This window comes from Bidens hawaiensis, unplaced genomic scaffold (assembly GCF_021521415.1).
Source record: "Bidens hawaiensis isolate Kalapana, Puna unplaced genomic scaffold, B.hawaiensis_p1.1 tig00042248_1, whole genome shotgun sequence".
Taxonomy (NCBI): Eukaryota; Viridiplantae; Streptophyta; class Magnoliopsida; order Asterales; family Asteraceae; genus Bidens; species Bidens hawaiensis.
The window spans coordinates 73496-145584 of NW_027497470.1; the positions used below are offsets into that span (position 1 = coordinate 73496).

The 72089-nt window shown below is 35.8% G+C and overlaps 1 protein-coding gene, 1 non-coding gene and 1 pseudogene across 3 annotated transcripts; 2 read left to right on the forward strand and 1 right to left on the reverse strand.

The window, feature by feature from the left end:
• Positions 1-31936: 31936 nt before the first annotated feature.
• LOC143593467 (protein IQ-DOMAIN 3-like) lies at positions 31937-35552 on the forward strand. Its single transcript, XM_077073092.1, has 8 exons — positions 31937-32012; positions 32130-32243; positions 32333-32645; positions 33279-33337; positions 33433-33660; positions 33754-33873; positions 34818-35323; positions 35375-35552. Exons 2-8 carry the CDS (start codon positions 32148-32150, stop codon positions 35550-35552), a joined length of 1500 nt encoding a protein of 499 aa, XP_076929207.1. The 5' UTR covers positions 31937-32012; positions 32130-32147.
• A 655-nt stretch (positions 35553-36207) lies between these two features.
• Positions 36208-36289, forward strand: TRNAS-UGA (transfer RNA serine (anticodon UGA)). The gene has a single exon. It is a non-coding gene; the product is annotated as a tRNA-Ser (tRNA).
• Positions 36290-68105: 31816 nt separating this feature from the next.
• LOC143593468 (LOB domain-containing protein 1 pseudogene) lies at positions 68106-69966 on the reverse strand (annotated as a pseudogene). The gene is made up of 2 exons (XR_013146104.1): positions 69736-69966; positions 68106-68432 (listed from the first exon to the last, which is right to left on the reverse strand). The product of XR_013146104.1 is annotated as an LOB domain-containing protein 1 pseudogene (transcript).
• Positions 69967-72089: the final 2123 nt, after the last annotated feature.

Sequence of the window (72089 nt, forward strand, 5' to 3'; positions counted from 1 at the left end):
AACAATATATACACATTAAGCTATATAACAAAATTATAACTACAGCTATATGCACACACATATATAACTAATAATTGTTTATAAATGAATTAATAAATAATAAATGAGTCAAGCTCTAGCTTGAAAAATAAAGCTCGCATAATTTGAGCTTTAAAATAAAACTTGAAACAAGTCGAGCTCAAGTTCAAGTTCAAGTTCTCGCCAAATTAAACGAGCCAAATTTAAGATCTCGTAAGCTAACCAAGCCAAGTTCGAAATAATGTGAGCTTATTCTCGACCAGACCTGTTTACACACCTATATAGGGAATGAATGTCTTCTAGATCTACAAGTCACTTTATTTGTACTACTATTACATGTTATTCCATATTGATAATGGCGTGTTCAACTTTACATACATTAATACGAGTTTAATTTTCACTCCAAGAACTTGGAACACTAAAATTTCGCCCTCTCTCTTCTAGAGAAGGCTGCACGGTTTCATTAACGACCTATAAAACTATATCATGACATTGATTGTTATCGATCTTTATTGAAAAAAATGAATATTGGTTTTAAATAATCCCAACTATGGCCTATTGGTAAATATCAATCCTAACTTTACACTTGACTGCTGACCGTCCCAACTATTAATGTACTTATTTTTAACGGGCCGCGACTAACAGATGTTAACTCCGTTAGTGATTTGCTGACGTGGCCATCCCAGCTGTCAAAAAACTTCTTACGTGGCAGATTATGCGGCGGCTGACTGTGTATTAAGATCTTAGGTGTCAATTGGCACTTTATTTAACCAGTTCCGGCTCGTGGTTATTACCATTTGAACCCTAAAACACAAATCAGATGAATTGAAGAACCCTAAAACACCAAATCGATCAATTGAACAACAATCGATAGATGGAATTGAGCTCATCATCCACTTCTTCATCTCGTGGCAAGAAAAACCCTAAAAGGTTTAAGCTTGATGTTGACGGAAATGTCTATTGCAATCATGATATCCTTGCAATTCCTAGAGTTGCTGGACGTAGAAGTGTTCGAAAAGGGGATGAGTTTTATGGTTGCCCTTTATGGCCAGTAAGTACGATTATTTACGTATCATGCCTTTAATTACAAATCTGATTAGGTTGAATTGATTTTATGAGTAGAACGAAGATTGTAAATTCTTCATGTGGAAAAAAGAAATTGATGAATTCTTGAAGCAACGTGGACAATGCAACTGCAATATAAGAAAAGATCCAGAATTTGAAGAAATGAAGATAGAGAATTTGAAGCTGCAGATCATTATTTTGCAAGAAGAGATTAGGAACCTGAAACAACAGTTGTCAATGAAGTCCAATTGGAAGACTATATGTGTTTTAGGTTTAGTAGTCGTTGTCATAGCTATATGGTTGATATTACATATGTGAAATATATGTTAATGGCAATCTATGGAATCTTTGTTAGTAATGTTAATGTATGGAACCTTTGTTATGGAATCCTAGTTGTTAATCTAATCTTTGTTATGGAATCTTGGTTGTTAATCTAATCTTATTTTATTGCATTTTCCCCTAATGTTGATTGTAACAAAACAAGTCAGTCATCATATACAAAAAGTAAAACCGCTCTTAAAAAAACATTAATAAAAAGTCAAACAGCAGGTTAAAAACCAGTAATTCATGAGTGTATAAATGAAAGCTACAATGAAAATTAAAAACCTTGGTTTTTCTTGAACAAACCAATACATCTTTGCATATAAATGACCACTTGGAACAAAGATAATATAAATGGCCATTTTGACCCTATAAGCATAATCTGCTGCTGCAATTTAAACAAACAAACTTATGTTGCTGCAATAAGTTGACCAAACATGTACATTATTGATCATTTTGACCTTATAAGCATAATGGCCATTAATGACCATTGTGACCCTATAAGCATATCTGCTGCTGCAATTTAAACAAACATACTTATGCAGCTGCAATAAGTTGACCAAACATAGGCATTAATGATCATTTTGACCCTATAAGCATAATGCCCATTAATGACCATTTAACCCTATATACATGATATAGGCCAAGCATTTGCTGCAAACATACACAATCTGGCAAACATTTTTGACCAAACTTTAACAAACATTTGAGATAAATGTCCACAATCTGGCTAACAAATGTCCACAATCTATAAACATACACATGCTATACTACAATTGAGATAACATCTACTGTACACAATTTTGATAATTTGACCAAGTATCTGCTGCAAACATGCACAATCTGGCCAAACATCCACAATCTATCCAAACTTTTTTGACCAAACACATTCTTGACATGCATGACATGTTCATAAATGACCATTTTGACCCTAAATGAAATGACCATGCTGCAACCAGAATAAATACATCCTGTTGCAACTAGTCAAGGGCCAATCTAAACAAACAAACAAAAGCTAAGTTTAACAAAATGTATAACATACTACAAACATGATATGCATACACAATTTCATCAAACACATAAAATAAGTTTACCATCATACATAGTTGTTCAAAAGCTAAGTTTAACAAAATACATTCAAAGGTTTAAAAACCATAAGTTTCATTCATCAAACCAAAAAACATGAGATCTTCCTACCATCAAGCATCATTCACTTTGGTCTTCCCCTTTGTGCTTCCCCTTGTCCTTTTAGAAGCAGTTGAGTGTTGTGGTTGACTTAACTGGTCTGGTTGAGTTGATTTTTGGGAAGCTTGAGTTGACTTTTTCTTTGCTTGATAGAACCTTCCTTTTGGCAACCCCCTTGGCCTCTTAGAACCTGATAACTGTTGTGTTACATGAGTTGACTTTTCTGAAACTTGAGTTGACTTTTCAGAAGCTTGAGTTGACTTTTCAAAAGCTTTGGTTGATCTCCCCTTTGGCCTTCCCCTTGACCTTTTAACACCACCACCTTCAACAATGGCTTTACCCTTAGCCTTTAAAGGCATTTTCTTATGTTGTGCAATGTTGACTTGCAATAACTATATTTCATCTGAACTCCATGCTTTTTTCAACTTCCCTGGTCTCTTGGGATCTTCATGTGGATCTCTCTTTCGGTTTTTCTTTGGTCGTCCAGGCATAGCTTTGACTGGAGGTGGGTCAAGAGGATAATAGACAACTGGCCAATACTTTTCACTAGGCAAAGGTGGAATTGTGAACTGATAAGACTTCAAGTATTGCTCCTTAAGGTAACTTTCATGAACAAACTCTTCAGAATTCCTTTTAATAAAACCTGCCACTGCACATGCATGCTTACATGGTATACCAGATAATTCCCACCTTCTGCAAGTACATGTTTTGTTACCTATATCCACTGAAACATCATCAAAATCACTTACTTGAAAAACAGTAGGGATGATGGGAATACTTTACATTTATGGGCCCAATTTTTCTCTTTATCAAGCTTCTTTTGCACCATAGGACACACAATCACATCTTTTTTTAACATTTCTGTGTACCTTATAGTCAGCCTACTCATTACTGAAACCCTAATATCCTCTTACATGTCAATGATATGCTTAGATCTTGCCTGAACTATGGTTCCATTAAAGGTCTCTGCCATGTTGTTGACTATTACATCACATTTTGTATGAGTGTCAAGAAAACACATTGAAAAACATTTAGGGTTCTGTTTGACATAAGCTTCCATTGCATCAGGTGGCAACTCTAACATATCCTTGATAGCAACATTGTAATCAGCTTTAGTATAAGCCCTGCAAGCCCTCCAGTAAAATTCCTTAAACTCTTCACCCTTGTACTATTTATGCCAGTTTGCAAAGATATGCCTTGCACAGTTTCTGTGTTCAGCATTCTTCCACACCAAATGTACAGCATTAACCAATCCCTATTATATCATTATAAATGTTAGAATGTATATGTAAATGTGACAACTAACATACCTAAAATATAGATATACCTTTTGCCCTTATGAAATGAACAATACAAACTAAATGGACACCGTTCCACACAGTTGATACCTAATCTCCCGCCTCTGTTCTTGTTACTGTCACTAATGAATAGATTTCTACCATTTGTCGCAGCATATTTCCTAACATCATCTTTAAAAGCATCCCTACTAGGGAACCTTATTCCCAACAACCCACTTGAAATTGTCCCACTTAGTTTGGTTACCTACAACTGGAACATCTTGTCTGTACTTGTTCCCTATGATGTTATCATCTTCACTCTCTCCAGGTGAGTTAACATCACCATTTGAATCCTCATAACTACTATATGTATCTAAATATGAGGGCCCTGCATCAGCACCTCCTTTCAAGCAGTCCTCAACCAATTTACCAGCATCTCCAGATTCTTTCAAACACTCCTCAAGCACCATCTTTTGGGTTGCAACAACCTCTTCACATACTTGTTTTCTTGCAACAATTGACTCTCTCAGTTCTTCATCATCAGATCCATCATCATCCAAATTTGCATTGTAAGACTCATCATCAGAATCATCACAATCTTCATCTGACTCATCTGAGCTACTATCAATTAGTGGTGAAGTATTTATAGTTGGTGGTAGTTGAAATTTGGTAGTTGGAGTTAACTGTCTTCTTGCATTAGCCTTGGTGATGCCTACTTGTTTTCTTGCTGTAAGTTTGCTGTACCTCCCAGGGCTCAAGCAAGATCCAGTTTGTGTTACATAAATGGTTGGATGGGATTAAAGGTTAGTATGCACTGTTGGATGAGATAGAGGGCTAGTGGGCTGAATAATGGGTTGGGCTTCAGTGTTAGTTGGCTGGGCTTGAGGGTTATTGGGCTGAATAATGGGTTGGGTAGTGGGTTGGGCTTCAATGTTAGTTGGCTGGGCTTGAAGGGTAGTGGGCTGGGATTCAAGGTTGCCTAGTAGCTCAAAATACGAAAGCTTATCAATATCTAACCCTAATGATGTTGTTTTTCCCCTAACATACCTTAATCTTGGAGGATTGACATCAAATTTCCCACCAGTCTTGAAGTCGATGTTGATGTTATCACCCATCGGAGTTCAATCGTCGAGCAATTAGGGTTTGTTCTTCGTCTAAAGAAATTAGGGCTTGTTCTTCGTTGAGTAAAAGAGGAATCTGTTTTGTTTTTTGTTTATGTTACACTTAAAAAGATCTTAATAATCCTTAGTACACAGTCAGCCGCCACGTAATCTGCCACGTAAGAAGTTTTTTGACAGCTGGGATGGCCACATCAGCAAATCACTAACAGAGTTAACATCCGTTAGTCGCGGCCCGTTAAAAATAAATACATCAATAGTTGGGACGGTCAGCAGGCAAGTGTAAAGTTATGACTGATATTTACCAATAGGCCACAGTTGGGATTATTTAAAACCAATATTCCAAAAAAAACATTTAATTATTCTTATAAAATACAAATTTAGGTATCGTTAAACATTTTCAAAGTTTTTTAATGGATTTCTGCATGTGAAAACAAATGGAGAAGGAAGGAGACAAATGTGACCTATGGCATTTTGCCAACAGAATCGATAAACCAAAACAAATATGGTACGTGAATTAGATTTATATAATAACATATTATTTAATGATTTGACTTTTTTGATTGTTTGTAATTTGTATTACTTGTTTTTTTCTTTTTGTAAACTAATCATGTTTCTTCTAAAAATGTGGTGGGAAAAATAATTATTTGTATTAGTGTATTTTCTTCATGTTTGAGATTGAGTTTAAAAAATGCTTATTGATTTGTTGGTGTTTTTAAAAAGCCAATAAATTAAAATGTGTTTGTCAATTACAAAAATCTTTTCTATTTTAATTTTTTGAAAAGGTTAAAAAGCAGTTTCAAAAGCCCCAAATCTTAGCTTTTCAAAATGGCTTTTTGAAAAAGCCAATAAACTAATAAACATTTTTTCAAACTCAATCCCAAACACCTTTTTATATATAATAATTAGGAAGTTTGGTGTCGCTAAGTACCGATTGGGTCACCTGGCGGCACCGTATTGGTCATTATCATTTTTTTTAGTTCCGCTACTGTAACAAATATGATAGACTGAATTCGCGTAGACTCACAACCTTAATGACCGTGACCAACAATGTTCAGGTTTTATCAACGTCCAAGTTTACCGACCGACGCCACCCATTGGCCCACCTCAATTTTTTATACCATTTTTTAGCTTCGGTACCTTAACGAATGCAACCTAGACTGACCGAATTCGTGTCGAGTTACCAACTAAAGGCCCTGGACCGACAACGCTTGGGTTTCACCACTGCCTGGGTTTACCCACCAGAAAAATGCCGAATATTTTATTTTTCTATATGCTAATTTGACAAATTAACATTTGGGTTTAACGCTTAGGTTTTACCAACGTAGTCTATACCTTAACGATCAATCGATATGTTTTAATTCACGTCGACTTACCGTTGTAACACTTGAGGTATTACATCTGGGATTCAATGCTGGGGTTTTACCAGCTATCCCGACGCAACGCACAGGATAAACACTAGTTATTGATAATTTATGTCAAATACAACTCAATTAATTTCAATAAAATGTATATGGACACAGTAAAGAAAAGTCAAGCAAATTGTATATTTTGATTTATATTCAATATTAAATTAAAAAATTATTAATTTTAGAAAATGGATTGGTCCTTTTTTTTATGAGTACAATAGTTTTAGAAGAACTCAAGAATATTTATCAATGTGAGATATAACATAAATACACCAACTCACACTATCTCGGATCCAAGGACAAGGCATCAATATCATGGAGTAGAGCCTCCGTCCTATACGAGTGGGCGTCAAACCGGAAAAGCTGATGTGAAATAAAAAAACAAACCAAAATAACTGAACCGAAACAAAAATCAATGTTTGGTTTTATGTTTTGTTGAAACTGAACTTTTGGTTCAGTTTCGATTTTGTGTGTAACTAAAATTGAAAAAACAGAACTGAGCCAAAAAAAAACTAAAACTGAACGATTTTCAAAAACTCAAAAGCACGCATTTTTTATTTTTTTTATTTAGTTTTAGCTCAAAATCAAATCGACCCAACCAAATAGCCAATGCACACCCCTATCATTCGATGTTGAGAAGAGAGGAGAGAGTAGGGGTAGTGAGTGTCACTTGTTGAAAGCATACAAGATCATGCCCTTAAAATTAACTATCGAGATGCGGTATTTCTTGAAATAGTATTTAAGAGATTTATTGATAAATTCATTTAATATATTCGCATATGATAAAATTAAAGATATTAGAGTGTTTAGATGTTTGTAATTTTGGATTTATAAAATCAACTTACAACTACAAGCTGATTTGAGACAATTGCAAACTTCTTCTTCATGCTTGGTATCTTGATGATGAGACTGTCATTAGAGATTCAATAGAGGTGGCTAAAGTGTTAGATATCATTAAGGTGACGGGTCCAACTTTGGGTCTTGAACTGAATATTAAGAAAACTGAGCTATTTTGGTTTTTTTGTGATGGTATGAAGTCTTGTGACGGTTTATTCCCTGTTGATATCGGAAGACCATTATTAGGGGTGAAGCTTCTTGGGGGAGCTTCTTAGTAAAGACGTCAGTTTTATTAGAGGGTTGGAAAAGAAGTGAACTACTAATGCTGTTAATTTGATGCGTCTTCTTCCAAAACTTGGTGACCCTTAGAGTAAGTTACTTTTGTTTCGATCATGCACGGGTATTGCTAAACTTTTCTTCGGTTTAAGAACATGTCAACATGTACACATGGTGGAGGCAGCATAGTTCTTTGACAAGGGATTGCGTGAGGCGATCGAGGACATTGTAGTTTGTGGAGGTTCTTTTTCTGGTGACCTCAAATGCAGTGGCGGCTTTGCCATGGCGATGACCGAAGTCACAAACCCAAAAATTTTCGGGTTGGCGATTCAGTTCGTGTCGGTGATTTGAGCTTTAAAAATAAACTTGAAACAAGTCGAAACTCAAGTTCAAGTTCTCGCCAAATTAAACGAGCCAAATTTAAGATCTCGTAAGCTAACCAAGCCAAGTTCGAAATAATGTGAGCTTATACTCGACCAGACCTGTTTACACATCTACATAGGGAATGCATGTATTGTAGATCTACAAGCCACTTTATTTGTACTATTACTCCATGTGATTCCATGTTGATAACGGCATGTTCAACTTTACATACGTTAATACGAGTCTAATTTTCACTCCAAAAACTTGGAACTTTAAAATTCCGCCTTCTCTTGTAGAGAAGGCTGCGCAGTTTCATTAACGACCTATAAAACTATATCATGACATTGATTGATATCGATCTTTATTGGAAAAAAACATTTAATTATTCTTATAAACTACAAATTTTGGTATCATTAAATATTTTCAAAGTTTTTTAATGGATTTCGGCATGTGAAAACAAATGGAGAAGGAAGGAGACAAATGTGACCTATGGCATTTTGCCAACACAATCGATAAACCAAAACAAATATGGTACGTGAATCAAATTTAATATAATAATATATTATTTAACGATTTGACTTTTTTGTTGTTTGTAATTTGTATTACTTTTTTTACTTTTTGTAAACTAATCATGTTTCTTCTAGAAATGTGATGGGACAAAAATAATTATTTTTATTAGTGTATTTTGTTTCAAGTATTATATATAATAATTAGGAAGTTTGTTGTCGTTAACTACCGATTGGGTTACTTGATGGTATCTTATTGGTCATTATCATTTTTTTAGTTCCGATACTATAACGAATATGATAGACTGAATTCGTGTACTCACAACCTTAATGACCGTGACTGACAATGTTCGAGTTTTACCAACGTCCAAGTTTACCGACCGACGCCACCCATTGGTCCACCTCAATTTTTTTTAACAAGCATAACCGATAATGCCTTAATTACCGTCGTAACACTCGGGGTATTACAATATACAACACCTAGGTTTCAATACTGGGGTTTTACCAGCTGTCCCGAAACAACATGCAGGATAAACACTAGTTGAAGGTAATTTATGTCAAATGCAACTCAATTTCAATAAAATAGAAAACTCTAAACAAATTGTATATTTTGATTAATATCCAATATTAAATTAAAAAATTATTAATTTAGAAAATGGATTGGCTCTGTTTTTTTTAAAGAGTACAATAGTTTTAGAAGAACTCGAGAATATTTATCAATGTAACTATGTAAGATATAAATAAACCAACTCACACTATCTCGGATCCAAGGACAAGGCACTCGAATTATATTTAGAATTTAGAACGTCGAACGATTTTTTTGTCTTTATTTTTTTTATTATACCTTCCATGAATTAAGGCCGTCTATATCATGGAGTAGAGCCTCCGTCTATATGAGTGTGCATGAAACCGAAAAAGTTGATGTGAAATAAAAAAACAAACTAAAATAACCGAACCGAAACAAAAATCAACGGCTTGGTTTTATGTTTCGTAGAAACTGAATTTTCGGTTAAGTTTCGGTTTTGCGTTTAACTAAAACTGAAAAAACAAAACTGAGCCAAAAAAACTGAATCTGAACAGTTTTCAAAAACTCAAAGCACGAATTTTTTTATTTTTTTTATTTGGTTTTAGCCCAAAATCAAATCAAACCAACCAAATAACCAATGCATACCCCTACCATTTGATGTAGAGAAGAGAGGAGAGGGTAGGGGTAGTGAGTGCCGCTTGTTGAAAGCATACAAGATTATGTCCTCAAAATTAACTATAGAGATGTGGTACTTCTTGAAATAGTATTTAAGAGATTTATTAATAAATTCATTTAATATATTCGCATATGATAAAATTAAAGATATTAGCGTGTTTAGATGTTTGTAATTTAGGATTTATAAAATCAGCTTACAACTACAAGCTAATTCGAGACAATTGCAAGCTTCTTCTTCATGTTTGGTATCTTGAAGATGGGACTACCATTAGAAATCTAATGGAGGTGGCTAAAGTGTTGGATATCATTAAGGTGGCAGGTCCAACTTTGGGTTTTGAAGTGAATATTAAGAAAACTGAGCTATTTTGGCCTTCTTGTGATGGTACGAAGTCTTGTGACGGTTTATTCCCTGTTGACATCGGGAGACCCTTATTAGGGGTGAAGCTTCTTGGGGGAGCTGTTAGTAAAGACGTCAGGTTTATTAGAGGGTTGGCAAAGAAGTGAACTACTAATGCTGTTGATTTGATGCGTCTTCTTCCAAAACTTGGTGACCCGTAGAGTAAGTTACTTTTGTTTCGATCATGCACGGGTATTGCTAAACTTTTCTTCGGTTTGAGAACATGTCAACATGTACACATGGTGGAGGCAGCATAGTTCTTTGACAAGGGATTGAGTGAGGCGATCGAGGACATTGTAGTTTGTGGAGGTCCTTTATTTGGAGACCTCCAATGGCGACTTGCTTCCTTACCCATTAAGAATGGTGGTTTTGGGTTGTATTCGGCAGTAGAGGCTTCCTCCTATGCGTTTGTGGCCTTGAGAGCCCAATCGTGGGTGCTTCAGGATCACATTTTGCGAGTCAATGGTATATGTGGGATTAATTCTGATTATTCTTGTGCTTTGGCTTGTCTTCATGATATGATTCCAAGTGTCAATTTAGCAGTTTCACTAACAAAGAAATCGCCTCATCTAAAACCCAACATGCATTGGCGAGTGCTCATTTTAGTAAAATTGTTCACGACATGGAGTCACATTTTGACATGACAAGTAGAAAAAAAGCCATTTTTGAGTGTCTAAGAGCACCACATGCTTAAGATTTTCTTCTTGCTATCCCTATAGATGGGTTAGGCCAACATATGTCTCTAGTGGAGTATCGTACAATTCTTAAGTATCACCTCATGATTCCTATATTCCTGGTTGATGAGATATGTCCTATTTGTGGTAAGGCGTGTTTAGACTCATACGGGGAGCACGTGATCGTAAAAAGCTCCTGGGGTTCAAGTACCGACACGATCTGGTTAGGGATGTGCTCTTTGACATATTCAGGTGGGCCGGAATTTCTGTTAAGAAAGAAGCACCTGTGAATTTCCTGACTGACCCTTTAGAGGGAAGATCATCTCTTTGACCGGCTGACATCTTGGTGTTTGGATGGATAGGAAGAAAACAAGTGTGTATAGATTTAACAGGGGTTTTCCCTCTTGTGGGCTTAGGAAGTAGTGGTTTCACAGTCGGTTAAGCTGATTTAAAAGCTGCTTCAGACAAGGTGACTAAGCATGAGAAGGCTTGTCTTGACAACCAACATGTATTTATTCCTTTTGCTCTTGACATTTTTGTTTTCCTCACGCCTGAAGCTGTACGTGGAGTTACTTACCCGTGTTCAACGAGTCATGCATAGTAATGTTATGACGCCAAGATCAGCAAATGCAGTTTTTAAAAGATCGAGTTTTGCAATTAAAAAAAGGGGTAGTGGCGCAGCTTATTGCCCGATTGCCTTATGTTTCGGTGTAATCACTACCGATTACAATAATTATTGTAATTCTCGAAAGGATATACTTACCATAACAATATAAAGGCACTTTGGGACTAGTTCGTTTGATAGCAAGTAAAGGTTCTTGTCTTTTTGTAAAAGAGCTTGGGTTCGATGTAAATGTAGAAATATTAGGAGGATTTTAACCGTTATATAACAGTAAAAAGTTAGAGCATGTTTAGGATTGAGTTTGAAAAATTGCTTATTAGCTTATTGGTTTTTTCAAAAAGACATTTTGAAAAGCCAGGATTTGAGGCTTTTAGAAAATTGCTTTTCAACCCTTTCAAAAATCTAAAATAAGAAAGTCTTTTGTGATTGCCAAACATATTTTAATTTATTGGCTTTATGAAAACACCAATAAGTCAATAAGGATTTTTCAAACTCAATCCCAAACATGCTCTTATAAGATCATATGTAGTCAAAACTCTGCATATATGGGCGTTTTGCGTCCAATAAGCTTTTCAGAGTTTTGCAAAAAATTGGTGTAGTCAAAACTTTACAAAAACTCTCTAACAATAATTACTCAGTTATTATTTTTTAATTTTTTTAATATTAATAAAAATTTGATTGGCCAAACCTTCTCCCCTTCAATGTTGTGTACACAACGTTCATCCCTAAAACTCAAACGAAAACAAAACCGGAGGGAGGGGGGGATCTCACAATGCTGCCATTACGGATCTTACTAATATATTAAAGCAAGATGATTATCTTCACATGTCCTTATTCTAGCCTATCCACATATGATTCCATGTAATCACATTTCCATATCAATAATTTCCACATATTCACAATTATTTTTAATCCACTAAATTAAAATCAGCATTCCTATTTAATTCAATTAATTCTATAATTAAATCTATTTATTCAAATTAATGCAATTAACTCCATGATTAAGTCTATTTATGTGACACCCGGTAAATTCCCAATCCCTTAAACCAAGTAATCAACCTAAATATTAGGTAATTGTTATGTGCGCCCTGCGCGAGCGCGCCATGTTAATCAGCGCGGGTATATTATGTGCGCCCTGCGCGAGCGCGCCATGTTAATCAGCGCGGGCATATTATGTGCGCCCTGCGCGAGCGCGCCATGTTAAGAACCAGCGTGGGCATATGTTATATGCGCCATGCGCGAATGTTTTGGCTTTATGTTTTCATGTACCTTAACGTTATGTTGTCTAATGAGTTGACCATCCCGCATGATGCTAAGGCGGGTGCATCCTAAATCGTTTATGCGCATGCGGAAGGGAACTAACCTCCCCGCATGGCGGGAACATTGAGAGCTAGTTTGTCTGAAGCTCCAAGATGGAATTGACTTCAACATAACTGATCACTATGTTGAAATACCAAGACCACCTGGAGAATCTACAAATGAAACTCAATGTCCTAACTGCGAGAAGGTTACGCACCTACCCGCAGCAAAGAAATGTCCTTCACGCAGAAAGCTATGCGCACAAAGTGATACTCACAGAACACTTAGTCTATTCTCCAGACGTAAGGAGATTACTCCCGCCCAAAAGGAAACAGTAGCGTGTTTCAGAGATTTTCCACTTTTTACTGTACACTGACAAAAGTACCTGAAAAAGCACACTGTAACATGAAAAGTCAACTGTCAGCCACCCCATTCTCACCAACCCCAGACCTGCATGTCCTGACCAAATCAAATCAAAATCTTTTATCCACTACTCCACTTTTAAATAAATAATAATAATTTCCATACCTTATCATTATTACACCTAGATATGAAAAGATTACAATCCCCTAAAGCAAGGGATTGTGTTCCCTTGAGTTTGCCTATAAATATGTAACCTAAACTATCACCCAAAACACACTTCAAACTTCTCCCTTAAGAACTGCAACTTGCACTAATCATCTCCCAAGCATCCGTTGTTTTCGTTTCCGATCATGTTACCAGGTAAGCCAAGAATATAACCTTGAGATCTGCTTTCCAACCCTTATATTCTCCTAATTCTTGATCTTAATATATATACTTCTTGTTATTTAATCGCATTCTAGACCTTCAATTCCGAGGCCAACACCAAGAAAACCCGAATCTCGATTAATCCCTTAACAAGAACCACAGGTGAGTCTCACAGCCCCTATTCTCGCTGTTTTCACTGTTTTTAAACTGTTTTCGGGGCGAGGGACACGTACTTAAATAATGTTTTATCATGGTATACTTACAAGCTATGCAAGCGATTATGTGTTTAAATTATATTTCATAATGAGCAATGCGAACGGTTATCTAAGGTTTTCGATGTATGTGCGCTAGAACTCGAGTAAGTGATCACTTTACCATTGGAACTCTAAGGGTAGGGACTGCTGGTTTGATCCACCCACTCGTAGGGGTCGCACCTCTTTGCATTATATTTCATAATGAGCAATGCGAACGGTTATCTAAGGTTTTCGATGTATGTGCGCTAGAACTCGAGTAAGTGATCACTTTACCATTGGAACTCTAAGGGTAGGGACTGCTGGTTTGATCCACCCACTCGTAGGGGTCGCACCTCTTTGCATGGACGAGTGCCTAGTATGGTCATGGGGCAGTACTATGGCTTTGAGCCCGCTCGTAGGGGTCGCGCCTCTTTGCATGGACGAGCGCCTTGTTTTCCGGCACAACGTCTGCGCGTAACCCGCGGGACGGTATTATTCGCTCGTAGTGGCAGCGCCACTTACACAGACGAGCACGGTTTTTCAGATGTGTCCGCGCGTAACCCGCGGGACGGTATTACTTGTTTCGCTCGTAGTGGCAGCGCCACTTACACAGACGAGCACAGTTCCCAGAAATGTTCACGCGTAACCCGCGGGACGATTTTATCAGAATGTGTTGATAGAACTATGTTTTACCAAGCATGTGTTTTAATGATGCTATCAGAATTACGTTTCAGAATGATTTTTATCAAGATTATGATGCAATACGATTTATCAAGTTACTAAAACTTGTGAACTCACTCAGTTTATACTGATTCAAATGTTTTTACGTGTCTTTCAGGAGATAACTAGGTAGCGCATGGAGTCACACTTAGAGCACCTCACGCTGAACATCTAAAACTAGCTTTTTGGAAGATTTTAGTTCTATCCCTTCGATGCGCGTGGTTGTTCCCGCCGCGCAAGGGGATACGGCGTGAAAATCTTCAACAGTTTTTATAATTGGATGTTTTTATGTAATTTTTAAACAATGTAATGTATTTGTATTAAACATTTCATGCGCAATGAAAATCTTACTTTGAATGTTTGCAATGGCCCGTGCTTAATTATCAATCCCCACTCGCGCGCGCCCGGCTGTTTCCGCCGCTCAGGGCCGGGTGTGACAGATTGGTATCAGAGCACTGGTTATAGCGAACTAGGAAAAGAAGTTTTAACCTAGACTATAACCGTTGGGGAATCGCATGAAATATTTTTCAAAGAAAATATTTTCAAAAGAAACTATACACACACTTAGGAACACGGGTCACACAGTGTCTAGTGAATAAAGATAAAGAACATTATGTGCTCAGAGTAAATGCGCTAAGTTTAATATATTTTCATTCTCTTTTAAAGCGAGAATGCCTCCAACTAAAGCCAAGGGAATTACCATGACACCCGAGGAACTCGCGGAAATAATCGCGCAAGCGATCGCGACACATGAGGCCAGCAAGGCCGAATCAAGTCAGGGTCGTCAGAATGAGACCCCAGAACCCGAATCAGGAGCCTTGGACAAAGGATGCTCCTACAAGACATTCATGGCCTGTAAGCCTTGGCCATTCAAGGGCACCGAAGGGGCCATTGGGCTCTACAACTGGATTGACAAGATGGAGACAGTTCTCTCCATTAGCGGATGTAGTGAGAACCAGAAGGTCCTTTACGCGACCTGCATGTTCCAAGAAGCAGCTTCATCTTGGTGGAAGCTTCAAGTGAAGACCTTGGGGCGAGAAGTTGCTCTTCACAAAACCTGGGAGGAGCTGAAGGAGATGATGATGAGAAAGTTCTGCTCTCGCGCAGAAATCCAGAGTCTGCAGCAGGAATTCTGGAACCACACCATGGTAGGAACGGATATCGACGCCTACAACAACCGGTTCAACGAGCTTTGCCAGTTGGTGCCAGACATGGCAAACACGGAGGAAAAGAAGATCGAGAGGTATATCTTTGGGTTACCTCCTGTTGTTAGGGTTCCGCTCAACGCCGCAGCGCCTCCAACCTTTGATGAGGCGGTAGCGCGGGCCATCACCCTTACAAGGGATACGGTCCGTGCGGGTATGTTAACTACGCGCGGAATCGAGCAGCGAACCTCTGATCTCAAGAGGAAGTGGAACTCTCACCACCGAGGGTCCGACTCCAAGCAACCACCGTTCAAGAAGCAGGAGAGCGTAAGGGCTTACGCGATCCAAGCCGCGGAGCCATCAAGGAAAGGATACAGCGGGCCTTGCCCATGGTGCAACAAATGCAAGTATCACCACGAGGGTGAATGCGCAAGAATCGAATGTGCCAAATGTGGCAGACCAGGGCACAAGACGATGAATTGCCGTGTCAGAGAAGCTGGAGCGAGCGACAACTGCTACGCATGCGGGAAGCCAGGGCATTTTAGTCGGGATTGCCCGCAAAAGGGAAACCAAGCTCGCGGGAGAGCTTTTGTGATCGGCGCGGGCGAAGCTAAAGAAGAGCCGAATGTGGTAACCGGTACGTTTTTGCTTAACGGCCATTTTGCATCTGTTTTATTTGATACTGGCGCTGACCTAAGTTTTATATCCGCTGAGTTTAAAAACTCCCTAGGCCTAGCAAGCAGTAGGCTAGACACGCCTTATACTATAGAACTAGCCAATGGTAGGCAGTTATGCGCGAACGAAAGAACTGAACAATGTGTAATAGTCATGGGAGGTCACGGGTTCAATATTAATTTGTTGCCAATAGACTTGGGAAGTTTTGACATTGTGGTAGGTATGGATTGGTTAGTCGAGAACCACGCGGAAGTTATTTGCCATGAGAAGCAGGTTCGGGTCCCACTGTTGAACGGAGAAACCTTGGTGATTCAAGGGGAAAGAAGGGGAGTTGCGACGAAACTAATTTCGTGCCTAAAAGCGCGCAAGTGCCTAAGGAAAGGGTGCTACGCCTTCCTGGCGCATGTTGTAGAGAAGAAAGGAGATGAGCGAAGAATTGAAGACTTACCAGTAGTGCGCGAATTTCCAGAAGTTTTCCCTGAAGATTTGCCCGGATTACCGCCGCCGCGACAAGTCGAATTTCGTATTGATTTAACCCCAGGAGCTGCGCCAGTAGCTCGAGCGCCTTATCGATTAGCTCCATCTGAGATGCAAGAGCTATCCAATCAGTTACAGGAACTATTGGATAAGGGTTTCATACGCCCAAGCTTTTCACCTTGGGGAGCTCCAGTGCTGTTTGTTAAGAAGAAGGATGGTTCTTTCCGGATGTGTATTGACTATAGGGAGCTGAACAAGCTGACAGTCAAGAATCGGTACCCCTTACCGAGGATTGACGACTTATTTGACCAGTTGCAGGGATCCAGTTATTAATCGAAGATAGATCTACGGTCAGGATACCACCAACTTAGGGTCCATGAGGAAGATGTGCCGAAAACAGCCTTCCGAACTAGATACGGCCATTATGAGTTCTTAGTGATGCCTTTCGGACTAACTAATGCGCCGGCTGTGTTCATGGATCTGATGAACCGCGTGTGCAAACCATACTTGGACAAGTTTGTGATTGTGTTTATAGATGATATTCTGATTTACTCTCGGACCAAGGCCGAGCATGAGCAACACCTGAGATTGATTTTGGAATTGTTGAGGAAAGAAAAGTTGTATGCGAAGTTTTCCAAGTGCGAGTTTTGGCTTAGAGAAGTTCATTTTCTCGGTCACGTTGTAAACGAGAAAGGAATACACGTTGATCCTTCCAAAGTCAAGGCCATCGAAAACTGGGAAGCGCCAAAAACCCCAACTGAGGTGAGGCAATTCCTAGGACTAGCTGGCTACTATCGACGCTTCATTGAGAACTTCTCCAAGATAGCTCTACCACTGACCGCGCTAACTCAGAAAGACAAGAAGTTTGTTTGGGGCGAAAATCAGGAAGCGGCATTTCAAATGTTAAAACAGAAATTATGTAGTGCGCCAATTTTGTCTTTACCCGAGGGGACGGATGACATCGTCGTTTACTGCGACGCTTCACATCAGGGACTCGGATGTGTCCTTATGCAGCGAGACAAAGTCATAGCGTATGCCTCGAGCCAACTCAAGACCAATGAAAAGAACTACACAACGCATGATCTGGAACTTGGAGCGGTTGTCTTCGCGCTAAAGATTTGGCGCCATTACCTCTACGGTACAAAGTGTATAATCTTTACGGATCACAAGAGCCTTCAACATATATTTGATCAAAAGGATTTAAACATGAGGCAACGAAGATGGGTGGAGTTGTTGAATGATTATGATTGTGAAATTAAGTACCACCCTGGAAAGGCGAATGTGGTAGCAGACGCGCTAAGTAGGAAGGAGCGAATAAAAACGCTACGAGTCAAGGCTCTAAGGTTGACCATTCGCGCAGATCTCTCTACCCGCATCCGAGACGCTCAGCAAGAAGCCTTGAAACCAGAGTTTGTTGAAAACGAATCCCTTGGGGGTATGATTAAGGATTTGGAGCTCAAAGAGAACGACACTCGGTATTTTGCTAACCGCATATGGGTCCCTCTCAAGGGAGGATTGCGCGAGCAAGTATTAAACGAAGCTCACAAGACGCGGTATTCCGTACATCCTGGCGCAGACAAGATGTACCAAGATGTTAAAGCGCTGTATTGGTGGCCCAATCTTAAAGGCGCCATCGCGACGTATGTCAGTAAGTGCCTGACGTGTTCGAAGGTAAAGGCTGAATACCAGAAACCATCAGGGTTGCTTCAACAGCCAGAAATTCCCATGTGGAAGTGGGAACAAATCTCTATGGACTTCATCACCAAATTGCCAAGGACACCTGGGGGTTACGACATGATCTAGGTTATTGTGGATCGGCTAACTAAGTCAGCGCACTTCCTGCCGATCAAGGAAACCGATAAGATGGAAAAGTTAGCCCGATTGTATATTCGAGAAGTAGTTTCAAAACATGGAGTCCCAGTGTCCATCATTTCTGATAGAGATAGTCGGTTCACATCAAGGTTTTGGAGATCGTTACAAGGAGCTCTAGGTACTCGCCTTGATATGAGTACAGCTTATCATCCTCAAACGGATGGGCAAAGCGAGCGAACAATCCAGACATTGGAAGATATGCTACGCGCGTGCGCGATCGATTTCGGAGGTAGCTGGGATACTCATCTCCCATTGGTTGAATTTTCTTACAACAACAGCTATCACACAAGCCTCAAGGCTGCGCCGTTTGAAGCTTTGTATGGGCGCAAGTGTAGATCCCCACTGTGCTGGGCTGAAGTGGGTGACAAGCAAATGACTGGTCCAGAATTGATCCAAGAAACAACAGACAAGATTTTTCAGATACGGGATCGCCTTAAGACAGCGCGCGACAGACAGAAGAGCTACGCAGATGTGCGAAGGAAACCGTTGGAGTTTCAAGTAGGGGATAGAGTACTTTTGAAAGTCTCTCCATGGAAAGGAGTCCCCCGTTTCGGCAAGCGAGGAAAGTTGAATCCGCGCTACATTGGACCATTTGAGATCCTGGAAAGGATCGGTCCGGTTGCTTATAAACTCCGTTTACCCGCCGAACTCAGTGGAGTTCATGATACGTTTCATGTGTCCAACCTCAAAAAGTGCTTATCTGACGAAACGTTGATTTTGCCGTTGGAAGAGATTCACATCGACAAACAGCTGCACTTCGTAGAAGAACCTATAGCAGTAACCGGTTGGAAAGAACAAAAGTTGCGCAGAAGCAAAATCAAGTTAGTAAAGGTTCAATGGAAATCAAGGCGTGGGCCTGAATTCACTTGGGAAAGAGAAGATCAAATACGCAAGAAATACCCACACCTCTTTCAGAGCATGGCTTCTGCCAGCAACATCTCCTAAATTTCGGGACGAAATTTGCTTAACAGGGAGAGAATGTGACACCCGGTAAATTCCCAATCCCTTAAACCAAGTAATCAACCTAAATATTAGGTAATTGTTATGTGCGCCCTGCGTGAGCGCGCCATGTTAATCAGCGCGGGCATATTATGTGCGCCCTGCGCGAGCGCGCCATGTTAATCAGCGCGGGCATATTATGTGCGCCCTGCGCGAGCGCGCCATGTTAAGAACCAGCGTGGGCATATGTTATATGCGCCATGCGCGAATGTTTTGGCTTTATGTTTTCATGTACCTTAACGTTATGTTGTCTAATGAGTTGACCATCCCGCATGATGCTAAGGCGGGTGCATCCTAAATCGTTTATGCGCGTGCGGAAGGGAACTAACCTCCCCGCATGGCGGGAACATTGAGAGCTAGTTTGTCTGAAGCTCCAAGATGGAATTGACTTCAACATAACTGATCACTATGTTGAAATACCAAGACCACCTGGAGAATCTACAAATGAAACTCAATGTCCTAACTGCGAGAAGGTTACGCACCTACCCGCAGCAAAGAAATGTCCTTCACGCAGAAAGCTATGCGCACAAAGTGATACGCACAGAACACTTAGTCTATTCTCCAGACGTAAGGAGATTACTCCCGCCCAAAAGGAAACAGTAGCGTGTTTCAGAGATTTTCCACTTTTTACTGTACACTGACAAAAGTACCTGAAAAAGCACACTGTAACATGAAAAGTCAACTGTCAGCCACCCCATTCTCACCAACCCCAGACCTGCATGTCCTGACCAAATCAAATCAAAATCTTTTATCCACTACTCCACTTTTAAATAAATAATAATAATTTCCATACCTTATCATTATTACACCTAGATATGAAAAGATTACAATCCCCTAAAGCAAGGGATTGTGTTCCCTTGAGTTTGCCTATAAATATGTAACCTAAACTATCACCCAAAACACACTTCAAACTTCTCCCTTAAGAACTGCAACTTGCACTAATCATCTCCCAAGCATCCGTTGTTTTCGTTTCCGATCCTGTTACCAGGTAAGCCAAGAATATAACCTTGAGATCTGCTTTCCAACCCTTATATTCTCCTAATTCTTGATCTTAATATATATACTTCTTGTTATTTAATCGCATTCTAGACCTTCAATTCCGAGGCCAACACCAAGAAAACCCGAATCTCGATTAATCCCTTAACAAGAACCACAGGTGAGTCTCACAGCCCCTATTCTCGCTGTTTTCACTGTTTTTAAACTGTTTTCGGGGCGAGGGACACGTACTTAAATAATGTTTTATCATGGTATACTTACAAGCTATGCAAGCGATTGTGTGTTTAAATTATATTTCATAATGAGCAATGCGAACGGTTATCTAAGGTTTTCGATGTATGTGCGCTAGAACTCGAGTAAGTGATCACTTTACCATTGGAACTCTAAGGGTAGGGACTGCTGGTTTGATCCACCCACTCGTAGGGGTCACACCTCTTTGCATGGACGAGTGCCTAGTATGGTCATGGGGCAGTACTATGGGTTTGAGCCCGCTCGTAGGGGTCGCGCCTCTTTGCATGGACGAGCGCCTTGTTTTCCGGCACAACGTCTGCGCGTAACCCGCGGGACGGTATTATTCGCTCGTAGTGGCAGCGCCACTTACACAGACGAGCACGGTTTTTCAGATGTGTCCGCGCGTAACCCGCGGGACGGTATTACTTGTTTCGCTCGTAGTGGCAGCGCCACTTACACAGACGAGCACAGTTCCCAGAAATGTTCACGCGTAACCCGCGGGACGATTTTATCAGAATGTGTTGATAGAACTATGTTTTACCAAGCATGTGTTTTAATGATGCTATCAGAATTACGTTTCAGAGTGATTTTTATCAAGATTATGATGCAATACGATTTATCAAGTTACTAAAACTTGTGAACTCACTCAGTTTATACTGATTCAAATGTTTTTACGTGTCTTTCAGGAGATAACTAGGTAGCGCATGGAGTCACACTTAGAGCACCTCACGCTGAACATCTAAAACTAGCTTTTTGGAAGATTTTAGTTCTATCCCTTCGATGCGCGTGGTTGTTCCCGCCGCGCAAGGGGATACGGCGTGAAAATCTTCAACAGTTTTTATAATTGGATGTTTTTATGTAATTTTTAAACAATGTAATGTATTTGTATTAAACATTTCATGCGCAATGAAAATCTTACTTTGAATGTTTGCAATGGCCCGTGCTTAATTATCAATCCCCACTCGCGCGCGCCCAGCTGTTTCCGCCGCTCAGGGCCGGGTGTGACAATTTATTCCAATTAATAACCACCTTGTCAAATGTATGTCTTTCTTTTTAAGTTTCTGTTTCATTTAAATCTATTTATTCAAATTAATGCAATTAACTCCATGATTAAGTCTATTTATTCCTATTAATAACCACCTTGTCAATGATTTAATTTACTCTTGAGGAAAGAAGAAAAAGAGCCGGTGAATGATGATCAAACCGAATGTTTTTTAAGTTTTATTTATTTACTTATTAAGAAATGACATGAAAAATGCTATAAAAATATAGATATCTCAGAAAATTATTTTATAAAAAACACTCTAAAAGAAAAAAACGTTCTTTAGAACAATTAGGAACATTTTAAAAAAATAAATAAAGCTGTTTATAAAGAGATTTTTGGAAACTTAATGTGATATAGTTTAAAGCTGGTATGTATTTGTAAACTTAATTTTCAATTAATATTACAAAATCTTTTACTGTGTTTTTTATTTTTTTTCCAGGTCTAATGATTCATTTATGTTATATTATTTCTTATTCATTGCATTGTTTATTTATAAAGTATTTTCTTTTTATGTTATAAACATAGTTTAACATCTTTTGTAACATTTGAGGGTAAAAAACTTATGTCAAATATTTGTGTTGACTGAATGCTTAGTTTATATTTTATATTGTTTGTTAAAATGTTTTCCACCCGTGCGTAAGCTATTATCCTAGTTATCTAAATTAGGGATGAGCGTTTTTGGTACGGGTACCGATTGGTATCGATACCGTACCGGTACCTGTACCGAATTCGGTACCGATTTGGTACCGTCGGTATCGAATCGGTACCAAGTTTTGAGTTTTGGTATCGGTATGGTACCGGTACGGTTCGGTACGGTACCGGTATTTTCCGAATTTTTCAGGTAATACCGGTACCGTACCGGTACCGAACCGATACCAACAATTTCCGAATTTCGAAATCGGGATTTTTGGGATCGGTACCGGTACCATCCCCATCTCATCCCTAATCTAAATATAGTGGAATCGGAAAAATAAGTGCGTGCGCATGTTATCCCTTTATAGATTGTGTCTTAATTGGTTAGTCAACAAGGTGGCCTTTCTGTCGATGACTTGGGTTTGGCCAATCTATATGGTGGGCCTAGGCCACCAAAAGGTGATATGAATTCTTCATGTCCTGTATGAAATCAAATTTGTTTTCATTTACTTAACCTTTTGTGACATAATTATTGATCATTTACTTGAAATTAATTAGTTGAAGGATTTAAAAATAAGACAATAATTATTGCACTTTTCTCCTAATATTTATGATCGTAGTCACTAGTCAAGTTTATTTTTAGTATCTTTAGGAACCGGTTATATGGTTTGAGTATGCGAAGCTCAATTAGTTTTTGTTGATGCTTATTGGGTTGGATATGTTGATGATCAAACTTTTGTTTTCTTTGATTTACAAGTTATTAATAGCCTTTGGTGTGACAATGCTTTGTGAAAGGAGTTCATGCCAAGTAGTCGTTGTGTATATCCATTATAAAATATAAAATCTAACTGTTATAAAATAAGGTAGCCGAACAAATGAATATGTATAAAAATACACACACATATACACATTTTACTACTCTAATAAAAGAGTACCATATTTTGCCACTTGTCATGTTTTCATGACTCTCCTTTTTTCTAACTCATATCCACTAGATAAATCAATTTAGTTTAATTATGTATTTAATATATTAGCAATTATATTGTATTAGCTTTTAAGACTGTAACCTGTAAGTATCGAATTTGACTTAATAACTGCTTAAAAGTCAAAGCAATAATGAGACTAAAAATGTTGATCTTTTAAAATAAAGTTTATCTATTTTAATTAAAATCTAGATTTGTTTGCTTGAAATTTTTTTTATGGGGATTTAACATTTTGGAATTTTTTCTATTTAATTATTTTTCACTAATGCTTAGATTTCAACTTTATTTTTCAAAAGGAATGATCTTTTATTTTCGTCAATAGCTTATTATTATCATATCTTTGGTTTTCTAATTGTCTAAAAGAATGGTGAACCAACACTTTTTCAATTGATATTTTAAATTTTCCATGGCCAGTCAATACTTTTTAATGAAGAATTATTTCCAATTTCAAATCAATTAATATTTTGATTTGCTTAGTCTTACTTAAATTTGTTTGTTTAGTTCATTCAATAGCATCAAGAATCCGACTCCATTACTGTTGGTGCGTCCGTTGACACATTTAGTGTAAAGGTATGTCACTTTTCATTCTAAGTTATTTTCCTTTATTATACAACTACAATAAATTATTAAACAACATTTGCTATTTACCGCTTCTTTTTTAAAATAGTGGTTGACACATTTGTTACTAGAGGTGCACAACCCGATTTTCGGTTTAAACCCGAGCAGTTCATTGAACGTCCAGTTCTTTACACTTTAAAGGCATATATTTTATAAAGAAGTTTTGACAAATTGTATATATCATCATCTTTTTTTATAACCTTGAGAAACTGCCAACCAAGACATTACCAAGAATCTATTACTTACCATAACCAATAGATTTGGATCTTCACGTACGTCAACCAACACTTATGTCAATTGATATTATCTGGTCAGTGTTGGTATCTATGTATTTATTGTCATTACGGCTGGAACTAATTACCATATATTGATTTCCAATTGATATTTCCTATTCCCCTTTACAATAAATTGATTTCTGAATTTCAACCGGCCATTACATGGAATGGTTAATGAGCTATAAATGAATATGATATGTGAGCTATAACTTAGTTTTGAAGCTGACGTATATAGACAGACGGGTTTTAAACCTGTTTTTGATTAACCGGTTCCAAAATATCTCTCTTATTGTAACATATGCAATTGATAATATCATTATTATAATTATAATCATATTTTCCTTTACAATAAATTGATTTTTCAATGGGGCATTACATGGAATGGTCAATGAGCTATGGATATGATATGTGAGCTAAAAATTAGTTTTGAGCTACAAACGGGTTTTAAACTGGATGAAACCTGTTTTTGTCTAACCGGTTCCAAAATTTCGGGTTCAAACCGGTTTTAGCAAAAAAAAAACTCCAAACAGGTCCTAACCTGATAGTTTATAACTACAAACTGGTTTTTGTAATATCGGGTTCAAACCGGTGTTCCTGTTATGCTCCTTAGAAATCTTAACCGGAAAAAAGGCTTATGACAATACTCGATTACAAATTATATTTTTAGGTACTCGTGTAGTTGAAGCAAAAATTATTTCTGGAACCAGGGGCGGTTCTTTCTTTGGGCCGAACCGGGCCGCGGCCCCATCATCTTTTACGTTTAGTAGGGTACTTTTACCCGAAAAATCCCAAAAAAATTATATTTATTAAGTACGGCCCAACCATGTTATTTGAGTCCGGCCCATCCATATTATTTGAGTCCGGGCCAGCTAAAAAAGATTAAAAAAAAAATAAAACGCAGTTATAAAGGAATTATTTTTTGGAACAATTTATCAGCCAAGCCCAATTAAACTTATTACCCTAATCTTTTATTGATAATCGAACAGAGATTTGGCGCCATTGGAGTCTTGAAATCAATTTGCAACTTTAGACTTTTGAGGAGGCAAGCCAGGAGTTGGGGAGCCCAGACGATTTGCAATAGAAGGAATTAAAAAATCAGGTTCTCAAAAGCATTTCATCATTTGTTTTTTCCTTTTTCTTTTTTTTTTTCAATTTTGTAGGTTAAGGTTCGGATTTATAGGTTAAGTATTTGTTATTACTATTAATTTGTTAATACTTGTTATATACTAAGTTAAATCATGGTAAAATCGAAAAGGATTGACTCTTTTTTTTAAGAAATGTTGATGAAAATCTAGAGGAGGAGAATAACTTGGTGATTTACATCGAAAAAAAACTTGCTGAAAGTTTTGGTTCAATATCCGTAATTGATGAGTTCAAAGAGCTTAAAGGTCGTCGGGCTTAGTTGTGATTCTTTTCAAGTATTCATTCTTCTCCTTGCATTTTGTTTTTGTAACATTGATTTCTTTTGTGCAAGAAAGGTAACTTGATTTATTGAATTTAAATTTAAATTATTGAATTGATATTTGAGTTAAATGATTGAATATAGTTTTTATTGTTTGACCTAACCTGAACCGGATTGCCGACCCGAAACATAGAAGTAGGGGAAAAAAATTTTTTTTGGCTCTCATGAATTTCGGCCCATTCATACTAGATGCTCAAGGTTCGCCACTGTCTGGAACCAACATTGGACACAGAGTTTTGATCCATAGATCACCACTGACTCCAACAGACAACAAAATAGTATATAAGTTTCAAAGACGACAGTTTCCCCTTAGAGCATGTTTGCGATAACCATAAACAAAAGCCAAGGTCAATCATTATCTAGGGTTGGTTTGTACTTGAAAGAACCCGTGTTCTCACATTGACAGCTATATGCCGCTTTGCCAAGAGTTACAAGCATGTGTGGACTAAAGATTCTGATTATTGATAAACAAGGTAATTTGACCAATATAACCACAAATGTGGTGTACAAGGAAATTTTTTCTTATTTTTAAAATAGTTGCGTAATATTTGTTTTGTAATTCCTGTAATGTTAATGTAAGTTGTAATTGTATTAATAATATATGATAATTCTGTTATGTGTTATTGATTGTATTTTGCTTAATGTTTAAATATTATAATTTTTATTAATTTTCCGTGTAATACATAGGTCTCAAACTAGTATATAATATTTTTATTCAACTATTCAACTTTTTGGTTCGTATTTATACGACTATTAACTACCTTTGAGGATTCTCTTGCATCTTATTTTAATTCATGTACAGTCATCAAGCATTTCTATTTATATTTGTTTTGGCTATTTAAAGATTCAAGATAAAAAGGTTACACCAACTTTAGAAAATAGATAAACAAATATTCATCAATATAAATATAAATACTAACCGCCATGTCCAGATTAAGCGTATCAGTTACTTCCAAGTTCCAACAACTTGGCCACAACCACAGACTTAATTGTTTAAAATTTCAAACTTGTACAAATTAATACTCAAATATATATACCTTCAATTGACCTATGCATATAACATGACCTTCACGTAAAGCTCGGATATACGTAGACCATTTTTGAAACCCCGAAAGTAAACACAAATATATACCTTCGATTGACATATGCATGACTTGGCCTTCACTTAAAGCTTGGATATATGTATACCATGAATTTTTGAAAAATCCGAAAGTAAACACAAACTTAATGACTCGCACAGTCACTAATTATACTTCTAAACATATGTTTTCGTCTATCATGAGACTCAAACCCTCAACTACTTGAACGGGGTGTGGTGAGGTGACGCCCCAAACCTCCTCGCTCAGTTTAATGCCTCCAACTTCAGCCAAACCATCACAAATGGGTGCCATATTAAAAAGCCCCTTTGGGCGGTACCGGATAAAATGCGCAAGGGCAAAGGGATATGGTCTCTTAGGTATTTCCAACCAATCACATTCATCCACTCATATTTATATTAAAATAAATAAATAATAGTTATGTTATTAGTTAACCATTATGCGTTTTCTATGAAAAAGTTAGTAAGGGCCTTCCATTGTGACTACGTAGAAGTCACATTTTCACTTTTAATTGAACTACTACTCATATATAGTCTTAGAGCATTCACTATGGAGTCCTTGTTAACCACTATTAATAACTCATGTGTGACTTCAAAAAGTCTAGACACAAAAGACCAAACTACCATTTTTCATTAAAATCTTGGTACGTTAATCTTTTGTAATTACAAGTTTGTCATTATTATTTTAATCCATTAATTGATTACACCTAATTAAAGGCTTAGATCGATTTTTCGCACTTTTCGTGTGATTGTACCTTACCTGCCCTAAGCTAGGATCATTGACTATCGTAAGCTGTCATGGCACCATCCCACCTCGATACCTAAGTGTTCCTTAACGATACCGATAAAAGAGATTTGGCATGCGTGCTTCTTAACAACAGAAACACTCTTTTGAGCCAATTTTATGGAGTTAAAAACAAGAAAATGGAAATGACAACATATATAAACGGAAACGTGTATGATAACGGAGATCATGGATATCTAATTAAGAAAACGTATGCATGCATGCATGCATGAAAATAAATAGGAATAGTTGCAACGTGGCTTGACTCCTGCCATTGTTTGTTTGGACGCTCGGTTCAGCCATGAATAAGTGGTGTCGGGTTATTGCATGTTGGGCTCATTTGGTACGGCCCAATGAAACATAGCAGGTACTATTGTGAGTCTATTTAATTTAGACTCGAGCCAAGGGTCAAAGACTAGTAGTTTTGTTAGTAATATTTCTTAATCATTACAAACCTACTCAAAGCCGTGGGCCGGCTTAACGTTCTTGAAAGCCTAAAACTAAATAAAATATTGAGGCATTTTTATTTTTTATTTCTTTATGCGTATAACGCTAGAGATTATACAAGAATTATAGAATATGAATGATATCCAGTGATAGTGGATATGAAACAATTCTCCTTAGCTTGTGGCCCATCAATGAGTTACTAATTCTAAAAGAACTCTACTTCCAAAATCTTATAATACATAACTTTTATTTAAAATGAGGCCATATAAAACTGGAGGCCTAAATCCATGACCTTATTTAGTTTAACCACGAGACGGCTCTGTCGTGGTGTACTCGTATGTATGGTTAGGTGTCTCATGTCTTGACCTAGTGATCCAAGCTAGACTAGGGTGTTTTACAAGCTTATTTCCATGCTTGCTAGGGTTGGGTGTGTGAATAATCATCGTCTTGTATCGGATATTGTATCCGTCTTGGGCCCATCAATGTCATTAATTTTAGTTTCAAAAAACGATGTGTGATTAATTTTAGGCCCATCAATGTCATTAATGTCATTAATTTTAGGTCGAGTAGCGAGACCGGCTCATATTGTTGAAACTTTATAGATATTGTCCATGTTATAAGCTATGTATATTTATCACCTATCCATCCACATTGTTGATTGGCGGTACTAGATCCACAAATCTTGTGCTCAATTATGTGTTTCGTTAACGTACCATTGTCAAATAGCTTTAGATTGTTTTGTACATTATTTAAGACATGAGTTTTAACTAAAATCTAAAAACTAAAGAAAATAAATAAAAACCCAATGCAAAATAAAAGAAATAGCGATCGATTGAAATTTCTCTTTGGTTCCTTCCTTCTTTACGAATGCTGAACAACGGCCAACCCAGCGGACCACCACTGTTGGTTCGTTGTTAACCACCAGGCTCCTCCACGGTTGACCAAGCTAGCCACCAAGGACCAAGCTATTTTTTTCCAATGCTAGGACTTAAGAGAGTTTCACTAATCATTGGTTAATGTATTTGGTTTTAATAATATATTTTTCTATATTTATTGTTATAACATTAAGCCTCGTTTAAAAAAATTAGCTTATATATTTTGTTACTCGTTAAGGCTATGGGCCTTTTTTTTCCGGCTCGGCCGATGTATTCAAATCCTCGGAGACGGCTATGAATATAGGGACTCACTTTTGATCCATACCATATAATATATCAACTATCTCCCAATCATCATATACTATATAATAAGACAAAAGAGAAAAAAATAATAAAAAATAAATTTATGGATGTGAATAAGGAATAGAATGTGGAAGAATTTTGAAAAATAATAGATAAATTTATGGAATGATATTTTTTTGCTAAATTATAGGAAAAATATGTGGAATAGGCTGGAAATGCTCTAAAATAAGGTATCCAAATAAACGAGTCTACAAATGTACACCCACACACACATTAATATATATTCAACTTCTAATTCGTATTTATACAACTATCAACTACTACGTGTATTCTCCTATCTTACTAATTTAATTCATATAGTCATCAAGCATTTATATATGTTTTGGATATTCAAATATCCAAGATATAAAGTCACACCAACTTTCACAAAAAGATTAAAATAAAGTAAAAAATAAAAAATAAAACTGTTCATTAATAAAAATGCTCAACCACCATATCTAGATTAATTAAGCTAATTAACTACTTCCAACAACTTGGTCACAACATAGATTTAATTGTTTGAAGTTTCAAACTGGAACAACTTAATACTCAAATATAGACCTTCACATATGTATATAACTTGACCCTCACGTATAAAGTTTGACATTCACGTTTAGTATGGGGGATTATTTTTAAAAGACTCAAGTAAATACAAAATTAAGTTGTTAGCAAGGTCTTTTGGTCAAGTTAATAGGGTACCCGGTTCCATGCCTACCCGGTTCAGTCCCAACGGCCAACGTTTAGCATGGGGTTTTTTGTGCACCTCTAGACAATAGGGTACCCGGTTCCATGCCTACTCTAAACTGGTGACACCGGGTATGCGGGTATGGCTTTGCAAGTTAACATCCGGACCCAGGTATGATCAATACTCGATCATAACCGAACTCGGTTTTATACCTGGAACTGGGTATTTGAAAAACCTGATTTAGCACCTCTAAATTGAGTTCTGGTAATGACACCATAGGGCATAGGCCTTGGGCTAGAAAGTGAATAAAAGCCTCAGCCCAGTTAATATTACTTCCTTCACTGTTTTAGCCCATTAACATTAAACCCAAGATAAAACTCCTAGGCCCAAAACTCCAATATTATTATTTTGTGTTTAGAAAGGATCGTTCGAAAAATCTTAGAATATAAAAACACAAAATCAGATCGATAATCAGTTTTAACCGCTTAAATCGTATTCAAGGGATGTTTTCTGTCTTGTTAAGCCAGATTAAATATAAATTCAGATTGGTACCGTCAATTATGTTTTCGGAAAACAACGAACAAAACAGACCTGAGTGAATTAGCTTTAGACTTAGCTATTACCTTTTTCTCACTAATTTAGCCCACTAACATATAACTGAGGATAAAACGCCTTGGCCCAAAACGCTAATATTTTCACTTTATGTTTCAAAAGCATCGTTTAAAAAACCATATGATACCCGGTTAACGTTTTGAATCATATTCACGGGTTGTTTTCATTTTGGTTTGGTCGGCTTTGGCAAAAATTATGATATAAATCGCTATGTTTTCGAGAAATGACAAACCAAACCGGCCAGATTGGGTGGCTCGACGCAACCACCGATTTGGCGGCTGGTTTTTACGACTTGAATCGATTATTTTATTTCAAAATATAGTACAACATGATAAATATAATACATATATGTACAACATGATACTTCAAAAATAAAAAAGAATAAATAAGAAAGATTGCTATAAGACGACCAATTCTAAACTTCAAACCATTGGTCAAGCCATTAAACTAGAGGTGCGCAAACCGGTTCCAAAGTAAAAACCAGTTCGGGCTGGTCAACAAAACTCAAAAATCAGATTTAGATCGCTTCGTTCGGTTTAACCGGTTTCAATGGACAACATTACTTTTGATCCTGAACCTAATCTCAATGACGAAGTTTGGACGAAAACACGACGGGACACTAATACGTATAAAAACCTTCATAAACGAGGGGGCGGGACACCCCTATATAACTTCACCCATGCCTACAGTGTTAGTCGGTGCCAAATGAGTTCCATAAAGTACCGGTTCAGTATTGGTTGTCAGTTCGGTTCAGAAACCAGTTTTTTGTACACCTCTAAGTTAAACCACCGTAACACCAAAAGTCGAACCGTAAACCAAACTTTATAAATCCTAAACCGACCAACTTGCTTCAGTTTAACTGGTCCAATTAGTTTTATCAGTTTATAACACTCTAAATTTGTTAATCCCAATCCTAAAAAATAGAATAAAGAAATACTCCATCATCGTCATCGTCGTCGTCATCATCATCATCATCATCGTAAATCCCACCTATAGCAAAGCTATGGTAGAGTCTGAGGAGAGGAGGGTAAGATGTAGACAGCCTTATCTCTACCCCGTAGGAATAGAGAGGTTGCTTCCGGTGAGACTCCCGGTTCGATAGTAGTTTTGCATCAAGCCTTGAACATAAGACATATAACACTCAACCACCAGGATATTGGCCAATTGGTGCGTGCACCCTTGTCTTTCGGCTATCAACGCCACCACGTGATGTCTGATTAACCTTCCGCCACTTTTAACGTTATTTTCACGAGATTAGTAAAATAACGTCAAAATTAGTGCAATTTCACTTTTGCCCGCACGAGAGTTCACACATATATACATTATATGGGCGCACTGCGAGCTGTGTGCGAATAAAGGAATACTTGGTAGTTAAATAATATTATTATTTCAATATGAAGTGTATTGGCGCAAATACAAAAGGCTTAACCGTTACCCAAAATAGCGAATGCCTGTCATCTTCTCAACAAGAATTGATACAAAAATTGCGCCTTTATGTTCTTCTGATCAGGTATTTGTATTCCTTCAATCCACGTTAACATATTGTTTCATTTTCATTTCAATTGATTAATCATGTCCTCCATTTCCAATTTCAATTGGGTTATTATTATTATTATTATTGTTTCAGAGATGATTGGACAAGTTAATGGGGAAGAAAGGGGGTTGGTTTTCTGCAGTGAGGAAGGCTTTTTACACCGCTAACGATTCCAAAGATAATATTAATAATATTAATAAAGAAAAGGTTTTGTTGATTTTCTTGTTGGTTTAGTTTATGCACACAACGTGTTCGACGAAATGCCAATGTGGTTTGTTTTCGGTGTTTTGTTGCAGAAACTTCAAAAATCCACTTCTAGCAAATCGTGGTTTGGGAAACAAACGAATGAAACCGAATCGTCAGAAGTTCCTGACACCCCCGCAGTCGGTTCTCCCCAACCCGACCTTGAAGATGACCCCGCGGAACAACAAGGCGAAACAAGTGAGCCCGTTGAACTGGAAAATGAGACAAGTAACGAGACGATACCAGAACGCGAGCCAAGCCGGCCTACAAAGGCTGAAGATGATCCCCAGATCAGACCCGCAAAACAACCAGAAATTGAGCTGAAGAAGCCCTCAAGGGTAGCGGCAGCTTTTAGACGCATTTTAGGTAATCTTTAATGTGTATTAGATTATTAGTATAATAGTATTAGGGTTTAATTAATATTGTGTTTAGCCCACTGGCCCAAGTTAGGTTTCTCTAGGGTTTGTTTTTCGTGAGCCGTTCGGTGGGGAGTTCATTTATGTTTGTTTATATTAAACGAACAAACAAGAACAAAAGATTTTGCTCATTTAGTAAAGTGAACGAACATGTCTCGTTCGTTCACGTTTGTTCATTTATGTTCGATCGTTTCTATTTGCTTAAGTTCATATGTATACGTTTATTTAAGTTTATTCATTTACGTTCGTTAATGCTAACATTAAATTTTTTGGCCCATCACCACTTAGTCTAGTTTTAACTTTTTAGGCTCAAGTAATTTTTTTTTCAGATTACTTTTAACTTGTTTTGGCTCAGTTATGTTTAGTTTTGTTCGTTAGTTTAGGTTCATGAAACATGAACCGTTCTTTATACTGTTAACAAACGAATGAACATAAACGAACACGAACATGTTCATTTCTTAACAAATGAACACTAACTTCTTTTAGTTTGTTCGTGGTCAACTGTTTGTTCAGTTAAAGTTAAAACAAATGAACACCAACATTCTACATTCGTATTTGTTCAGTTCGTTTGCTTTGTGTCCAGGTAAATCCAAGGAAGAACTAGCTGCAATTAAGGTTCAGACAGCTTTCAGACGTTTTCTGGTAATGTTTTTAATGCAACGTACTAACGTCTACTTAAAACCGTTTATTATTGTAATGCATAATGCACTTAATACAAAGATTCTGGTTGTTTAAAGGCAAGAAGAAAGTTAAAGGCTTTGAAAGGGCTTGTGAGGTTAAGAGTGTTGGTTCAAAGTCAATCTGTCAAACGACAAGCAATAACCACTTTAAGATGTATGCAGACTCTGGCCCGTGTGCAGTCTCAGGTTCGGACCCGCAGGATCCGAATGGCTGAAGAAAACCAAGCCCTTCAAAGACAACTTATGCAGAAACGCGAGCGGGACTTGGGTCACATGAAACCATATGTAAGTTTTTCATATTTTGTGTAATTTTGTTTGTCTCTGTGTTTGTGTTGTTGTTTGATGATTGAATCTTTTGGGGTTTAAATGTTTGATTAGTTGGGAAACAAGTGGGATAATAGTCGAAGATCTAAAGAGCAAATTGTGGCAACAATGCAACATAAAGAAAGTGCTGCTGCACGAAGAGAGCGGGCGTTGGCTTATGCACAGACTCAACAGGTTAGTTGACTATCATAAAATTGTACAATAAGAAATACTATTCTAAGATTGAGTAAATTTGGTTAAAGTTGAAAGCATAGGTGTAAAGTTTGTCATTTTACTTTACCTGGTTTCACTGGTTAGTGGGGTATTGGTGGGGCCCAGTGAGTTTTGTTAATAGGTTATCATACGCATAAAAATGGTTGATTCTCGTAAAACAGTGATTTCGTGTATAAACTTTGTGGGGGTTTGTAGGGCTTTAAACGAATTTGCGACGAATACGAACATGGTGTATTTGTTTGTTTGATCAAACATGAACAATTAAACAAACAAGGTTTTCTTGTTCGCGTCTGTTCTTTAATAAAATGACTAAATGCTCATGTTCGTGTTCATTTATGCCTGTTAATAGTATAAACAAACGGTTCACAAACATAAACGAACAGTTCACGAACAAACATCAATTAAAAGTAAACGTGAACATCAATCTATTAGGTCTAAAAAATTAATAAAACAAGATTAAGTTGTAATGGCTGGTATTTTAATTGCATAAAAATAGACATAATTTAATGGCCCTAAACAATTTAAATAAATTTATAAACGAACGATACATAAACTAACGAACTAAAATGTACGAATGTAAAAGGACGTTTGCGAACATAAATGAACGAACGAGACGTGTTCATGTTTGTTCGTTTAACTGAAAGAAAAAAAAAGTTTTGTTCATGTTCGTTCGTGTATTAAGTAAACGAATTTCCTGCTGGAAAATTCATGAACGGTTCACTAACTTCCTGATGGAGGGTTCATGAACGGTTCGTTTGCAGGCCTAGTGGCCTAAAATCAAAAAAACAAAAACTGCGCATTTTAGCAAGAACAAAGATTCATACAATAATATGCAAATGATTTATAAAGCCAATTCTTTTTCATATTATATTAATTGATTATATCTTTTTGGTGTTTATAAACAGCAAATGTGGAAGAACCCATCAAAGTCTGCAAATCCAACATTTATGGACCCAAACAACCCACAATGGGGCTGGAGTTGGTTAGATCGGTGGATGGCAGCCCGACCATGGGAATCCCCATCCCAAACCGAAGGCCCGGTTGAATCCGAACCATCATCGCCAACAAAACTAATCCGTTCATCATCTGATGGTGACGTGAGCATAAAACTGGATGGGTCACCCTCCGTGTCATCACCACGGTCACCATCTTTAACAAACCGGCGGCTCACGCTATCAAGCCCGAAAGGCAAAAATGACTTTGCACCGTCCCCACTGAACCGGAGGCATAGCATTGCAAATTCATCGTTCCGTGAAACCAAGGCTCGTGTTTCTTCAACTCGTGTTAGTTCACCAAGGTCAACTAAAACCAAGTCCGTTATTCCTACCCTGAGCCAGGGTAAGAGCACGAACCGTAGCCCAAGCCCGAGCCCGTTAGGGTCCGTAAAGAAAGGAACCATGGAAAAGAAAACATTGCAGGGGGTCGTCAACAGACGAATGTCATTATCTGGCACATCATCCACGACATCCGCACCATCCACTAGACGAATGTCGTTATCAGGCACACCATCCACTAGCAGCAGTGGTTGCGCTGGCAATCGTAGGCTATCCATATCATCTAGGGGCGGGGGCGGGGGCGGGGGCGGTGGTGGCAATCGTAGGTTATCCATATCATCATCATCAAAAGGCAGTACTCGTTAGCGTCTAACTTGTAAAAAGGTTTCATGGTATGACAAATTATCGATAGCAAGTGAACTAGACCATTACAGTGTACATGCATTTAACATATGTTAGAAGTTTGTATTTTAGGACATGTTCATTTCAGAATCAATATTACATAAAGAAACGTAAACAATCATTTGCATATATACAAACATGTGCATCTAGTGTAATGCACACATCCACTTAGACTAAAGACTATAAATACCGTATTTTTATTAATAAATCTTAAATATATTGAAATTTACATGTATTACATTGGTTTATATAATAAATAGTAGAAGGGTTAAAGCGGTTGTTATAATTCTTAACATAGCATTGGTCCATAAATTACGTCCCTCTATTAATTTTCAACTTTAACATTATATGGGTAATGTGATTCCGTTATCCGGATCGAATTCCACTAATATATATTTGTGCTTTCAATACAAAATCAAATTCAAGTAGAGGTATACAAGAACCATATAAACTCTTTTATAAAGTGTTTTAGCCGTAATGAGAGTCGCACAATAAGTAAGTGCGTTTGTATCGTACCGGTAACCTTATAATTTATTGAAAAGCTGAGTTACATACATCCTTATAGTTTGTTTTAAAATTTAGAGTTATATTAATAAATATAGTGATATGCTTCAGATAAGTCGATATGTCCGACTGGTTAAGGAGACAGACTTGAAATCTGTTGGGCTTCGCCCGCGCAGGTTCGAACCCTGCTGTCGACGGGTGTTTTTATTTTATTAGGAACATAAATATATTGTCCCTCTAATTTATAGGACATCCAAAACCAACCCTCGAACTTAACAGCATCTTAATTAGGAAAGCCTCATACTCAAAGAGGATTCGGTTTCAATTTTTTTAATTGTTTATTTATTTTGGTAAAACAAAGATTTTGCATTAATTTTTTTAATTGTTTATTTATTTATTTTTTTTGGTAAAACAAGGATTTCTCATTAAACCCAAAACGATTACAATAAAGTGGCAGGAGAAATTGACAATAGGCAGCTTCGCCGCAACCTCCTTTTAAATTTCATACAAAGGTATCTTTTTTGTTTAGTGAAATAAGAAATTGAATATATACTATATTTGGCATATGGAAAAGTAAAAAAAAAATATATTTGGCATATATATTTATATTGTTTATAGTATCAAACTAGTTTTTTACCCGGCGTGTTGTGTCAGACAGATCGGTAAAACTTAGACGGTGGTAAAACCCAAGCGTTGAGCCAGTACGTTGACGTGAATTCGGTTGGTTTCGGTGATGTGCGTTGTTGTATCGGAAATAAAACCAAACATAAAACAAAAAAAATTATAAAATTGAGGTGGACCAATGCGGTGGTGTCTGTCAGTAAAACTCGAGCGTTGGTAAAACCCGGTAGTTGTTGATCCCGGGCGTTGAGGCGATGAGTCTACGGGTATTCGGTCGTTTCCGTCATGTTTGTTATGATAACTGAACTAAAAAAAATTGGTGTTCGGTCGGTTTCCGTTATGTTCGTTACGGTGACTGAACTAAAAAACAAAAACAAAATTTACGGACTAGTTCGGTGCCGCAAAGTAGCCAAATAGACACTTGCGGCACCAAACTTGTTATCTACCTATTCTAATAAAGTAAAATAAATGTGGACACTTGTTATCTTTTAATTAATTCTCACAATTTTTTCCCTCAAAAACCAATATACCCTAATATATCCAATAAATCAATAATTATTCGCTTTCCTTTTACACTATATTTATATAATATATATATTTTTATAAATATATATATTAACATATTATTTTACTATATATTTCAAAATACTTGATGAATTCCAAAAATCAACAACAAATCATGTTTCTCAAATGAAAATTGTTTCAGGTTTTCTGTGAAACTTAAATTTGATTTTATGGGTCAAAAGTTGGTAAATAGATTGTTTGGTACAAGTTAACTACATTTGGGTCAAAATTTCTTACGGGTCAAAAATAAAAATTTTGAGTATTTTTAAAAGTTTGAGAATGCAAAATAGATTTATCTTCAAATTTGTTATGGTTCAACGTGTTGACTTTAAAATGTCAAAAGTATGAAAGTTAGAATTTTAAATATGATTCGGGTTTCAAATTTATTTTTAAGGGCATTTTTTGAAATAATCAATAAGATTCGGGATTTGGCAAATTGAATATTTTTCCTTCTAACTATTAAAATTTAAGAAAAGATTGCGAACACTTTCGACATGCCACCCCATACTATCAATGCTTCTAACTTTTATCAAATTTGAAATATTTATGTCAACATTAGTTTTTTCTTCAATAATGATCAGAATGTTGTATGGGAAGCATGCCATTGAAAACTATGCTCAAATGAAACAAAATATTCACAAAATTGAATGGGTTAACATGTTATTTTTTATGTTATCATTATAACAAAGTTGAGAAGCCCTCTGAAACTTATCAAAATCTTTTTCATGATGTAGCTCACAAAAACATAGTTTTTGAAGAACATCCATCGTTATAATTTAATGTTCTACTTTCCTTTGATGGGTGGTAAATTCATAAATATATCAATAAAGGTAACTCTTTTTGTATTTAGGCTGAGTAGTTAGAACTATTATCGTATGAGAAGTCTTATTTCCGAAATTGGCTCATAACCAAAATTCTTTCAATTATACATATATGACACCAAGAATGAATTTTTCAATAGAAAGAAGGATCTCAGGTACGTTTTTGCTTTTATTAAGTTTATTTATAAAAATCATTTTGTGATATAAATAAAATCAATTTATGTACACATGGTATATATACAAGCATAGATATAATACATTTTTTTTCATATACGCTAGGTAATTATTTGTTTTACCTGTAATTTTATAATTTGAATTATTCCTAAAACTAGTTTGTTATATAGTGATAATTACAAATTAATATGTATATCAAGGTTTGAAGTTTAACATGCCAACTTTTTTTTAAGAAAGTTTAATATTATTGTATTTTTAAATGACTTGTGTCTCATGAAATATAAGACGACATTAATAAATGTTTAGGGCAAAATTTTCTTTATGTTATAATTTGATCACTAATTATAACAAGATTAATGATATTGTTCTTTTTACTTTGAAGAGGTGATAAAGAAAGAGAGAAAATACATAATAAAATGGTTCTGTAATTTTTTAGTGTGTATTATTTTGTTACAAGCATTGGTGTTTATAATACTAAAACAACTATTGAGAAACACAATTGAGGAGACAAGCACATATGACATATGATTGGGTTGACAAAAGATGTCATCCAAATCGTAGGTAGATTATAACACCCCTTTGGATGACACTTTTCAAACTTCGGGTGTTGAAGTATTGCCTTATTAAAAACCTTGTAAAAGAAAACCAGTGGGAAAAAAATCTCAGCTAACAGAAAATAGTGCAGTATATAGTTTCCCTTCAAGTTGTAGATCGTTACATTGTCCGTACATGTCGCATGCCAATATCATGAACATGTTTCCTGAAAGTCGCTGTAGGGAGTGCCTTTGTGAAAAGATCAGCTGAATTGTTGCTAGATTGGACATATCTTATTTCAACTTGTTTATTTTTTATAAGGTCTTGAGTATATGACAAGAATCTTGGAGGTACATGCTTTGTTCTGTCAGTTTTGATATACCCTTCTTTCATTTATGAGACATAGCTTGAATTGTCTTCATATATTGGTGTTGGACTTGCATCTTTCTCTAGTCCATAAGAGGTTACTATGAGTTGTGTCATAGATCTTAACCAAACATATTCTCTAGAAGCTTCATGTAGTGTAATGACTTCAGCATGATTTGAGGACGTTGCAACAAGTGTTTAGAGAGCGTCACGGAATTACAGTTCCTCTATTCTTAAACACATATCCAGTTTAAGTTCTTGCTTTATGGGGATCAGATAAATAACCTGCATATGCATACCAACTAACCCTTCTTTTGAGTCATTAGAATAAAATAAACCTAAATTAACAAATTAACGGAATCTTGCCAACAAATCTGTTTAATGTCATTCCGATGCCTTTTAGTAGGGGATGAACTGAATCTTGCCAACAAATTAACTGCAAAAGAAATGTCAGGTCTCGTACAGTTAGTAAAATACATAAGTGCTCCAATTACGCTGAGGTATGACACTTTTGGACCAAGAACCTCCTCATTCTCTTCACGTGGGCGGAATGGATTATTGTTGACATTGAGTGATCTAACAACCAATGGGGTACTTAAAGGATTTGCCTTTCCCATATTAAAATGTTTTAAGAGCATTTTAGTATAATTTGACTGATGCACAACTATTCCATTATTCATATGCTCAATCTGTAAACCAAGACAATATTGGGTTTTCTGAAGGTCTTTCATTTCAAATTCCTTCTTTAAATGAATAACCGTATCATGGATTTCTTTATGCGCTCCAATTATGTTTAGATCATCAACATATACGGCTATGATCACGAATCCTGATGTTGTATTCTTAATAAAAATGCATGGACAAATAAGATTATTTTTAAGCCTTTACTTATCAAATAATCACTCAAACGGTTGTACCACATCCTTCCAGATTGTTTCAACCCATATAAAGATCTTTGTAATTTGATCGAACACATTTCTTTGGGTTTTGATGCTTTAGGCATTTCAAAACCTTCTAGAATTTTCATATAGATGCCATTATCAAGTGATCCATACAAGTAAGCTGTAATAACATCCATAAGACGCATTTCTAAATTTTTAGAAATCATTAAGTTGATTAAATATCTAAACGTAATAGCATCCATAACATGAAAATACGTTTCTTCATAATCAATTCCTGGCCTTTGAGAAAAACCTTGAGCTACAAGTCTAGCTTTGTATCTTGTAACTTCATTTTTCTCATTTTGTTTTCTCACAAAAACCCATTTATATCTTACATGATTTATTGACTTTGGTGTAATGACAATAGGTCCAAAACCTTTTGATTGTTTAGTGAATTTAATTCAGCTTGCATGGCATCTTTCCATTTGTTCCAATCTTGTCGTTTTTGACAGTAATTTATAGATTTTGGTTCAGGATCATCATTTTCTTCCATGATATTACTTGCCACGGAATAAGTAAATATATCATCAATATGTTCCATTTCATCTCGATCCCACATTATATGTGCTTGATCATAGTTGATTGCAATTCTTTGTTAAAATCATTTATTTGTTCCTGAGGGAAAGCTATAATATTTACTTCTTCCTGAGGGAAGGTTTTGTCATTCTTTATTTCCTTATGGTCAGTTTCCTTTTCAAAACCTTTTCTTTTCCTGGGAATTTCATCCTTTGAACCGATTGGCCTGCCTCGTTTTAAACGTTTACGGATTCATTAGGGATATTATCATGTTTTTGCTTACTTGAAATCTCAACTCGAGCTGGAGCATTAGCAGCTGGTATATGAGATTTAGTGACCCTATTTATATCAGTAAATGCATCAGTTAACTGATTTTCAATTTCTTGTAGATGTACTATCTTTTGAACCTTTGTCTCACTTTGTTTTAACCTTGGCTCTAGGTGTAACAACGATGGCACACACCATGATATATCACTTTGTTGCCTTTTCATTTCTCCCCCTAATTCTGGGAACATTGCCTCGTTAAAATGGCAATAAGCAAATAGTGTTGTAAATACATCACATGTTAAAGGTTCAATGTATCTTATGATGGAAGACGTTTCATATCCAACATACATTCCCAACCTTCATTGAGGACCCATTTTTGTGCGTTGTGGTGGTGCAATTGGAACATACACAGCACACCCAAAAAATTCTAAGGTGGGAAATGTTTGGCTCATTGCCGGAAACAAGTTGTATGAGAGATTATTTATAATTTGAACTTGGTTTCACATGAATTAATGATCCAGCATGCAGAATTGCATGACCCCAAATAGAAACATGGAGTTTTGTCCTTATTATTAATGGTCTAGCTATTAGCTGTAAGCGTTTGATCAACGACTCAGCTAAACCATTTTGTGTGTGTACGTGAGCAACATGTGTTCAACAACAATCCTCACAGTCATACGATAATCATCAAAAGCATACGATGCAAATTCTCCCTTATTATCAAGCCTTACTCTTTTAATGGTATAATCTAGAAAATGTGCACGTAGTTTAATAATTTGAGCAAGAAATTTTGCAAAAACGACATTACGAGTCGATAATAAAGATGCATAAGACCATTTGCTGGGTGCGTCTATTAAGACCATGAAGTATCTGAATGGTCCACATGGTGGATGAACTGGTCCACATATGCCACTTTGAATTCTTTCAAGAAACATTGGTAATTCTTTATCAACTTTTATTGCGAAGGCCTCGTAATTAATTTGCCAAGAGAACAAGATGTACATTGAGGCATTTTATCTATTTTGTGGATCTTTTGATCTTTCAATGGATGCCCATGTGCACTTTCAATGATCTTTTTCATCATTGTGGATCTCGGATGGCCTAATCTGTCGTGCCATAAGTTTACGATACCAAAATCACAACAAGTTTCTTTGACTGCCATATGTGCTTGAGGCACATTTATATATGTATAATGCAAACCAGAATGGAGCATTGATAGTCTTTCCAATATATGATTTCTCTTTTCAATATGTAAATACTTTTATTATCAACAGTCCTCGACTAGGTATCATATCCATTAAACGAAAATCAGAACTTTCTAGGAAGGAAATGACTTGTGAATCTTTGAGAAAATGAGGATCACGACTTTGCAACCATAAGGCTTTGGGTGTAACACCCCGGCTAAAGCGGAAACGCCTGAGTGTGACATACAGATTGCTCAAACACACGTGACACTATTGGGTGACCATAATAACATTATTTCATTTAAATCTTCATGTAACACAAGTTTATCAAATAATACAAGTTGTAAACAAATAAATAGACGAAACAATAAGTTGTTCATTGAATATCCTATAAGCATGCTATGTGTCTTCTAACCTTCATCCTCATATCTCTATACCTGTAACATATGTATAAAATAAAGTCAGCTATCAACATAGCTGGTGCGAATCTCACAGTTTGATATAATACGTAAAAATCATACAATTCCATGAAACTTGTGAAATGAGCACATAAGGGTTCTTTACACTTGATGCAATGGACCTGAGTGTAAAGAACAAACGAAGGTCCTTTCCAGTTGAGGCTACCAACGTACTCGGATATGAGGTCCATTTTCCACTCGATACAAATGGACCTGAGTGCAAAGGGGGGCGTATGATCATACTTATTGAGGCAACCACTGAGCAAGTAATCAAGTAAACACACAAGTCCATGTGATGAATTGTAGTTTGTATATGACTCGATAAATCGTTGAGTAAATAGGATACATATGCTACCCCAAAAATAAAAGCGTTAAAAAAGGGGGTGTGAGAAACTCACCTTGAAATTGAAGATGATTTGGAATAAAATCGAAAGCGCAATAATGAAACCGAAGCAACCGAACTTCAAGAACTATAATAAAAACCAAAAATGAAATCTAACTAACGGGATTGAAGAAATTAAATAATTTGGTTTTAGGTGTCAAGCATCATGTAACATTCGTTACTTTTCAAACCCGAAACCCGACCCATTTTAAATTTTCAATTTTTGTTTAAAACAAATATTATAATCCATCTCATTTGAATCCGCTAACCCATTGGGTCGTTTCGATGTATTTATTTATTTTTATTTGTTTATCGCTATTAAAGTGTTTCCCGATGTTCGAAGTTCATTGTTCGCACGTTTAATGTTCTTTCAAATCAATTTTTTTAAGTTAATCGATCCTCAAGCTATCGGGTTTAATACGAAATTAACACAAATATAATTATACATACTTTTAGCAAGTTTTATAACTTAAAGGATCATTAATGTAAATATAAACTTTAATTTAGTTTTTAAAAGATTATGGAAGTAAAGGGACTGGCGTTGTAATTTACCTAAACTAATAATAATATTTCAAAAAAAAGTAACCCAACCCCGTCCAGCCCCCCGTTTCCCCGTCAACCTTTTCCGGCCGCCGGACTTCGGCGCCGGCAAGCCTAAACACCCCCTTAATCCTCGCCATTTGACCCACTTATTTGATTCAATGATCAGAGACTTTGATTATAAACAATAATTAACACGATAATTGAGTCATAACGTCCATTTCAATTAAAATATGCGAACTGGCCGGAATTATTTTTGATTTCAATTATGACCATTAAACAATATACGTTGCAATTAGACCTATAAATAGGACCCAAGCATTCAACTAAACTTGCTCACACCTTCAAATCATCTTAATACCTGCTCTATATCACGATTTAAATCGTAAAAGTTTGTTTCCGGCCAAACTCCGTTCACCGTCAAAACGATACACTACAAGTTAATTGTTATATGCTTTTGTATCATTTTGAGACGTCTAATAAAACCCCTAACTTAGTTTTAACAAACATGGAACGGATTTAAGGAATTAACAACCTAGGGTTTTAATGAAGAAGATGATGAACCAGAACATAAATTTATCTAGTATTGTTTCTGTAGTATAACCAAATATAAAATCTGGTCCAATGGATAACTCATTACTATACTAAGCATTAGACCCGGGTCAATACGCATTTTTTTTGTTAATTGTTTTTTTTTACATTTTTTTTCTTAAATATTATCAATTTAATAAATAAATTAAAAATCATAATAAATCAACTAAGGTCATTTTTAAACTAAATTAATTTTTATAAATTAAGTATAAACTATATTTTCTCATTTCCATCTAAAAACTGAACTCTCACCCGCTAGCTTAATTTAGTTCGTTAACCTTTTTATCGTTAAAACTTTAATTCTTAATTCATTATTTTTTTATTAGCTTTTTAATTCGTTAAAAACCGTTAAGGTAGTTTTATAACTCGGGAACTTTAATTCGTGAACTTTATAATTCGTAAACCTCAACTCGGTAACTTTAAATTTGTTAGATTTTAATTCGTTCATTAACTTTAATTCAAATAACATAGTTATATTTGGTTCAAGATAAATTTCTCATTTAAAATCCGTGCATTGTAATTAACGTAACTTTCATATAATGTTAAAGTTATAATGATATAAACCGTTAAAATTCCGTTAAGCTTAGAACAATGTTAAAATAATAATAAAATTTATAACGCATCATTCTTAAAACTAAATAATTAACCCGTATAATCCCATTCGTTAGTCTTTAAAATTTTTGTATTTATTTTATTTATAGTTCGAGAAGTTCACTCGTTTCGGGTTCTTTAACGTACTTACGGTTGCTTTCGGATTTTGTTTCTCGTTTATCATCTATTTCAAATGTGAGTTTTCATAACCCCATTTTTCATCTTTTAACGTTTTGGGGTGTAGCACGTTCAAAACTTTGATTTCATTGTGTCATGTTGCAAACTGAAATTCCCATGCGTGTCTTGTATATATTTGTTTTGAATCATATTACTTGCAAACTATGTGGTTATGTGCTAGTTGTTTATTATTTTAATGGTGGAGATTCATACACATACTCATAGCGGGAGGGTCCGACAGAGCGTACCTGCGCCGTTCATTTTTAAATGGCGGTATCATTATTCTATACTCCAAGCAGCGCGGCGAACGGGGGTTCCTTAGTAGATTTGACTTTTGTCAAGCGAACGGGAATATCATGTATTTACTTTTCTTTGCTTTATGATTTAGGCAATACATCTTGACTTGTGAATTTTACAAATTTCGTATTATATATATACAAAAACTATATGAATTCTCACCAACATTATTGTTGACAAAATATATAATTTTCAACGTGCTACAGGTTGAAGTTTAAGGATCGAAAAATAGAATAGTTGGACCATTAGGTTACAAGAGACGAAAATTCAAAGTTTGTTGTATTAATATTGATTGTGTATTTGTGATGTATTGAAATGAATTAAATATATTTATTGTCGCTTTAATAGCGTTACGAGCTTATGAGTGGTCTGTACGTCACAACCGGGCGTATTCCGCTTTAGCCGGAGTGTTACACATCATTTTAATAAATTGTATTAGCACTTAAAGATGACGCGTTATGTTTTATTATTTTTAAGAATTTTGGATTTTAATATTATTTTTAAGCTTTAATGATATTTTAACGGAATCATGATTTTAATATTATAACTTTGAAAGATGGTCATGTCATCGAAGAATATTTATGCTAACGAATTACAGTTAACGAATTACGAAGCTATCGAATTAAAGTTAACGAAAGGAAATTATAGTATAATAATGTTTAAATGCTACTTTAACTATATATAAACTATTAATGATATGAGAATTTATTATTTTCGAAGCACAAATTTATCTCGTTTACAATAGTTTTACCGTATTATAAAGTTATCGAGTTATAAAGTTAACGACGGAATTAATAATTTATATTAACGGTTTAACAAAAAAAAAATTGGGCTTTGGACGAAAATGATAAATTATAATTTATAAAAAATTATAATTGATTTATTATGATTTTTAAACAATTTATTTTATTTATTAAATAATACTAAAGTGGTTTAAAATAATTATATGAAAAAAAAACGCAGTGACTCAGGTTCGAACCCGGGTCTGTAGGTTATCAACCAACAGACTTAGCCACTGGAATAGCTTATTTGTTTGGTAACAGAATAGAAATAATTATAAAAATACTAATACCCATTAAACGCTAAATTTCAATCCATTAATCCGTTCTATGTACGTCAAATTCATGTTAGGGGTTTTGTTCCTCATTAAAAAACGTTCCAAAAACATATAAATTTTACCTCTAAACATGACATATAGGTGTTGAACAAATGTTGTCGGAAAACGCACTTCAAAATCCGATTACGTGATGCTGAGGCTGATTTTGGTTAAAGTAATGATATGAACGAGTTTGGATTGATGTGAGGGTCGTTTTTATACATGTAATTGGAGCATGAAAACGCTAATTGTCATTAATTGGATTGCGGCTTATTTTTCGGCGGTGACAATGAAGATTAATTCACTGATTGGGACGTTATGATATAATTAAGATGTTGATTAACGATGGTTAACGAAGACTAAGGTGTTTTACTAATTTACTGGGTCAAAAAGCGTGAAATACGGCGAGAATAAGGTAGCCGGAATAATATCGCCGGCGGCGACGGCCTGGTTGCCAGAAAACCGAAGGGGAGGGGGGGCTGGGTTGGTTTTATTACGTTATTATATCTTAATTTTCAATTTTGGCCCTCCTTGTTTTAGGCCCTTTTTAAAACTAATTTAAAATATATTTACAATTTGGACCTTGAACTTTAGAATGTTTTATAAATGAAATAATATTTTTAACTTGGATAGTTTTCGAATTATATCCGATTAGATTGCGAATTGTTTAAGCGTTAAAACCCGGAGTTTTAATAATTGATCAAAAGTAATAATAAATGAACGAACATTGAATTTCAAACGTCGAGAATACTTTATTAATAAATATCGAAACTTAAGAATATAATATATATATTTATAAATATTATATATTTATATATATATATATATTCTTTATAAATAAAAACCTAAAATTTGAAACGGCTCGAGTTTTCGGGTTTTAAAAGTAACTAATGTTACATTGGGATATGCAGGTTTGGAATGAATTTTGAGTGTGTTAGGGAGTTCTATTTATTGGGGTGTTTAGAGAAGAGATTAGGATGAATTAGAGATAGAATTTAACTAGGTTTTGAATTCAAAATTTAGATAAGGCAAATCTTGAAGATCAAGAATAGAATATTCTAGAAGATTCTTTTTTCTTCAAATTAAATTAATAATGATAAAATTTTAATGTTACATGTTATAAAATATTAATCTAGGCATTCCCGATTAAACGTGTCACATTAACGATTAAGCATTTATATGATGAAATAAACATAGAATCATGGAATTGTGCATATAATAATAGTGTTACTAACTAAAAATCTATATCTATATCTATAGTCTCTAATAAAAAGCTACAAGTTCTGCCACTTGTCACTCCCACATTAAACCTCGTCATTTTTAACAAATTTATAATAGTAAAATAATATTTACCATTCTTAAAATTTATGTTTCACAATTTATTAATTTAATATTTACTTCCTATTTTTTGTCAAATATTTGATATTTACAATATCTTTTACTTTAAAAATGTTTTAAAAACTATTGTACAACGACTGTGTATTAATAGTGTTAAATAGGTTTATTGTTTTTTTGTATATCGAGTATTTATTAAATATTGTATTTTCACGAACTACCCGTATAGTAGACGGGTCTCAAACTAGTAAATAATATATGATTCCATAATAATATAGATGCTGAACTAATACACGAACTTTATTAAATACGAGTATGCCTACTCTTGAAATGTTTTTAAACGAATTTATATAGGCTTGCTAGCATATGGTAGGCCTTGGGATGTTAAATATATATATGTGTGTATATATATATATATATGTATATACATTATTGTTTGGCCTATATCTGGCGATGTTGTAGTTGATTCGACTACTGATGTTGTGTATGCCTACTTTGTGTTTGCATGCACTGATGTTACGTGTTTGGGTTGTACGTTTTCTCGACCCTGATGATGTCATATATATATACTGTTATATATAGGGATGTAATTGAAAGGATGTTTACATATACATTTTGTATAAGTATGTATGAGGATGTTTAGTTTTCGGTAATGATGATTTGATGGATGCACCCTTTTACTTTAAAAAAACTTTTGGTATGACTATCATAACTATTACTACTGATATTATTTACTTAAAACTTGAACTCACTCAGCTCAAGCTGACTTTGTGTGCATGTTAGATTGACTTTCAGGTTGAGAATTAGAGATTTCCGCTTGGACGTGCTAGAGACTACTCGGACGGTTGAAGGCACATCTAGTCGAAGAATTAATAACGCAAACTGTTTCTTTTAAATTATTACCATAAGTATTTAAATTTTGGTCACTTTCCCTGGTTTTGGGAATTTTGATGTTATCTATTCCGCTGTTTACTACTCTGAAACGATTTTAATGAGATGAAGATTTCAAATAAAACGAATATTTTATTTACAATTGATTTTGGACACCTGTACCCGTGTTTTGGGATTTTTAATACTTAAACTTTTCCGCTGTTATTTACTCTGAACTTGTTTTAAATACAAAGAATCGTTTGGTTTTAAATTTTTGTGAATTTGTGGATGTGATTACCAACTGTAGGATTCCCGGGATTCGGGGTCTTACAGGAAAGGTTAAAATACAAAGGGACACAAAAATGAGAAGTGTGAAAAGGATTTGTGGCCACACAAAAAACCCCTCAAAAAAATTCCAAAAAATTAATAAAAAAACATAACTCAAAATATAAATAAAAAACAAAAAAATTAAAAAAACAAAAATGTTTCCCTTGTCATTCCCGTTTCAAAAAAAAGGAAAAAAAACGAAAAGACACAATACAGAGACAAAAGACACAATGACGAAAACGAACAAAAGACACAATTATAACTAAAAAAAGACACCATAGATTGCAAAATATAACACAATGTCAAACAAAATACAACTCAATGTTGAGTAACACAACACAACATCAAGAAAAAAAGACATAAAGTCAAAGATAAAAGAAACAATCAATGGCAAAAATAAACACAAAACACAATGATAAACAAAAAGACACAATGACCTTTTCCCTCAACATTTTTTTAAGATCGAGGAAGACAGTGAAAACATTTTTGTGTTTTTATTTATTTTTTGTTTTTTTATTAAATTTTGAGTTCTGATTTTTTATTTATTTATTATTTATTTTTTAGGGGTTTTTTTGTGTAACTATAAATCCTTCTCATACTTCTCATTTTTGTCTCCCTTTCTAGAATAACTTAGACCTATCAATAAGAATGAATCTTTTTTCTCTATATTCTCTCTACTACTTTTGTATATACATCTTGCTAATAGGTCATTGTTCCATAACATATTCCTTATATCGTATCAAATATGCATTATTTTTTTAAAAAATCTAATATTATTGTGTTTTTAAATGCAATTACTTGTTTCTCATGACATATAAAACAACCTTAATCAATTTTATGGAACATTTTCTTTATTAGTTTTTGTCCTTTTTAGTTATATGTTTGAATTTAAGCCTATAGACTTTTAGACAAAAGACACTAAAAACAAACCAAAACTATTTGGATTGTCAAATGTGAAATGTAGCATATTCACATCACCTACAGCTTAGCTGGTTTCATCTGCGACCATATTTCGCTTCCATTATCTAAAAAAGCATACATGATCAACGGTTTTCGCCTTATCAAAGCTGTATAAAATGTGAACGTAACCATAACTTTGCAATATAAAATGTGAACGTATCAAGGAGCACAACCTTTTGATAGAACTCTTTCAGTTTTCACTTTTCACGTTCAACTTTCAAGTTAGAAAGAGAGAACAAATGTCAATTGGACTAAAAGTCAAATAGATTGGTTAATTACTTCTACAATTGAAAAAGGCTAAACCACTTAAAATATAAAGAATTGATTATTTTAATTTTTGGACTGAATCAAACATCTTCTTATAAGTACACAAAATTTTAACTGTCGTTATATCATCTTAAGATTGAACATATTTCATATCAAAGTTCAAAGTCAACAACAATGATTAAAGAGATAAAAACATAAAGTTACTAAACATTATTATGTGATTAAAGAGAATTGGTACCATTGTTTTATAAACCGGATTAGATTCAATAACTCAAATTTAAACAATATATAAAACGAAAAGTACAAATAATAGCAGAACTTCAAAAACTAATCATCTGAACTTAAACAGTTCAAAGTATAAATACTAGACATTCAAAATTTACACAAGTAAAATAATCAATTACCAAACATGAAAAGTTTTAAGAAATGAAGAGAAAAAAAAACAGACCCGTACAACCGGCTCTATTTGTGTGTGTGTGTGTGGGGGGGGGGGGGGGGGGGTTAACTAAAGCTAGCGCTTTAGACCTCAGTTTAAACCAAAATTTGAATAAAAACTACTAAATGATGAAAATGATTTTTTAAGTTACTATTTGAAAAGGTAAAATTTTCATGGTTAATTGTTTTGATTTGTAACAATTAAATTCTAAAAAAACATTGATTTCTTGTTTCGTTTTAAACCTTTAAAAAGGTTGAGCTGGCCCTACCGACTGGTTCAACTTAAAAACGCAACAAGGATAATCTGTGCAATTTACTTTTTAATTTTTTTAGGTGAACCTAAGTTCTTTAGGTTAATAGATTGTTATTAATTAATTCTTGATCATACAATGTGATATATTAATATTATATTATAGCAAAAAAATAATCGAATGGCTTTTAAGTAATTTACCAAATTGTTGTTTTAAACTACCAGTAAGAAGAAGGGGTTGGCCGATTGCACGTGACGGTCACACGGTTTCCATTTTGCTGTACATGTTGTTGTGGGCCCTTTGGATCTAACGCGTTCGGTTGTGGGTCAGATCCACACAACATGTTCCGACATTTTTCCCCGCCAAATTATTATTATATATTTTTTTAATTTTAATTTACATATATTTAAGTAAACTAGTTTTAAAGCTCGAGTAATACACGAGATAATCCAAATAATAAAGTTATAAATAAAACAAATAAGTACATACTGTATATGAAAAAAAGATTACGTCCATGCTTATGTCTATACTATATGTACATAAACTGATTTTATTTATATCAGAAAGATTTTTTTAAAAAAATAAACTTAATAAATAATAATAATAACACAAGTTCAAAAATAATCCTGAGAACGGTCCATCTATTGAAAATTTATTCTCAGTATCACATATGTGTGTGTGTGTGTGTGTGTTATAATTGAAAGAATTTTGGTTATGAACCAATTTAAAAAAAAGATTTTTTATACAATAATAGTTCTGACCTACACCATGAAAATGTATAATTTTGAGGGGGCTTCTCGACTTTACCATAATTACAGCATATAAAAATAACACGTTAACCTGTTCAATTTTTTGAATGTTTTGATTTACTTAAGCGTAATTTTGTATGACATGTTTTACACACTATATTTTAATTAATCACCATTAAAGGAAAAGTCAACGCTGACACAAATGTTTCAAATTTGATAAAAGTTAGAAGCATTGATAGGCTTGAAGGTAGCATGTCGAAAGTGTTCGTCGTCTTTTCTTAAATTTTAATAGTTGTGGGAAAAATAGTCAATTAGCCAAATCCTGAATCTTTTCATTATTTCCAAAAATGTCATTGAAAATAAATTTGAAACATAAATCACGTTTAAAATTTTAACTTTCATTTTTTTGGCATTTTCAAGTCAAAACTTTGAACCCGTAACAAATTTGATGATAAATCTACTTGTATTCTCAAACTTTTAAAAATAATCATATTACCCCTCTTTGACCAGTAACAAATTTTGAGCCAAATGTTGTTAACTTGTACTAAACGATCTATTTACCAGCTTTTGACTCGTAATAATCAAATTTAAGCCTCACAAAAAACCTGAAACAATCATTGATAAAAAAAACCAAGAAACTGACTATGGTAAACTTTATTATATATGAAAGTGAATGGTATATATTATTACACTTTAACATATATATAGTTTAGTAAATTAATAAAATAGAGTTTAAATGAAAGTGAATAATTTAGTCATTCTATAGATTTAAAAAATAAATGGAGTGTAAAAGGAAAGTGAATAATTATTTATCCATGGCATAGTTATTAGTTTGGAGGGAAAAAGTTATGAGAATTAACCACAAACTGACACGTGTCTACAGTTATTTTACTTTATTAGAATAGGTAGATTATACTAATTAACTAACTATTATCCCTCAAGTGTGACCTGATGGTAGGAAGGCTTAGATTCTTCAGTGTTGACTCAAGTTCAATTTCCACATTTGTTACTTTGAGTGGATATTAGCAGTAGGAATGAGCAAATTCGGTACCGATTTGGTACCGTCAGTGCTGATTTGGTACCAAAGTTTTGAGTTTCGGTATCGGTACGGTACCGCTATTTCCCGAATTTTACCTTAAATATCGGCACCATCCCGGTATCGGTACCAAGAATTTGCATTTTTCACGATCGGGATTTTCGTTACCAGTACGGTACTAATCTCATCCCTAATTGCTAGGGTCGGCCCTTGGGGGGGCTACATGGTTAACGACCCCCTACTCGACACCACGCTAGGCTCGATTTTTTTTTAAAATTTATATGTATTTTTATGAAAAACAATATGTATATTTAACCCAATTACATAACAATAAGCTTGGCAGTGGCAAAGGGGTACTCTCAACCAAAACGTTGTGGATTCTAGTCTCATTTAACACATGCTAAGTATATTTTTATACAAAAGTTTTTACACAACTCAATTTATAACCAAGTATACCTATTTAAAAATTAAATTGTTTAAATCCAACAAAATCCTCATTTTACTTGAGGCCCAAAATATTTTTTCGTCTTCTTGGAGCTGGCCCTGAATATTGACAATTAAAGATTTGAGCTAGACCTTGCGATGTTGTTAGTTTAGATCCCAAGCCCACCTAGGATTTTGTCCCACCGTGTGTTACCCTAGAGAGTTCTGCTCTTGTAGCGGTACAATGACTATCAAGTGGCAATCGCCGGTATGGTTTCCGAGAGAACGCCCAAGCAAAACTCTTAAGCCAATGTGGGTCCGGTTAAGACATATAGTCTGGGCAGAGTTGAACAACAGAGCTCTTCAATTCAAAGAGTGCAGTGACTTAAACACACAAAAAAAAGTTGTTATTCCAAAAAAAACTATTCATATATTTTTTAGTTTACATATATCCAGATGAAATATTTTAATTAGGTATGCATGTAGTATATTTACTATAATAATATTAAGTTATCTTAATCGTAAGCGTTAAGGGCAAGGACATAACGATAATTTCATCGGTATTGATTTGGTTCTTTATGTCTTGTTGAAATTAGTCATTATTAATTTATTTAAAAATTTAAGTTATTTGTTACTTTTATTAAATTGTTAGTTCAAGATAGTGAAGGATTTAACCAAATCTTTAAACAATGAGGACTGAAATTGTCAAATAAGTAAATGAAAAAAAAGAGAAAATTCTCAACATAGCCTTTTTTAGAGAGAGAAGTCCCAAAATAGCGTTTTTCTTCTCAAAATCTTTTATAATTTGGACTGTCAAGAAGCATTGGGAAAAGATAAAAATAAAGACGAGATTTTAAAAGAAAGTCAGGTAAAAGACGAGATTTAGAGAAATAATGTCGGTAAAGTCTAAATTATTTGTAATCTTGGAGCAAAAGTTCAAATTTTTCAAAAAATTTTTTACCCAAAAAAACCGTATTGAGAGACTGTATTATTATGTTTCATACCTTTCCCGTCCATATTTTTAAATTCTTGAAAAAATATATTTTTTACAATATACCCTTAAACCATCATCACCCACTTAAACCACCACCACTACCGCCACCATCCACCACCACCCACCCACCGTCCGTGAGTGGTGGGTGGTGACGGATGGTGGTGGCGGACGGTGGGTGGGTGGTGGTGGATGGTGGCGGGTAGTGGTGGTGGTGGTTCAAGGTGGTGGTGGTGGTGGTTCAAGTGGGTGATGGTGGTTTAGGGGTATAATTGTAAAAAATATATTTTTCCAATAATTTAAAAATATAGACGGGAATGGTAGGAAACATAATAATACAGTCTCTCAATATGGTTTTTTTGAGTAAAAAAGTTTTTAAAAAATTTGAATTTTTGCTCCAAGATTACAAATAATTTGAACTTTACCGACATTATTTCCCCAAATCTCGTCTTTTACCTGACTTTCTTTCGAAATCTCGTCTTTATTTTTCTCTTTTCCCAATGCGTCTTGACAGTTCAAATTATAGAAGATTTTGAGGAAAAAAAGACTATTTTGAGACTTTTCTCTCTAAAAGGGACTATTTTGAGAATTTTCTCAAAAAAAAAAACAATATTATAGAGTGATTGAACCAGCCTAGGGGGATTCAAACCTAGGTCCTATCTTTGTTGAGCATTAAGAGCATCCATAACAGGTTTTGTTCCCTAAGTTTGAATCTAGGTGGCAATGGGTAGATTTTGAGAACACAAACCTCGCTGAGAAGTAAAATCCATAAAAAGAAGTTTATCTCTACAAACTTGCAAGGGACTAGGTAGGGGGGCATCAAAATTTTCTCCTCTCTCATATAAAAAAACACATACACACACATATATATATATATAAACACATATATATATATATATATATATAAAGAGGATCAAGAGAAAATTTATTTTTAGAAAGAACTTAAAAACTCTAAAGAATTATTTTTAATTAAAAATAAAAAAAATATTTTTAAAAATCTGTTTTGACCATTATTCTATGTTATTACCCTTCACTCGAAAAAAATAAAAATAAATTAAAAAAACCCGTTGTAATGCACATACGTATTACTGTGCAATACCGTTGTATTACACATGTGTATTACTATGTATTTTTAAGTTCAATAGTGTTTAATTGCATATATTCAATATTTGTGTATTATATCTGTGTGGTAGTGTTGTATTATACGGGAAAAAATAATAATAAAATAAAAGTCGATGTAGTGCACATGCGCGTTAATGTTGTATTACACATGCGTACTAATGTGTATTCGATGTGCGTATTAGTCTTATATTGCATATATACAATAGTGCGTATCAAATACGTGCAATAGTGTTGTATTCTATGCAATACAACACTTTTGCATATATGCAATGCGCACTATTACACATGTGCACTACACCGACGAGGTTACCGATAAATTTTTTTTAATCAATAACAACATATAAGAATAATGGAAAAAAAAGATACTTAAAAAAAATTAAAAATACTTTTTAAATGTTTTTAAGTTTTCTCTTTAAGAGTAGTTTTCACTTGAACCCACCCTATATATATATATATACACTAGTTTTAGGACCCGTGTCACACACGGGATAATCAAATTATAAAATTATAAGTAAAACAAATAATTACATAGTGTATATGAAAAAATGTATTACATATATACTTGTATCTATACAATGTGTACATAAAATTGATTTTATTTATATCACAAAATGATTTTTTTTAAATGAACTTAATAAAAAAATGCCCGTGCAAAATCATACCCGAGAATGCTTCTTTCGATTGAAAAATTCATTCTCGGTGTCATATATATATAATTGAAAGAATTTTGGTTATGAACCAATTTCGAAAATAAGACTTCTCATACGATAGTAGTTCTAACCACTCAGCCAAAATACAAAAGAGGCGTTACCTTTATTGATATATTTATCCATTTACCACCCACCAAAGGAAAGTAGGATATTAAATTGTAGCAATGGATGTTGTTCAAGAAATATGTTTTTCTGAGCTACACCATAAAAAAGATTTTGATAAGTTTCAGAGGGCTTCTCGACTTTGTCATAATGACAACATAAAAAATAACATGTTAACCCATTCAATTTTGTGATTATTTTCTTTCATTTGAGCATAGTTTTGCATGACATGCTTCCCATACAACGTTCTGATCACCATTAAAGGAAAAATTAATGTGGCATAAATATTTCAAATTTGATAAAAGTTAAAAGCATTGATAGGCATGAGGGTGGCATGTCGAAAGTGTTCGCAATCTTTTCTTAAATTTTAATAGTTGAGGGAAAAATAGTTAATTTGCCAAATCCCGAATCTTTTGATTATTTCAAAAAAATGCCATTAAAAATAAACTTGAAACCCGAATAATGTTTAAAATTCTAACTTTCATACTTTTGACATTTTAAAGTTAACACTTTGAACCCATAACAAATTTGGCGATAAATCTATTTTGCATTTTCACAATTTTAAAAATACTCAGAATTTTTATTTTTGACCCGTAAAAAATTTTGACCTAAATGTAGTTAACTTGTACCAAACAATCTATTTACCAACTTTTGACTCATAAAATCAAATTTAACTTCCACAAAAACCCAAAACAATTTTCATTTGAGAAACATAACTTGTTGTTGAGTTTTGAAATTCACCAAGTATTTAGAAATATATAGTAAAATAATATGTTAATATTTATATTTATAAAAATATATAGATATTATATAAATATAGTGTAAATGGAAAGTGAATAATTATTGATTTATTATATATATTATGGTATATTAGTTTTGGAGAGAAAAAATTGTGAGAATTAACAAAACATGACAAGTGTGTATATATATATATATATATGGCTAAGTATAAAATCAAAACCCACTTGAGTTGTGAAAACTCTAGAAACACATTCTCAACCATATGTTTTTAATTAATGTTTAAATCTTGTGGTCCACAATTAAAGTGAATAAAAAATGTAAATATAAATATAACTTTTTCTCTCTCCTGAAAACATATATAAAAATTAGTAAAAAATGATAAAAAATAGCAAAACATTTTTTTTAATGTTTCGATGTTTTGTATTAAATGTTACAACATATATTATATGTAACAAAAAAAAAAACGATGTTACATAGGGTTTTCGCGGGTTTTCACAACTCAAATGGGTTTTCATTTTAACCTTACTTATAACATCTGCCCCGATCCGACCCGACCCAGGTACCCGTTTCTTTGATCCGATCTCTTTCTTTTATGATTTAATATTTATTTATACTTATATTTTACTTTTAATAATAATAATATATTTTCCTTCCCGCCTCTTTCTCTCTTTCTTTCCGCCGTCCCGTCCCTCTTCTTCTCTCTTTCCGCCTTCTTTTCCCTCTTGTCGCCGTCCCGCCCTTAAGCCATGTTTCCCTCTCTCCTTACTCTTTGCTGTCCTTTGTTTCTTCCCGCCTAGGGATGTCTGCGCAGCTCCACGCGCCAGACTCCTTACAAGGAAGCCTGCGTGAAGACCACCTGTTACTGCGATACGCGAGACGAACTGTCCCCGCAGCGCGCTAAGGATTTTAGTTCTTCTCGCGGCGCGCTATGGATACCGTTCTTCCCGCGACGCGCTAAGGAATATAGTTCTTCTCGCGACGCGCTTAGAATTGAAGTTCTTCCCGCGGCGCGCTTAGAAATGTAGTTCTTCCCGCGACGCGTTAAGGTTGGTTCTGTCTGCCTTCGCGCTCGCGCACTCTTGACCTTCTGTGTCTGCCTTCGCGCGCTCCAGCCTTCTCGCGCTAACCCCCCCTTTGAGTCTTTTCTTCTGTTTAATCCAGCCGTTTACTTTTGTGTAGTCTTATCTTCTGTGCTGTTGACCAAATCTGCTTTATGTCTGAAAGTTACTTTCGGCGCAGCATGCGCACCAACCCCATTGGTTGACAGAAAAAGTGACTGACATAATCTTTTGAGATCTGCTTTTCCATGCTTGACCAGTACCTTTATCTGACCCTCCCATGCCTGTTTACTGTTCCCTGTCAGCTTTTCCTTGTTCCCTGCAGCTGCCATATCTTTGCATATCTTTTGCTTTTGGAATCTTTTACTTTTTGGAGATCTTTTCCCCTTTTCTAGGGATTGTGTTCCCTAGGGTTTCTCTATAAATAATAATATTTTCCTAACACTACACACACAAAGCACTTAAACTCTCCTATTCTCTCTTGCTCCTTGCTCTCTTTGCCTCCGTCTTCCTCCCTGTTCTGCCCTGCTTTTCCGGTAATATATATTATATATAATAATTTACTTACTAATTATGCTAACTTATAATCAAGACTTAAAACCAATCATTAAAACAATAATCTTATTTATAGGTTAACTTGTGCTTGTTTAGAGTTGGTTCTTGCTTTATCTTACACCGCACCGTTTATCAAGTGAGTAATCTCGTACCTAATCCCTTTTTATTTTTAATGTTTTGGGATGTTCATGTGTTCGTACAAACTTGAGTCTTAAACTTGTTTATGAACTTTAGTCGCGCAGTATCCCATGTGTTGAGGACGTTTACTTGGCTGTTTATTTGTATGTGTGTATCATTAACCGCTTTGTTCGGCCTATTCTGAAGTTTTCATGGATCCATTAGATGAACACGGGAGACCTATCGTTTACGGTTTTCTTTGTTTACACTTGCACAGATGTTTTCTTGTTTTTGTGCTCATTTGGGAGCACGGATTGAACTATGAACTATGATCTATTTAGGCTTGATCACAATCTGATTTCACCCTTGTTAAACACCAGACATACACGTGTTGCGCGCAGATTTATTGTTATCTATTATCTATTAAACTTGATTTCTCACCAACACGCAAGTGTTTGACGTTTTATTTTAACACATGTTCAGGTTTGCTGTAGCTACATTTGGAGCTTGAGGACACGTAGGAAGTGTTCTTTATTTTGGACTTAGATTAAAATTTATCAAGACAAGTTTTGCTGTTCGAATATTATGATTTATATATATTGATTTATGATGATTTATGTTATCTTATGTTTACTTTGCGTGTGCGCGAATGAATGTATTTATTAAATATTGACACCCAATAGCGTCACGAGTAATGAAACAATATGTGGCGCCCCGATGTATAATCCGCCATCGGTCGGGGTGTTACAGATTGGTACCAGAGCCCGTTGACTTTAGGATAGGTGGTTAGACGTAACGGCCTAGAATACCTAAGAGTCCCTTCTCGCGCATGAGAGAAATCTCATGTTTGCGCGCTTATTGTTAATTACTCGTTATTTATGAATATGCTCGCGCCTGCGCAGTATATGATTTTATGTTTTATTCCTCGATAATTCGATTTTTGTTGAATTTCGATTTTATTGATTTTACTTACATATTCGTTTGTTGGGTTTGAAAATCCGAAAAGTCATGGTGATACATGAATAGTTGATTTTCAAATTCCATTTACGATTATGTTCTGAGGTTGGAGACTTGAAAAGTCATGGTGATACATGAATTGTCAACCTCCAATACTCATTTTCTTGTATATTTTATATTGAGGATTGAAAAGTCATGGTGATACATGAATCGTCAATCCCCAATACTCGTTTGCTCGTATATTTTAAATTGGGAATTCGGAAAGTCATGGTGATACATGAATTGTCGGTTCTTGATTCGAATTTGTTACCTTTATTAAGTCTGCATTTAGGGTCATTTATTTTACTTTAACTTTTGACAGTAACTGACTCCGCGAAACCAAGCTTTTCGAGGTTATACTTTGCGCTAAAACCAAGATATTAACTAAAATTAAAACTTTTATAGAATGCCTCCGCTATCTCGCCGCCATCAGAGGAGAGAAGCCTCGCGCAGACGTAGGCAGCAACGTTCCCAGGAAATGACCGCCGCAATAGCCCAAGCTTTGAGCCAAAACAATGCCAACACCTCTGGGTACAACATTAAGTCCTTTAACGCGGGTAACCCTCCAAGGTTCACAGGTCTTGAAGGAGCCACCGTGATGCTCCAGTGGCTTGAGAAAATAGAAAACACTTTCCTCCACACCCAATGCCCTCTTGACAGACGAACCCTATATGCTTCCAGTGTCCTGGAATCTAGAGCGCTTACATGGTGGAATGGAGTAGCTCATGCGCGTGGCGCAGAAACTGCTTCTAGCATGCTCTGGGAGGAATTCAAAGAAATTCTGACGCGAGAATTCTGCCCTCCCAACGAAGTTAAGCGCCTGGAGGAAGAATTTTGGAATCTTAAGCAATACAGCGGTGAAGCGCGTGAGTACACGACGCGTTTCCATGAACTAAGCCTGCTTGTCCCTCACCTTGTTACCCCTTCCCGCCGAGCCATAGAGAAATTCCTTGGGGGTCTCCCCATGGAAATTCAAGATTCTGTATGGGCCAGAAACCCAGTAACCCTCTCTGACGCCATCGAGTTGGCCGCTGTACTCAGCGACAACCATGTCAGAGCAGGAACCCTGTTCCTGCGGGGATCTGAGAAGACCAAACTCACCAAGACTGTCCCTGAACCAACAGAAACCAAACCAGAACCCTCAAACCGTAACAACCTCAAGCGCAGGCGCAAAGCCTATGCGCTTACCAACCCGCCCATTGTCCAGCAACCCATCTACCAACCTCCAGTTTACGCGCCTAACCCACTGTCAACCTACCCAACACCTCCTGTAGTCCACAACTATGCCCTAACCAATTCCGCACTCCCTGCCCCGCCACCTAAGAAACCTTACACAGGAAACCACCCCTTTTGCCCAACCTGTAGACTCCACCACCCACCTCAAGTCCCATGTCGACTTTGTAACCGATGTGGCCGCGTTGGTCACTCTGCTGAGTACTGTAGAGTCCCTCCCGCCAACCCAATCGCGCAAACACCATCAACCTACCTGCAGAACCCACAACCAACATACCCTAACCCACGACCCAGGTCGTGCTATAACTGCGGTGATCCCAGTCATTTCCGGAACGCGTGCCCGAGACTACAAGTTCAGATTACGCAAGCGAATCCGGTGAACCAGATTTCGAACCAAGAGACACGCGGACGAGCTTTTAACATAACCGCGCACCAAGCGCAAGCGAATAATGACGTAGTTAATGGTACATTTTTGCTTAACGGATTTTATGCTTCTGTACTTTTTGATACTGGCGCCGATCGAAGTTTTATTTCTCGCGCATTTGAGCAGAAGCTCGCGCGACCGCGCATCGATTTAAAAGAAAATTTTTCAGTTGAATTGGCTAATGGCGAAACTGTTTTAATTAACTCCGTGATTAAGGATTGCACGCTTAACCTTAACGAAAACGATTTTCTAATCGACCTCATCCCCATGCCTCTTGGAAGCTTTGATGTTATCATTGGTATGGACTGGCTTTCGCATAATCGCGCCGAAGTTATTTGCGCCAAGAAGTTGATTCGCATTCCTCGAGAAAACGGTGATCTTCACATCTACGGCGAGAAACCCTCCAGTGGTCTTAAGCTTATGTCTTGCGCCGAAGCCCAAAGACTCATGCGGAAGAAGTGTATTGCATTTCTAGCCCATGTGGTTAAACCCGATGAAGGAAAGAAGAAGCTTCGCGATATCCCTGTTGTGCGTGATTTCCCTGAAGTTTTTCCTGATGATCTTCCTGGTATCCCTCCCGCTCGTGAAGTCGAGTTTCGTATTGATCTTGTCCCTGGTGCTTCCCCCGTAGCTAAATCTCCTTACCGTCTTGCGCCCGCTGAGATGCAAGAATTGGCAAGCCAACTTCAAGAGTTGACTGCTAAAGGATTCATCCGCCCTAGCTCTTCGCCCTGGGGTGCTCCGGTGTTGTTCGTTAAAAAGAAAGATGGATCGTTTCGCATGTGTATTGATTACCGCGAGTTGAACAAACTCACCATTAAGAACCGGTATCCCTTACCGCGCATTGACGACCTCTTTGATCAACTCCAAGGTGCCTCTTGTTTCTCCAAGATTGATCTCCGCTCTGGCTATCACCAGTTGCGCATCCGCGATGAAGATGTCCCGAAGACTGCTTTTCGAACTCGTTATGGCCATTTTGAATTCTTGGTCATGTCCTTCGGTTTGACCAACGCACCCGCCGTTTTCATGGATCTAATGAATCGGGTGTGTAGGCCTTTCTTGGATACATTCGTGATTGTGTTTATCGATGACGTTCTGATTTATTCTAAGACCAAGGCCGAGCATGAGCAACATCTTCGATTGGTGTTGCAAAAGCTTAGAGCCGAGCAGCTATTTGCCAAGCTCTCCAAGTGTGAATTCTGGTCTGATGAAATACAGTTTCTTGGTCATATTGTAAACAAGATGGGTATTCATGTCGACCCATCCAAAATTGAAGCAATCAAGAACTGGATTACGCCGACCACTCCTTCTGAGATCCGTTCCTTTCTGGGCTTAGCTGGTTATTACCGGCGCTTCATTTCGAACTTCTCGAAGATCGCTTTGCCTTTAACAGCTCTAACGCACAAAGGTAAACCGTATATTTGGGGCTCGAAGCAAGAAGAAGCCTTTCTGACGCTCAAGCGATTGTTGTGTGAAGCTCCTGTTCTTGCGCTACCTGAGGGTAATGATGATTTTGTCGTGTACTGCGATGCCTCCAACCAAGGTCTCGGTTGTGTTCTTATGCAACGAGGCAAGGTTATCGCTTACGCATCAAGGCAACTCAAGGTTCATGAAAAGAATTATACAACTCACGACCTCGAACTTGGTGCAGTTGTTTTTGCCTTGAAAATCTGGAGACACTACCTTTATGGTACTAAGTGTATCCTTTACACTGACCATAAAAGCCTTCAGCATATCTTTGATCAGAAGGAACTTAACATGAGGCAACGCCGATGGAACGAACTCATCAGCGATTACGATTGTGAGATCCGGTATCATCCTGGTAAGGCTAATGTGGTAGCCGATGCGCTCAGCCGAAAACCCTGCCAGCTTAACTGTATCTTGCTGCGCACGCAGCTTCACTTCGCGCCGATCCAAAGCAACCTTGAATCGCGCATTCGTGACGCGCAGCGCGCATCCATCAGTAATGGTAACCTTCGCGCCGAGTTAGCGTGTGGCGCGGAAGCGCATTTTGTCCCTAATCTGAGTGGAATTCTCTGCTATCTTAATCGCATCTGGATTCCCTTTGATGAGAATCTTCGCGCTGATATCCTGAGTGAAGCGCACAAATCTCGGTATTCTATTCATCCTGGCGCTGATAAGATGTACAAGGATTTGCGCATTACTTATTGGTGGCCGGGTATGAAAAAGGATATTGCTGTGTTCGTAGCTAAATGCCTGACTTGTTCTAAGGTAAAAGCTGAACATCAACGCCCATCTGGTTTGCTCGTACAACCAGAAATTCCTACGTGGAAATGGGAAAGTATAGCGATGGACTTCATTACCAAGTTACCTTTGACAGCAAGCAAACATGATAGCATTTGGGTAATAGTGGATCGTTTGACTAAGTCTGCTCACTTTCTGCCCATTCGTGAAAACTACCGTGTTGAGCAACTCGCGCAGCTTTATGTCAAGGATATTGTCTGCCGCAATGGTACTCCTTTGAGCATCATATCCGATCGCGATGGCCGTTTTATATCTCGCTTTTGGAAATCTCTCCAATCTGCGCTAGGAACTCGCTTGGACATGAGTACGGCATATCATCCTCAGACTGACGGTCAGTCTGAGCGAACTATTCAAACTCTTGAGGATATGCTCCGATCTTGTGTTCTTGATTTTAGAGGTAATTGGGATTCACACCTGCCATTGATTGAGTTCTCTTATAATAACAGCTATCATTCCAGTATCGGTATGGCCCCATTTGAAGCACTTTACGGTCGTAAGTGCCGCTCCCCGATTTGTTGGAGCGAAGTGGGAGAAGCTCAAATCACAGGACCCGAACTTGTTCAAGAGACAACCGATAAAATCGCCAAGATCCGTGATCATCTGCTGACTGCCAGAAGCCGACAGAAGAGTTACGTAGATCGTAGGCGGAAGCCTCTCGAATTTCAAGTTGGTGATCTCGTTCTCCTCAAAGTGTCGCCCTGGAAGGGTGTTGTCCGCTTTGGGAAGAAAGGTAAGCTTGCTCCTCGATATGTTGGACCATTTAAGATTCTCGCGCGTGTAGGAAAAGTTGCCTACAGACTTGACCTGCCGCCCGCGCTCAGTAATGTGCATCCAATGTTCCATGTATCCAATCTCAAGAAGTGTTTAGCTGACGAGAACCTTCACATTCCACTTGATGAAGTTCAAGTTGATAAATCTATGCATTTCGTTGAGAAGCCTGTTGAGATTATGGATCGCGAGGTTAAGCAAACCAAGCGCAGTCGCATCCCTATCGTGAAAGTTCGCTGGGAGTCCAAGCGCGGAGCCGAGTTTACATGGGAAAGGGAAGATCAAATGAAGATCAAGTACCCGCACCTGTTCTCTGCGCAACCTACTTCGAGATAAATTTCGGGACGAAATTTCTTAAAGTAGGGGAGACTGTAACATCTGCCCCGATCCGACCCGACCCAGGTACCCGTTTCTCTGATCCGATCTCTTTCTTTTATGATTTAATATTTATTTATACTTATATTTTACTTTTAATAATAATAATATATTTTCCTTCCCGCCTCTTTCTCTCTTTCTTTCCGCCGTCCCGTCCCTCTTCTTCTCTCTTTCCGCCTTCTTTTCCCTCTTGTCGCCGTCCCGCCCTTAAGCCTTGTTTCCCTCTCTCCTTACTCTTTGCTGTCCTTTGTTTCTTCCCGCCTAGGGATGTCTGCGCAGCTCCACGCGCCAGACTCCTTACAAGGAAGCCTGCGTGAAGACCACCTGTTACTGCGATACGCGAGACGAACTGTCCCCGCAGCGCGCTAAGGATTTTAGTTCTTCCCGCGGCGCGCTATGGATACCGTTCTTCCCGCGACGCGCTAAGGAATATAGTTCTTCTCGCGACGCGCTTAGAATTGAAGTTCTTCCCGCGGCGCGCTTAGAAATGTAGTTCTTCCCGCGACGCGTTAAGGTTGGTTCTGTCTGCCTTCGCGCTCGCGCACTCTTGACCTTCTGTGTCTGCCTTCGCGCGCTCCAGCCTTCTCGCGCTAACCCCCCCCCCTTTGAGTCTTTTCTTCTGTTTAATCCAGCCGTTTACTTTTGTGTTGTCTTATCTTCTGTGCTGTTGACCTAATCTGCTTTATGTCTGAAAGTTACTTTCGGCGCAGCATGCGCACCAACCCCATTGGTTGACAGAAAAAGTGACTGACATAATCTTTTGAGATCTGCTTTTCCATGCTTGACCAGTACCTTTATCTGACCCTCCCATGCCTGTTTACTGTTCCCTGTCAGCTTTTCCTTGTTCCCTGCAGCTGCCATATCTTTGCATATCTTTTGCTTTTGGAATCTTTTACTTTTTGGAGATCTTTTCCCCTTTTCTAGGGATTGTGTTCCCTAGGGTTTCTCTATAAATAATAATATTTTCCTAACACTACACACACAAAGCACTTAAACTCTCCTATTCTCTCTTGCTCCTTGCTCTCTTTGCCTCCGTCTTCCTCCCTGTTCTGCCCTGCTTTTCCGGTAATATATATTATATATAATAATTTACTTACTAATTATGCTAACTTATAATCAAGACTTAAAACCAATCATTAAAACAATAATCTTATTTATAGGTTAACTTGTGCTTGTTTAGAGTTGGTTCTTGCTTTATCTTACACCGCACCGTTTATCAAGTGAGTAATCTCGTACCTAATCCCTTTTTATTTTTAATGTTTTGGGATGTTCATGTGTTCGTACAAACTTGAGTCTTAAACTTGTTTATGAACTTTAGTCGCGCAGTATCCCATGTGTTGAGGACGTTTACTTGGCTGTTTATTTGTATGTGTGTATCATTAACCGCTTTGTTCGGCCTATTCCAAAGTTTTCATGGATCCATTAGATGAACACGGGAGACCTATCGTTTACGGTTTTCTTTGTTTACACTTGCACAGATGTTTTCTTGTTTTTGTGCTCATTTGGGAGCACGGATTGAACTATGAACTATGATCTATTTAGGCTTGATCACAATCTGATTTCACCCTTGTTAAACACCAGACATACACATGTTGCGCGCAGATTTATTGTTATCTATTATCTATTAAACTTGATTTCTCACCAACACGCAAGTGTTTGACGTTTTATTTTAACACATGTTCAGGTTTGCTGTAGCTACATTTGGAGCTTGAGGACACGTAGGAAGTTTTCTTTATTTTGGACTTAGATTAAAATGTATCAAGACAAGTTTTGCTGTTCGAATATTATGATTTATATATATTGATTTATGATGATTTATGTTATCTTATGTTTACTTTGCGCGTGCGCGAATGAATGTATTTATTAAATATTGACACCCAATAGCGTCACGAGTAATGAAACAATATGTGGCGCCCCGATGTATAATCCGCCATCGGTCGGGGTGTTACATTACTCTCTCTCTCTCTCTCTCTCTATATATATATATATATAGGGTTAGGTTAAAATAAAAACCCACTTGAGATGTGAAAACTCTAGAAATTCATTCTCAACCGCGTGTTTTTAATTAAAGTTTGAATCTTGTGGTCCACAATTAAAGTTAATAAAAAATGTAAATATAAATATAACATTTTTTCTCTTCTGAAAAAATATATATAAATATTAGTAAAAATATGTTAAAAAATAGCAAAATATTTTTTTTTTATTTTTCGATGTTTTGTATTAAATATACGTGTGAAATAAAAACGATGTTAAATAGGGTTGTCACAGGTTTTCACAACTCAAATGGGTTTTTATTTTATACTTCCCCTATATATATATATGATTGATTTCTTTTGAGAACAACTTTGAGTTTTACGAACTCGAAAAAACTCAATTTAACAATTTTTTTTTGATTTTTTTTACATATATGTAGGTTACATGTACGTAGAAAAATTATAGAATTTTTTTACGTACCAAGTCGACTTTTTACATAGGTGTAACAGACATTTAAATTAGTATAATCACCGTACATCTTTATTCTCTCTTATACTTAATTTGTTAATCTCATTTAATCTCAATAACATAATCTAATCTATTTAATCTCAACAAGATTTTCAAATTATCCTTCCATAATATATATATATATATATATATATATATATATATATTATACACACATTTAATTTTCTTTTTCATGGGGTTGTGGTCGTTTGTTGTTATGGAAGAAGGTAGGGGGTTTTTTGGAAAGATTTGAAATGTAATGTGGACATGTGACGCTGATATGGCTGCTTGTATGCGTTTATTGTTTATAGATTTTCTAATCTTATCTGATATGCTAGCCATCCCTAATCTCTCCTGAAAAAAATCATTTCTTACTTTGTTTAACCTTGTATGCCCACCCATCCATCTTAGTATTTTCATCTATGCTGCCTTTAGCTTACGCACATGTTCCTTCTTGATAGGCCAATAATCTGGATGACTTGTCAAGGTTAATGTGGTTAAAGCTTAGCAGGCTTGGGACCCAGGTTCGAATCCATCTTAGACTAGTTTGATGCCTTTATTTATTATTTTTTTACAACTTTGCTCATATGGATTGATGCCTTTATTTGTTATTTTTTTACAACTTTGCTCATTTGGATTTTTAGTCCCGTTTGTTTAACAATTTAATTAAATCTTTCACAATCTTGAATTAAGTATTTAATAAAAATAATAATTAACTTTGAGTTTTATATAAGCTAATTATTAGTTATAATAAGAATTACTATAACAAATGAACCAATATCGATCGAATTCTTACCATGATTGGTCTAATAGCACATAGTTTAAATTAAAGAGACAAAATCCTCTGAAATATTTCTTCACTAAACAACAAAAGTTTTGTGAAATATGTGACTAAAATTACTAGTACGTCCATCCTTCACCTTCGTTACACATACTCTATTACCTAATATTTTAGTTTTATCAAGTCAATTGCAAGTTTGACAAAAGCCCCAACAAATTGAAGAATTTAATCCAATAAAAGTTAGGTCACCTATAAGTTTACTGCATTTATGTTACAATTTTAATTAAAAATCAAGTAATACAGTAATTATGTTGAGCAAATATTACTTTTAAATTGCAAAAGATGAATAAAATGCGACTAATATCATTTATGCATTATATTGTTTATTCCCATTTATGGGTTACAAACGTTACATTCTAGTTAAGCTTAATAAAGTAATAATTTAGACTAGATTTGGTCCTCTTGAATCTTGATCACAACACCCATTTCCTTATGGGGTTTGAACAATACCAACTTTTAATTCATGTCCAAAGGGGCTCGGGACTTCCAATACTCGCACAGCCATCTAACAAACATAAATTCTCAAAAAGATTTTGTTGTTGTAGTGACGGTGAGATTGGTAGATGTTGTTCCATTTGCATATGTATTAGAGTTAAAATATGGGATTGTCGGAATTGCAAGTTGACCTTTTCTGCCAGTGCCTTCGCTAGCTCAGCTTGGAGCACACTGATTTGTTTCTGAAGCATGCAAATTGTGCCAGTACAACCATAAATAGGATCTCGAAGCCTTGCAGTCGCTTCGTAAACCATACTGCTAACTGCATCTGCTCTACGAAACTCTGGAAGTTCCTGTACATCGATCACACGTAATAACATGTTAATTATTACTTAGAAAGTTTAATCCTAATGATTAGTTCATAGGCCACAAGAATTTGTGATATATGACAAAACGGTTTTGGGATGGCAATACTATTTTCATCTAATAAAATTGTATTATTTAATTTTCATAATACATCACGCATTAAGACTTTAATATTAAATCATATTAAGATGTTTTTGTTCTCTTTATTAGTTGATTGGTGTGACAGAAACAGTTGGTGTTCATGTGTCACATCCTCTCTCGTTTACTTCTATACACCTTTAAACATGAGGAACATTAATTCTCATTTTCCATACTTAAAAAAACAAAAAAAAAAAGAAAAAGAAAAAAAAAAGAAAGAAGAAAGGGTTTTATATATTAAAAATACCATCGTTGCGATTCCCATTTTTCTTTACTATGTATGAATAAAGTAAAGTTTTAGATAAACAATGAGATTAGAAAGTAAAGTTTTAACTATATGTTAATCGAGTATTTAAGTACTTTTGAAACTTTAGTCAAAATCTTGGGATTCACCTTCAAAAAGCCAGATTCCAAATCAATCCAGCAATTTGCTCATTTACTATTGTCGTCAATAAATTTATAGCTCTTACAAGAAAAAAATATATATACAGTAAAGTTTACCGCTACGTACAAAATCTATACTTGTAATGTGAATAATAACACTTCCAGCTTTTACTTTTGTTACCAAAAGCAATCATAGTTTGATATATAAAGAGTAACTTCATTTATTTATGCCGTTTAAAAATAATTTACAACAATCTAGTTGGGATAAAAAGTAAGTAAATAATAAATTAGGGGTAAACGTATTTACCTTTTCTTTAGACTAGCTAGCATGACTTCGACAACAAAAGTAAAAAAATTAGAAGTATAATAATCTCGTTACGATAAATTTTGGATTACCAAACTTCAATTTGCCTAAAAAACGTATTTCTCGTCTAATATAGGGTAAAGGCTTTACCAGGTGTTTTTAGATTTGCTTTTCTGGCTATTATATATATGTTGGTATAGTAAAATAAATATGATAAATTAAATTTGTATGTATTTAACGCATTTATATAGTTATATTACTTATTTGAACAATCATGAGTAAAACACCAAAACGAAATGTTAGTTTATATATAAACAGAACAAGATTGTTTATTTCAATTGAATTATTCAAATTCATTATGAGACTAGCTAATAATTAATTCTATAGTGTAAAAAAACTCAAACTTTAAAATAAACAATCCCAAATACACGCACCATATTGTTTTGTCATGTATTTTTGTTTACCTGCAACAATTTGATAATGTTGCTGGCTCCAAACACTCTATGTGCAATGGTGAACTTGTGTGGGTCAGTGGGTGGGAAGTAAGGGGCCAACATGCACTTGTCGGTGCACCGCCTTCGGAGGATCTTGCAGGCGGCACAAGGGCTGAGCACCACCGGAGTAGGAGGAGCAAGCACACTGGTGGGACTGAGCTGATCAGTAGTTGTGGTGGTGGTTTTCATGCAGCTTTCCATGTTATTCTAGAGAGAGAGAAAAAGGGTAATGGTGGCTTTAACTTTGCAAAAGAACGAAGTGGGAATATATAGAGGTGGGAAGTGGTGGTGATGACGTCGTTTGGCAGTCATTTGATGCTTTGGTGACGTCAGCAGGTGTGGAGGGTAGGGTTTTACCGTGTTTGCGGCTTTGGTCAAAGATAAAGTCAAGATCAAGGGACCTACATGCATGATGGATGGACTAAACGAACGGATGTCAAATTTAACATAGTTACAGTTTCACACCTTTTGCATTTAAACCGAAATAAAAGTTAATAAGACTTAGGGGTATGGTTTATTAAGCGTTATTGGTGATCTGAGATGGTACGAGTGGTGTTGCGAGAATGTCGTGCTACCATACGCTTAGACCACTAGTGATGAGTTTCCAATGACCCAGCTCACGTGGCTCAGTCAACTTTATTCTTTTTCATTTCTTCTTGTTATTAAATAATACGAATAAATGTAACGGTAGATATAAAGTATGAAGTATAGCATAGGTTAAATGATATGAACGAATGATGGAGAAAAAGTTAAGTTGATGACTAATCCGAAATAATGATGGATAGTATCCTTCATTCTGGATTACTTGACATCAGCGTCACCTCATGTCTTCTTCTATCATTCAACCCCACTACTACTCATGTTATACTTAATTCTCCATCATATATTCATATTATTTAAATACATAAAAGAAATTAATAAAAATCGATCGGTTAATGATGAGCATGAAGGTGGTGGATCACGACATTAGTTACCTAAGGGTGGAGGCAGGGGCGGACCCACATAGTTCCCATCGGGGTCCCGGGACACCAATGTTTTTTAAAAATAATATTAAATTTTGTAAGGACCCCATAAAAATTAATACTTGGAACCCATACTATTAAGGCTGAACTAGTCTAGTGAAAAGTCCCTTGTTTTTTCTTTGAGAGGTTGCAGGTTCAAGCCTCACCATACCCAGTTTTTGTTGTTTTTTTTAATATTCTAGTCAATATTAGTTATTTAGTTAGGGTATTTGTGTTTTTTCTTTAGTTTATCCCATATAACCATTATCACTTTAGTTTATCCCATATAACCATTATCACCATGCAACATATATAATGACAACATGAGTTTTACATATACTTAAATTATTTATCTTGTGTATGTATATTATAATTAATCATTTATTTGTGTAAGAGTTAGTTTTTCATGTCTTGGTTATTCATGTAAGACCATATATATATAGCTTACGCTTATGTTTTTCGGGTATGAATAAAAATGAATTAAAAGTGTATGTTCTATCTAGTTTCTAATCTATATTCTTTCTACTTACTCGTTTCCGATGACACCATATTTTCGTGTTTTATTATGTTCCTCCTCTCGACCCGACCCGAATAACGACCGACTCAAAAATTTTGTAAACCGGAAAAATTGGGACCCCATTGACAAAAAATCCTGGGTCCGCCACTGGGTGGAGGCGCGGTGTTCCAATAACCTCACGTGAGCCACGTCAGCATAATTAATAAGCTATAGTGACCCACACACTTAATAATGTTATTTGTAACAATGGTTCTTCTCTATTATGTGAAAACATTATTTCATATGAAATTGTCATTGTTGAAGATTGACAGGAAACACTCCAACGTTCTCGAACTTCAAGCTCAAACTTTTTTCGAATGGCTAAACTTTTATTAAAATGAAATTTCGACTAGCAAGAAACTAGTCAAAATACTACAAAGAAAATATTTAATACTTAAAAAGCAAATGAAACAACCACGAACTGTGGACCTAAGAGCATACTACCCCATATAAAACCAAATGTAAAATCGACTAACTGTACGTAAAGATACTATATATAGAAATAAACAAAAGAAAAACCACAAACCAAATGCAATTATTAGCTAGTACTAACTTATCATTTGCATCGTCAAAATATTATATTACTTATCATTAGCTCTAGAACCCGTATAATATACGAGATGCTTAAAAGAAATACAATTAAGCTAGAAATTAAATGATTGTTTTTTGTAATTTTATTTTATCAAATTAAATGGTTTTATAAAATCAAATTATATTTCTAATGGAATTTTCATACGAATACATGGTGCATTTTCATGAAATTTCTT

Excerpts from the sequence above, each read along its gene's own strand:
- LOC143593467 (XM_077073092.1), top strand. The coding sequence starts at position 32,148 with ATGGGGAAGAAAGGGGGTTGGTTTTCTGCAGTGAGGAAGGCTTTTTAC. Across the intron at positions 33,338-33,432 it reads CAGCTTTCAGACGTTTTCTG|GCAAGAAGAAAGTTAAAGGC; the intron begins GTAATGTTTTTA and ends GGTTGTTTAAAG. Across the intron at positions 35,324-35,374 it reads GGAACCATGGAAAAGAAAAC|GACATCCGCACCATCCACTA; the intron begins ATTGCAGGGGGT and ends CACATCATCCAC.